This window comes from Cannabis sativa, chromosome X, assembly GCF_029168945.1.
Source record: "Cannabis sativa cultivar Pink pepper isolate KNU-18-1 chromosome X, ASM2916894v1, whole genome shotgun sequence".
In the NCBI taxonomy this organism is placed as follows: Eukaryota; Viridiplantae; Streptophyta; class Magnoliopsida; order Rosales; family Cannabaceae; genus Cannabis; species Cannabis sativa.
The window spans coordinates 9,150,383-9,218,119 of NC_083610.1; the positions used below are offsets into that span (position 1 = coordinate 9,150,383).

The 67,737-nt window shown below is 31.1% G+C and overlaps 2 protein-coding genes across 5 annotated transcripts; both read right to left on the reverse strand.

Moving 5' to 3' along the window:
• Nucleotides 1-26,871: 26,871 nt before the first annotated feature.
• On the reverse strand, nt 26,872-31,546 carry LOC133032802 (uncharacterized). 4 transcript variants are annotated; one of them, XM_061107302.1, is made up of 13 exons: nt 31,301-31,546; nt 30,697-30,834; nt 30,449-30,530; nt 30,189-30,265; nt 29,725-29,825; nt 29,237-29,387; nt 28,892-29,008; nt 28,722-28,804; nt 28,125-28,191; nt 27,870-27,948; nt 27,674-27,765; nt 27,394-27,537; nt 26,872-27,316 (listed from the first exon to the last, which is right to left on the reverse strand). In XM_061107302.1, exons 1-13 carry the CDS (start codon nt 31,310-31,312, stop codon nt 27,281-27,283), a joined length of 1,179 nt encoding a protein of 392 aa, XP_060963285.1. In that variant the 5' UTR covers nt 31,313-31,546; the 3' UTR covers nt 26,872-27,280. The 4 variants fall into 4 exon arrangements, with proteins under 4 accessions (XP_060963285.1, XP_060963283.1, XP_060963286.1 ...); XM_061107300.1 differs by having other exon boundaries at nt 31,287-31,544; XM_061107303.1 differs by having other exon boundaries at nt 29,237-29,363; nt 31,301-31,541.
• Nucleotides 31,547-41,554: 10,008 nt separating this feature from the next.
• On the reverse strand, nt 41,555-44,502 carry LOC115704903 (glycerate dehydrogenase). Its single transcript, XM_030632122.2, has 13 exons — nt 44,063-44,502; nt 43,885-43,968; nt 43,653-43,793; nt 43,423-43,544; nt 43,226-43,307; nt 43,060-43,132; nt 42,879-42,970; nt 42,698-42,772; nt 42,488-42,595; nt 42,303-42,380; nt 42,164-42,208; nt 41,944-42,058; nt 41,555-41,842 (listed from the first exon to the last, which is right to left on the reverse strand). Exons 1-13 carry the CDS (start codon nt 44,183-44,185, stop codon nt 41,820-41,822), a joined length of 1,161 nt encoding a protein of 386 aa, XP_030487982.1. The 5' UTR covers nt 44,186-44,502; the 3' UTR covers nt 41,555-41,819.
• Nucleotides 44,503-67,737: the final 23,235 nt, after the last annotated feature.

The following is a 67,737-nucleotide window of genomic DNA, read 5'->3' on the forward strand; positions in this document are numbered from 1 at the left end:
CAAATGTAAAACTTAATGATAAAATTGTTATTATTTTATATTTTTAATAAAAATATTAATTAAACATTATATTTTGGATCAAGTTTTGTAATAGTGTATTTGATCACAATACTAAAAATTGATATAAATATATCATAAAGTTATTTTTTGTACCAAGTATAACATAATTTTTACATATTTCATTAGAGATGGTATTATTATTATTGAGAGAAAATCATTACTTTAATTATATCTATTATTGAATATGTATACGTGAATAAAAGTAAATAAATAATAAACTAAATAGAGATAAAATTATTTAAAAATAAAATAAAAATGATAGAGATAAAATTAATGAGTATATATTTAGATGGAAAGGTTTTATAGAAAGGGATTATGTCAAAATATATATAGTTATGATTAATCACGATGAAGTTTCGAAATAAATTTTAATGTTACTCATGTTACAAATATATGTTTATTAGGGTTGTGCTATAGATTTTTCTATTTATTATTGTTTTTAGTTTGTTCCTACCAGTGGTGGACCCAGAATTTAAAGTGAGGGGCGTAATTTTTTTTTTTTTTTTGTAAGGCAAGGGCAAAAAAAACTTTAAAAAGGAAAAAAAAACAACACTATATGTAATCTAGTTTAACTATTACACTAAAGCTAATATTATGTTTATAAATATTACTTTTTAGGCCAAGGATTCCATCCCCCTATGTACTTTTGGGGGAATGGCTTCCACTTGTAAATAAAATAAAACACAAAACACTCATGCAAAGAAAAACAAAAAACTAAACAAGAAAAAAAAATGTACTATTTCTAAAATTAAACAAAAAAAACAAAATTGAACCAAAAAATAAGACATGCATAACAAAACAAAACAAAAATTAGCAACATATAAAAAAGACAAAATTAAACATATAAACATGCGTACACCATGCATGTAAGTAAAAACTCTAAAAAAATTAAGTAATTATGATATAATTTATGGATGTCCACAGTGTGCCACTAAGTCTTGATCTACAATGATTGAGTAAGTTTGAGAACATATCGTCATAGACAGTTATAGTTATTAGAGCAATCCACCGAGTAGCTAGTTTCTGCTACGTGATGAGACCGTACCATCATTTTGAAATACCCCCTTATTAGGGTAAGCATGTAAGATTTACTCTATAGTGTGCCGCTAAGTCTTAGTCCACAACGATCAAGTAAGTTTGAGAGCATATCATCATATACACTTACAGTTATTTGAGTGATCTACCAAGTAGCTAGTTTCTGCTACCTGATCGGACTGTACGATCGTTCCAAAATACCCCCTAATTAGGGTACGCGTGTAAGATTTACTTCACAGTGTGCTGTTAAGTCTTGATCTACAACGATCAAGTAAGTTTGACAGCATATCGTCATAGATAGTTATAGTTATTTGAACAATCCACCGAGTAGCTAGTTTCTGTTACCTGATCCGTCCGTACCATTGTTTCGAAATACTCCCTTATTAGTGTACGCATGTAAGATTTACTCCACAATATGCTGCTAAGTCTTGATCCACAACGATCGAGTAAGTTTGAGAGTATATCGTCATATACACTTACAGTTATTTGAGCGATCTACCGAGTAGCTATATTCTGCTACCTGATCAAATCGTACGATTGTTTCAACATACCCCCTAATTAGGGTACTTGTGTAAGAATTGCTCCACAGTGTATCGCTAAGTCTTGATCTACAACGATCAAGTAAGTTTGACAGCATATCGTCATAGACAGTTACAGTTATTTGAGCGATCCACCGAGTAGCTAGTTTCTTCTACTTGATCGGACTGTACGATCATTCCAAAATACCCCCTTATAAGGGTAGGCGTGTAAGATTTACTCCACAGTGTGCCGCAAAATCTTGATCTACAATGATCGAGTAAGTTTGAGAGCATATCGTCATAGATAGTTACAGTTATTTGAGCGATCCACCACCGGGTAGCTAGTTTCTACTACGTGATCAGACCGTACAATCGTTTCGAAATACCTTCTTATTAGGGTACGCGTGTAATATTTACTCCACAGTGTGCTGCTAAGTCTTGATCCACAACGATCGAGTAAGTTGGAGAGCATATCGTCATATATAATTACAATTATTTGAGCAATCCACCGAGTAGCTAGTTTCTTCTACCTGATCGGACCGTACGATTGTTCTGAAATATCCCCTAACTAAGGTACATGTTTAAGATTTACTCCACAGTGTGCTGCTAAGTCTTGATCTACAACAATCGAGTAAGTTTGACAACAAATTGTCATAGACAAATACAGTTATTTGAGCGATCCACCGAGTAGCTAGTTTCTGCTACCTGATCGTATCGTACAATTGTTCTGAAATACCCCCTTATTAGGGTAGGCGTGTAAGATATACTCCACAGTGTGCCGCTAAGTCTTGATCTACAACGATTGAGTAAGTTTGACAGTATATTGTCATAGACGATTACAGTTATTTGAGCGATACACTGAGTAGCTAGTTTCTTCTACCTGATCGGACAATATGATCGTTCCAAAATATCCCCTTATTAGTGTACGCATGTAAGATTTTCTCCACAGTGTGCCGCTATGTCTTGATCCACAACGATCGAGTAAGTTTGAGAGCATATCGTCATATACACTTACATTATTTGCGCGATCCACTGAGTAGCTAGTTTCTACTACTTGATCGGACCATACAATCATTCCAAAATACCCCTTAATTAGGGTACACAAGTAAGATTTAATCCACAGTGTGCTGCTAAGTCTTGATCTACAATGATTGAGTAAGTTTGAGAGCATATCGTCATAGACAGTTACAGTTATTTGAGTGATCCACCAAGTAGCTAGTTTCTACTACCTGATCAGACCGTATGATCGTTTTGAAATACCCCTTTATTAGGGTAAGCATGTAAGATTTACTTAATAGTGTGCCGCTAAGTCTTAATCTACAACGATCGAGTAAGTTTGAAAGCATATCGTTATAGACAGTTACAGCTATTTGAGCAATCCACCGAGTAGCTAGCTTCTACTACCTGATCGGATCTTACAATCGTTTCGAAATACCTCCTTATTAGGGTAGGCATGTAAGACTTACTCCATAATGTGCCGCTAAGTCTTGATCTTCAATGATCGAGTAAGTTTGACAGCATATCATCATAGACAGTTACAATTATTTGATTGATCCACCGAGTAGCTAGTTTTTGCTACCTGATCGGACCGTACGATCGTTCTGAAATAACCCCTAATTAGAGTACACATGTTAGATTTACTCCACTGTGTGCCACTAAGTCTTGATCTACAACGATCGAGTAAGTTTGACAACATATTGCATAGGCAGTCCTAATTATTTGAGCGATCCACCAAGTAGCTAGTTTCTGCTACCTGATCGGACCGTACGACCATTCTGAAATACTCACTGATTAGGGTAGATATGTAAGATTTACTCCACAGTGTGTCGCTAAGTCTTGATCTACAACGATCGAGTAAGTTTGACTGCATACCGTCAAAGACAATTACAGTTATTTGAGCGATCCACTGAGTAGCTAGTTTCTGCTACCTGATCAGATTGTACGATCGTTTTGAAATACCCCTTTATTAGGTTACACATGTAAGATTTACTCCACAGTGTGCCTCTAAGTCTTGATCTACCACAATCGAGTAAGTTTAAGAGCATATCGTCATAAACAATTACAATTATTTGAGCGATCCACCAAGTAGCTAGTTTTTGCTACCTGATCGGACAGTACGATCATTCCAAAATATCCTCTTATTAGGGTAAGCATGTAAGATTTACTCCACAGTGTGTCGCTAAGTCTTGATCCACAATGATCGAGTAAGTTTGACAGCGTATCATCATAGATAGTTACAATTATTTGAGCAATCCACCGAGTAGCTAATTTTTTCTACCTGATCGGACCGTACGATCGTTCTGAAATATCCCTTTATTAGGGTAGGCATGTAAGATTTACTCCACAGTGTGCCGCTAAGTCTTGATCTACAACAAGTATTATTTGTTCTCTCCTTAACTCTCTATTTTTTTTTATTTTTTTTATTAGTTTAATAAATATTAATTATATAAAATATATACCTTTATTTATTTTATTTTCTTTATTCTCTTATTTTTTTTTTATTTTTTTAAATGATAACTCCAAATCTATTTTTTCATTTTGTTTTTCAATTTATTAGTTATATGGATTACATAATTTTTTTTAGGGTAAATACCATTTTGGACCCTCTGTTTTACAAAAGTTACCAATTGGACCCTGTGTTTTGTTAAATGACAAAATGGACCCTGTATTTTCTAAAATAGTACAAATAGGACCCTGAATTGATTTTTTGTCAAAATAAAGTTTAATTATAATCCGATCTAAAAGTGCTATATGACAAAACTATTTACATTTTTTGTATCTATTCGTATTAAGCATTGTCTTCAAGTTGGTTGTATTAAAAAAAAAAAGTTATCAAAAATTAAGCTCAGGGTCCTATTTTTACTATTTTAGAAAATACAGGGTCCATTTTGTCATTTAACAAAACACAGGGTCCAATCTGTAACTTTTGCAAAACACAAGGTCCAAAATGGTATTTACCCTTTTTGTTTTATGGAAGAGGTTTTAATGGTTACGTTTTTATTGTAACCATCATGGTTACATGTTTATTGTAATCATCATGGTTATATTTTTTTAAGCCATTGGATTACTATTAAATGGTTGTGATTAATTTGGAAATTAAATAAAAATAAATAATAAATAACTTGTAACCTGAAAGTAGCCTAATAATTTATTTCCTTATAAAACTTTAATTAAGATTAATTATATTTTAAAATTAAATTAATTATAATTATTAATTACTTTTTTACAATTTATTACTATATAAGGATCTTTTAGCAATTTATTTTTTTGCACTTAAATTATTTAAAATTTTATAGCAAAACTTTTTATAATTTAAAATTATACACATATAATTTCATAATTTAAATTTTATTATACTTGTAATCTTAATTTTAAATTATTACACTTAATTATTTAATTTTTATTTAAATATTTTAAAAGTAAAAAGTGAAATAAGTTGAAGGATTTTTTAGAAAAAAAAATGGCTGCACTTGTTATCGATTGACTAACTTGAGGTCTCATACTTAGTTCATCTAATTGTAACAAAATAATTAAATATCATTTAAAAATAATTAATTATTAAAAAATTTATTATAAGAAGAGAATTTTAATTTGTGTCAAAAGAAGTTTAATTTTTGTAAAAAAAATAAATTTTATTGTAAATATTATAATTAAATGGCTTAATTATTAAAATATTAGAGTAAGGATTTAAATATAAATATTAATTGTTAAAAGAGGTCTTATTAAATATTTAATTAATTATTTTAAGAAAATAGTTAATTATAATTAATTAATTCTAAAAAAACAATGTCTACCTATTAATAACCTGCTATTACAGGTCAAAGAAAAATGTAACCATATGGTTACAATAAAAATGTAACCATTGAATAGTCACCCTTTTTTTATCATTTATTTTTTTTAAAATATGATAACTCACACATTTTTTTAATCTCAAATATCACCTCTAAAATCACTTTTTTTTTAGAACACACAATTTTTTAATAATTATTAGCTATTTTTTTTTAATGATAATGGCGGTTCTTGGTCTATGTAATTTCTTTTAAGAATTAATAGTGAAAGAGAGAGATATAAGAGTATCTTGGTGAGGGATAAGGAGGGATAATGGTAATGGTGGTTCTTGGTTTCTCTTTCCAAATGGACAAAAGATAAAAATAAAGTAATTGAAAATAAAGTAACTAAAGGATATGCTGCAGAACCAAAAATAAGGGTAGCATGGTGTGAACAATTCATGGTTCTGGCATAAGTTATGGCACCTCAAAATACCACCTAAGATAAAGAATTTCATGTGGAGAGCCGTGACAAACACCATGCCTACATCCCTTCAACTCATCAATGATATATCTCATATGTGTCCTGTATGCCACCACGGTGCAGAATCAGCCTCCCACATACTTTTAAGCTACCCTTTTGCAACCAGATGCTAGGACAAAGCTATGTTGTTAGCTCATTTCGATTCAACAGCAACTATCAGACATTGGCTCGACCATGTGTTCAACAATTATGATGATGATGTTTCTTGTCGTGCTGTCATGATTTGTTGGGCTTTATGGAAGGCACGAAATACATTGGTTTGGAATAAAAAAGCTTCTTCTCCAATACATGTTCTCACATCAGCATGGACTACACTTGACCATTAGCGTAAAGCTCAAGATAAAAGTTGTTTATTATCATTGTCTCTCCTACAAAATGATAATTAAATTGAGTGGTGGACTAAACCTGATACAAACACGATCAATATTAATGTCGATGGAGCCTTTTTTGAGAAAGAAAATGCATACGGTTTCGGTGTAGTTGCTCGTGACTCGGTCGATCATCTTATCAATCTAACTGCCAAATACCAAGGTGGCTCTTATGCGGTTGAAGTTATTGAGGCTCTTAGTGTTAAGGAGGCACTAAGTTGGCTAAAAGGCAAAGGCTGGAGTAAGGTGGAAGTGGAGACTGATAGCATGATTACAGTTCAAGCAATCTTTAGTAAGCAACAAATGACTTCTGTTTTTGGATTGATTATTAATAATTGTAAATTTTTATTATCATCTTTACATAATGTTAGTCTTCGTTTCATTAGACGATCAACTAACCGAGTCGTTCACTTTGTAGCTAGGCGTTCTCAATTTTTTTCTAATTGTAGCATTCACGGGAACGTTGTTCCTGATGATCTTCAAACTCTCTTGTATGATAAATGCGAAATTTCAATGAAGTTGATATTTCATGTTAAAAAGGAAAAAGTAACTAAAGGACAAAAAAATAAATGGCTTAACTAAAGGACAAAAGATTGTCTATGTAATTCCAACCATTTATAATAGTGAGTGAAAAGATAAAATAATGGGCTTGAATTGCTAGTAGAATGTCTTCTGCCTTTTACACAGGCGTGACTGAATCTAAGCCCTACTTTTTATTACAAATATATATCGTAACTAACTAAATTACATATATATTTTTTTTCTATTTTTTTTTTTTCAAGAGAGACGACTGCCTCGCCTCGCCTACATGTGGGTTCGCCCTTGTTCCTGCTATTTTTTTTTTTAAAAAAATACGATAGGCAAATCAAATAATAGTCGATTTGATAATCTATCGCTCAAAGAACATAATTAATAAGATATGTAAATATGTCATTTATAAAAATAGAAATAAAATCCTTAATGTTTTAACTAAAATACTAATAAGGGTAAATATAATTTTTGACCCTCTGTTTTACAAAAGTTACCAATTGGACCCTGTGTTTTGTTAAATGACAAAATAGACCCTGTATTTTCTAAAATAGTACAAATAGGACCCTGAATTGATTTTTTGTCAAAATAAAGTTTAATTATAATCCGATCTAAAAGTGTTATGACAAAACTGTTTACATTTTTTTGTATCTGTTCGTATTAAGCATTGTTTTCAAGTTGGTTGTATTAAAAAAAAAAGTTGTTAAAAATTAAGCTTATGGTTCTATTTTTACTATTTTAGAAAGTACAGGGTCTATTTTGTCATTTAACAAAACACATGATCCAATCTGTAACTTTTGCAAAACACAGGGTCCAAAATAGTATTTACCCTACTAATAAATTGTCAATATTGAAGTATCAAAGAAGCGCAAATAATGCTAGATCATTTAAATGAATTTGTGACAAATTGTATTTATTAATAATTATCTTTTAATATGTTTCAAAAAAAAATAATAATTATCTTTTAATAAAATTGGAGTAATAATAACTCTATTATTCAATATAAAATTAAAAAAAAAATAATCAAATTACCAACTATAGCAAAACAAACCATTCATATTTTTTTGCTTGTTGGCTGTGAAATAAATGTGATGGGAGAAAAGTTGCCTAGGGGAAAAGGAGTATAAAATAAATAATAATAAAAAAATCAGCTGTGAAAAAGAAAATTCTCGAATTACTGATTGCACATTTGTATATTTTCTTTCATGGATGAAATTCACATTCATAAAAATAAAAGTATGACTTTTTTCTTTATATAATTTTATAATAATATTAAAAGTTGAGTTTTTCTAATGCCTATGATTGTATGTCATAATCGAGATTCTATAACTAATTTAAGCAAACCAAACTAAAGAACTCCTTACAATATGCTTTTTAGATAAGATTATAAATTGGTATTTCTTCCGACAACAATGCAAACTCATTCCATCTATCATTTCATTAAAATTATATTTCATTTTATTTTTTATTAGAAGACTTGGAGATTAAACTTAATTATTAAAGTTCATCATAGTACCATCATGCTAAAAAATATTTTAGAATGGGCATTGGTTTAAGAATATTGCTATTACTTACACACACTTTTTTAAATTTTAATACACTTTGTTACAGAATAATATAGGGTTTTTTTTAAAGGACAAAAATATAAGTATTACCCAATATTAGGCATATATGTCAAATTGTACAAAAGACTTATTCTTATTATCTTAGAAGATTCAATTGTACTTTAGCTTATTATGACATTCAAATTATATTTTATAATACTTTTACAAGGAAAAAGAAAGTGGCCCCAAAATGTGATTTAAATTTAAAAATACATATCACTCAAATTTAACAAAATTTAAACAAAGTAATCATAACGAATTCACTTTGCTCTTATGAACAAAAGATAATTTGAGCTGGACAGTAGACAGTGGAATAGCATGATGACCAAAATGTCCAAAACATTCCTTTTCTTTTATTATATTTATAAGAAATGCTAAAAAGTACTGTTCTAATATATTTTTTTTTTTGTCAGATTTTATATAATTTAATTTAATGATTTTAAAAAATATTACTAATTAATACTTATAAACACCAATAATATGTAATAGGATTGTTCTATATTTATATGGGATGTTATGGGAAAGTAAGTTTCTTTAATTTTTTTTTATCAAAAAAAAAAGTTACTTTAATTTCATGGAAACACAGTGAAAGAAGATGTCTTTTGGGGACCCTTAATTGATTTCATTGTCTTTGTCCTTATCCATCAACGCCACCACGATTGTCTTTTTGTTTTCTTTTTTGCTTGGAAAATATTATAAATAAGTGTTCTATTTTCTAACCAATCATATCATTACCTTCTGCACATAATAATGAGTACCCCTTTTTTGATTGGTCTTCGATTTTTCTTACAATTAAATTTAAATTGCAGCAAAATTCCTTAAATTATTACACTTGCAACTAATTCTTAAAATTAATATTTTAACCTTAAAATCTTTTAAATTTATATTTTGTTAGCAATTCACTATTTTTATTTACTTTTTATTGTTAATTGTCTTATTAGAATTTTTAAGTAAGTATTGTCTACATGAACACATTGCATATGTATCACACTTTTATTCATCCAACAATTTTTTCTTTCTTATCTTGATTTCTTTGCCACCTAAACTCTATCAAGACAAAAAACTTCACGACTCTCTCTCTCTCTCTCTTGATCGGAACACCACTGTACCATTGGCCACCCAATAGAGCATCGTCCGTCCCCTTCTCTATCCAACAGAGCTAGACGCCTTATTCTCCGGTAAGTGTGTGAGAAAGAGAAAGACCATTTCAGATCTATTTCATGCCATGAGAAAGAGCACCATAACTTATTTCTCAAATCCAAATCATCACCAACAAAACACACCTATTTCTCATATTTAAATCAATACTAAAGAAACACAAGAGAAATAAAATACAAAAAATAAATTCAAATTCAGTAATTATCATAATCATTTTTCTCTATTTTTTTCCTAGAAAAAAGTGTTTTAATTTCTTGAATAAATGTTAGATATGATTATTTGTGTTTGTAATTATTTGATTCTAAGTTACATTTTTTTATTTTTTTTTTAAAAGAAAGAAATTTAAACTAAGTTCGTATTACTTTTTTAGTTTGAAAATAGTTCTAACTTACATTTTAAAATTTCAAAATGATTAATTAATAAAAATATACCTTAAAATATCTATTTTATAACTGGCATGTTAGAAAACCGTTATTTTTTTAGATAAAAGGAGTAAAAGTCTACAAGTATTATAGTTCGAGAGTATTTTTGCCAAGCAAAATAATTCAGGGGTAAGAGTCTATAAGTTCTATAATTCGGAGTAAAAAACTATTTTGTCCTTAATTTTAATCATAGATAATTAAGTACATCCATTTTAATTGTATAATTAAAATAAATTGTATATAATAATTTGTAAAATTTAGATGTGTCACAATTATTATTCTAAAAATGTTTAAGCAACATGTATCACAAAATAAAATTTATTATCATACATAAGTAGCTACCAAGTATTAACTCTATGATAAAATTTTAGTAATTAAATAAAGAATACTTTGTGTGATTTAGTTTTTTTTTTTTTTTTTTTTTTTTTACAGAAATCCATATAAAAACTCATAAAATAACTAACGAAATAACTTAAATTACAACCAAAATCCATACAATAACTCATATAAAAATTACCGGAACAACTTAAAACCATAAATTTAAAAATGAAAAATAAAAAATTAATATATAAAATAATTTCTCTAAAAAAAAAAACTTTATTATTATATACAATAAATAAATGTTTAACAAAAATATTATCTCGTTATAGTTTAATGTTCAGTATTTTATTCAATAATTTTTCTATTGTTTATGAAAAATAGATTTAACATTTCACCGTAAAAGAAAATTTGTAAAAGACATTGCAGCGATTTTGTTTTATTTCTTTTAAGGTAAAATTAGATTTTTGATAAATCATAGTTTTTTAAAAATTTTATTTTTTGTTTTTTATGTAGAAAACCAAATAAGTAGATCCACTGTTAATTTTTGTCTTTCTATAGTTAATGTATAAAAAAATTCAATTGCCAAATAAAAAATTAATTAAGGTGTGTTCTATGATTAAGAAATAACATTAAATATTATGTTGGCACACTACTAAATTACAACAAACTTTTAATATATAATAGTAGAATTTATATATATGAAGTATTTTCCATTCAAAAGATAAGTATATTTATGTATTTCACTAGAAAATTATAGCATCAAATGTTGATCAAAACGTGGTCTTTTATATTTTCCTTACACTTTCGTGAGTCATCCAGTTTGGATTAGTTGTTATTTTTAACTATTATTATTGAAATTAATAAATAAATACCTAAAATGGTTAAGACAGCATGACCACGAAAGTTGATGCTGAGGCATACACCAGGAGATTTCCCAACTCAACCCTTGATCGTTATCTGCAGCTTTCCATTTCTACCCCTGGTCCCCACATTTAACTGTTCCCCTCGGTTATTCACCGAATCTGTCCAAAAGTGTCATTTTGCTTGCCCCTATGAGGGCTCGATGTTTCCAGAGGTTTCTATTTGTTAATAGTATTATTAATAATTTCATATTTTTCTTGTTCAAAGATTTTTTTTTTTATTTCATATTTTTCTTGGGTATAGGATCACAGCTTTTCATATCGACCGTTGGCTTAAAGTAGATGAAGAATTAAATAGTTTAGAGAATTGAGATTGTAACGGTCATATTTTCATTTCCTTTTGTGGCTGTGAAACCCTATCATGGTCCCTACAGGCTACACTACACCAGCAACTTTTTCCAACGGAACACTATTTAATTCGTTTTATTTTATATTTATTAAAGATGGGACAATTTTAAGTGCTCGTGTTCTCTATTTTTTACAACTATGACACCATATTTGCACTGCCTTATCGTTTTTTATTTCAGAACCAGTGCACTGTCTTTTATCCCTATGTACTATGTATGTACACCAAAATATCACAAAAAGAGTGAAGAAATCAAATTCTTTTACATGTTCTGTAGGACATTTTGGAAGATATAAAAATTGTACTATAATTAACACAAAAAATTATTTTGTAATATATTTACATTAAATTTTAGTATTATATTTAAATACACAATTACAAAATAAAATTTAATATTTTTATCCCTATGTACTATGTATGTACACCAAAATATCACAAAAAGAGTGAAGAAATCAAATTCTTTTACATGTTCTGTAGGACATTTTGGAAGATATAAAAATTGTACTATAATTAACACAAAAAATTATTTTGTAATATATTTACATTAAATTTTAGTATTATATTTAAATACACAATTACAAAATAAAATTTAATATTTTTATTCAAAATATAAAAAAAATTAGAGTAATTTGCGGCATAAATAATTAAGTTTAACTTCCAATTGTGAATAAATGCTTAAGTTTACTTTTTAGCGATAATAATACCTAAGTTATATTTTTAGAACTCTGTGGGTACTTCACCATTAAATTTTAAGTCATTATCCACGTGTCATTTTTTATTGGTATATTTAAATTATTTTTTTTAAATAAAAAATTTAGTGACATAGACCAATCAAGAATTACCACGTGACAATTTACTTAATACTTAACAGCCAAGTACCTACAAAATTTTCAATATTATAACTTAAGTATTATTACCACAAAAAATTAAACTTAAGTATTTATTTGTAACTGAAAGTTAAACTTAGGTATTTATGCCGCAAATTACTCAAAAAAAAAAAAAAAATTATCATTAATTTTATATAAAATATAAATGTAAGCAGTTTATACTTTAATATAAAGTTAATAAAAAAAATATTAAAAAGAGCTATTTTCAAAAATATGAGAAAAATTATTAAGGTTACGATAAATATGACATAAAAAGTAAATGCTACTAAATATGGCATTATCTAACCAATCAAACTAAAAATATGGTTTTTTTTTTAGAAAAAGCCCCATATAAAACATTAAAAAGAAATCTGAATTTAAAATTCATAAAAAAATAAAAACTTAATTAAATTACCATAAAAAATATCAAAATTCCCTTCATATTTATTTTTTTTTAAAAAAATAAATAAATAAAACTAAGTGATCGCCAAAGTTATCACTCGTGCTGGAAAAGTCACCGGAGTTTACTGCCGGTACCGGAAAAAGCGTCGGAGTAGCTGCCGGTGCCGAAAAAGTCATCGGAGTTGCTGCCGGTGTCGAAAAAGTCGTCAGAATTAGCATTGTCGCTGGAAAAGTCACCAAGAAACTGGTTTCTTGATGAAGAAACCGGTTTCTTGGTGATTTTTCCTGTAATTTTACCGATGACAATGTCAAGTCCGACGACTATTCTAGAGTTTGATGTCGGTGCCAGAAAAGTCACCGGAGTAGTTGCCGATGCCAGAAAAATCGCCAGAATTATTGTCGGCGTCAAAAAAGTTGTCAGAATTGGCATTATCGCCAGCAAAATCACCAAGAAAGTGGTTTTTTCATCAAGAAACCAGTTTCTTCACCAAGAAAGTGGTTTCTTCATCAATGAACTAATTTTGTTACACAGCAATAATAAAGATTATGAAAACAAAACAAAAATGATATACACTGAAAATAATTGAAATAAGTTTCATCAATCAACCAAATAGAGAAAAAAATTACAAAAAAAATTACCAAGAAACTGGTTTGTTCATCAAGAAATTGGTTTCTTGATGAAGAAAAAAAAAATCAGTTTCTTGGTGATTTTTCCAGTAATTTTTCCGGCGACAATGCCAATTCCGACAAATTTCCCAGAGTTTACTGTCATACTGAAAAAGTCACCGGAGTAGCTGCGGGTGTATTAGTCGTCAGAGTTTCTACCAATTCCGGAAAAGTCGTCAGAATTGCCATTGTCGTCAGAAAAATCACCAAAAAATTTGTTTCTTCATCAAGAAACCAGAAACCAGTTTCTTGGTAATTTTTCCGGCGACTATGCCAATTCTGATGACTTTTTTGAAGTTTGCTGTCGGTGTTGAAAAATTCGCTGGAGTAGCTGCTAGCGTCAGAATAGTCGTCAGAATTGGCATTGTCAACGGAAAAATTACCAAGTACCAGTTTCTTGGTGAAGAAACCGGTTTCTTGGTAATTTTTTTAGTGATTTTTCCAGCGACAATGCCAATTCTGACGAATTTTCTGGCGCCGGCAGCAACTCTAACGACTTTTTCGGCACCGACCGCTACTCCGACGACTTTTCCGGCACATGCATTAACTCCGGTGTCTTTTCCGGCATGAATGGCAAATAAAACTTCCTAAACAAATAAAAACATTAAATATGAGATTTGAAAACCTAATTACGTATATATGGCACATCAAATACCATAAAAAGACCTAAAAACAAAAAAATACCATATAAATTGGTCAAACTTAAATGTGCCATATTTGTCATAAGAACTTTTAAAATTCCATAGTAAGTGCAATTTCCTCTATTAAAAATAACGTAAAAGTAAATACAAAGCAGTGCATTTATTGTGATATAAATTTTACATCTAACCATATTGTGATCTAAATTTGGATCAACTTTTAGGGCATCATTGGAGCAAACTCTTTAGAATATGGGTTATATTTTAGTAATAGATCACTAATATCTATCTCTATTTAGAGATGCTCTTATGTGTGGTTTGGCATAATCGTATTACCATTACAATTTTATTGTTTTGTTTGATTTTAAAAATATTGTTGTAAGAGATAAAATAATCTAAGAGGTATAAAAATAATTTCATTTTGATAAGAGTAGCAAAACTAATGAAATGACGAGGCACGATACAAAGTAATGCCCTTAAATTCAAGAATGCAGCTGCTACTTATCAAAGACTAGTCAACCATATGTTTCACAACCAAATCGAGAACAATATGGAAGTCTATGTTGATGATAGGCTAGTTAAGTCGAAGAGATCTGAAGACCACATCAAAGATTTAGAGGAAAGCGTCAACATCCTACAGGAATATCAAATGAAGCTTAACCCTCTAAAATGTGCTTTCGACGTCCAGTTAGGAAAGTTTCTTGGATTCATTGTCAACTCAAGAGGAATTTAAGCGAATCCATAAAAGATTAAGGCCTTACAAGACATGAAGTCACTGTCACAGATAAAAGACGTGTAAAGCCTAACTAGACGAATTGCTACACTTAGCAGATTCATCTCCAAGTCAACCGAAAAGTGTGTTCCCTTCTTTAATTTACTTAAAGAAAACAACAAAGAGTTTGAATGGACTGATGAGTGTGAGCAAGCCTTCCAAGCTCTCAAACATCATCTAGCTAGCCCTCATATCCCTCATATCCTATCTAAGCCAATAGATGGTGAAAAACTATACATTTATTTGGCAATCACCAAGCATGCGGCCAATGTTGCTCTGGTGCACGAGGAAGAAGGGATACAACACCCTATCTACTACATCAGCAAGTGTCTCATTGGGGCCGAGTCAATGTATCCCCCATTGAGAAGCGTGCCTACTGCTTGTTCCTGGCCTCTAGAAATCTAAGGTCATACTTCCAAGCTCACACAGTCAAGGTGATAACTGACAAACAACTTAGGCAACTTCTAATGAAGCCAAAAGCATTAGGGTGCCTACTCAAGTGGGTAGTTGAACTGGGTTAGTTTGAGATCACCCACCAGCCTCAAACAATAATCACAAGGCATGCATTAAGAGACTTCATTTCTGAATGCAATAGCCTTGAAGAAGACGATCCCATGATTTGTGAAGACTAGGTCCACACGCCTGAGACTACAGCTCAGGAGGACGTTGAACCTTCCTAGAAGCTCTATGTAGATGGATCCTCCAACGAGCACGGTGCTGGTGCTGGACTCATCTTAGTTACTCCAAAGGGATTTTGAACTCATAGCGCAATGCAGTTTGTAAAACCGCAACCAGTAATGAAGCTGAGTACGAGGCACTCCTAGCAAGACTACGATTATCACTAGCAATTAAAGTTGAGTCACTCGAGATCTACAGTGATTCACAACTAGTTGTCAACAAATTATCAGCGAGTATCAAGCTCGAGGGTCAAACCTAATCGCATACTTAAGAAAAGCTAAAGATCTATTAGCCCAGCTCAAGCACTCCATCAAACAAGTTCTGCATGAACAGAATACCAACAGAGACTCACTAGCTAAGTTTGCTAGTACAACATATTTTGACACTCTTAGTGTAGTTCCCATTGAATACCTCACCAAGCGGAGCATTAATGAAGACACAGAGCATATCTTGATGAACGAAAATATTCCATCATGGATGATCCTGATTGCACAATACTTAGAACAAGGCATTCTTCCAATTGATCATAGCAAAGCTAAGAGATTGATGAGAAAAGTAGCTCGCTTCATCATCATGGACAGAGTAATGTATAAAAAGAAGCTTTTCAATGCCTCTTCTAAGGTGTGTCATGAAAGAAGAAGCCAAACTCCTCATGGTCGAGGTACATGAGGGATTTTTGGGAATTCATGCTAAGGGGTGAATAATGGTGAAAAATATACATTTAGCTTAAAGTTTAAAATAAATTAAATATAAATTAATATTTAAGTTCAAACTCACTTGAGTTTTCTGATCTATAATAGCTCCATGATTCTCAGCTTCCTAGAAGTAACTTGCCATTTGGAGCAGGTGATCACGCACGTTTTGATGAGGCCTCATCCGTACATTTATAAAATTCTTGGTCGCCTCAAATCGAGCTTGATCTGATGCCATCCCAAACAGTTCAGTCAACTAGTTCATGATTTCTGCAGCCGTGAGAGTATTTGCAAACCTTGTCTTCAAGGTGTCGACCATGCTAGACAACATAAAGTATCGAGCTTTGTTGTTAGCATTCTGCCAATGCTCAAACTTTTCCTTAACTGCCTTGGTCGCATTCTCACCTGGCTGCTCAGGAGCCTCTTCATTTAATACAAACAGGGCATTTTCACCTATGAGAGCAATGTTAATGTTCTCTTTCTATTTGATAAAGTTAGCTCCAGAGAGCTTGTTGTCAGTCAATAGTGACACCATGGGGTTGTTCATAGTCATAATGGGTACTACAGATATCAATAAATAGAAATCAAATAAGGTTCAATACAAAATCATACACATTCAGAAATTATTAAGCACTTAGCAAGTAGGAATGACAAGTGAAAATACTAAAACAAACAATCCTAAATAATTTCTAAGGTTTCCAACAAACTGGTACAGTATTTCATATTGGGTGAGAGTCAAAGATATCATTCATTGAATAGAGCAGTCAGCTCAACTAAAATGGACACCATTCTAGTAACCTTTTATTCGATCAAAAAGAGAATCTGACGTTGTTTCGTTTTAGTCGAAGGTCAAGGTCATTCTTATTTCATGAGCTTCTGCCATTGTTTCATACTTTGTAAGTCTTACTCTTAGCAGCCACTATTTAGATGGACGCTACTAAGAATAAAACACTTACAATAATACTTATCTTTCGAGATTCTACGGCGTTAAATTACTAATGAACGTCCATCTATTGGGGATGAATCTCACTAAAATAAGAACTATGTAGTACCAACAATGGAGATCGAATATCCTTATAATAAAGTTCATTATTTAAAGTGTATTTTCATCTTTAATTTAATTTAATCTATTTATTTTAATTATATATTTATTCAATTAAAATTACTAATTCAGATACGCTATATATAAATTTTAATTTAATATTTATAAAATTATACTTAGATAGATCTGAAAATAAATAAAATTATTTTTCATCTTAGTAATAATTCTCAATAAATATTACGAAAATTACTTGATTTAAGTTGGTCTAAAATTAATTTTCTATAAATATATATGGAAAAATTCAAAATCCAATGTATTTAAAATTAAATACGTTTTCGAAATGTATATAAAATAAAATATAATAAATTCTGAAGAAATTTTTCCAAAAAAATGCCGAAAACATGAAAAAAGAAAGAAAAAAAGGAAATTATTTTCTATCTCGGAGGATGAAGAACACTTGAAGGCTTGATGAAGATAAAATTCCAATGCTTTTATTAAGGCTTGAGCGTGGAGAACAAAGTGGGAGGAATGAAAAATTTGATTGAAAACTCTCTTATTTATAGATGAACTCAATTTCCTAATTCTAGAGTAATTGGGAGTCTTTTAGATTTAAAGTTGTAAAGCAAGAGGTAAATGATAAGATTTTTTAAGTGAAATTCAAAATTCCTATAGCAATAGGAATAGATTTTTTTTAATTTAAAATGTAACCTCCATTCTTAATGCTACTACGATTAAAGAAAAAGATAAATGATAAGCAAAATATCAAAAGTCTTTACTCTTCTTCTTTCTCTCTCTATAATTTTTTAATGGCATTAACAAATAAGATTAGAATTTGAATCTAATTAATCCTAATGGCACAACAAATATACGGAAATTTCAAATTTTTAAAGAAAAAGAAAAAAGATAAGTGAAAAAAAAAGGATAAGTTTTTCCTCTTTTTCTTTGTTAATTAATTTTCAATAATTCGCAAGGACTAAGAAAGGGAATCAAAAGTCCTAATTTAATTGGGAATGAGAATCTCCTAAGATTTTTAAAATTGATGCCCATCTAGTATTTTTAAAAGAAACGAGCTTAGTTCACGTCATCTAACCAACTACACACAAGTGTAAAGTTGACTTGGGGGGCAAATGTTAACCTAGAAACTTTTCCTAGTGACATTGACATCGTTGTTTGACACATGGAAAGAAGGATGATGTCACGGTGCTGAGTAGACCCAAGTCATAACAGTCGACCTGGGAGGGGACCCTAGCCCTGTGCGCAGGTTGACTTTGGGAGCTTCGGGATGGAATTTCGGACTTCAATAACTTGAATACAACTCACTATCTTTTAGTAATCTCTACTATGAATACATGGAGCAATCAAATCCAAGTCCTAGGAGCTGAAATTACACGAACAAGCACTTTGGAAGCCCACCTAGTCACCTAGGGTTTCACTCAGCGCCCAGGTTGACATTCCCACCTAGAGTTTCCGTTTTCAGGACCATCTTAGGGAAAATGAGTCAAACTTTGATTGGGATATCAACTAGACATACTGTAAAAATATTTGAGGCATCTAGAATCAGATTCAAAGCAAGTTCATTTTTGAGCACCCAGGGCTCAGGTTGAAAATTTGTCAATCTGGATGCCTTCCAAGTATTAGATCGATGATCTAATTTTTGCATCATCTTCTTCTTCCTCAAAAATGGAGAAATAGGTACTTTTGGGGAAGAAACAACACCTTTTGGGTGCTAAAAGCAAGGCCCAGCGTCCAAGTTGACACTTTATCATCTTGGGCTGATTTCGATGATGTTTTTTTGAGAACTCTTCCGAGCATCTTCTCCATTTTCAAAACATATTAAGATTAAACTATTTTTAACTTTTGAAGGGCCATAATTGGGACCCAGTGCTCAGGTTGATTTGATGTCAACTTGGCTATTTCCAATCAAGTTCTCAAAAAAGTGTTACAGTAATTTTTTTCATCATTAGAAATAATGAAGATTCAAGCAAACTCGGGGAGAAAACCATAAACCTGAGCCCCTAGAAACAGGTCCCAGTGCCCAAGTTGACTTGGTGCTGGGCCCAGCGCCCAAGTTGACAATCAACCTGGTGTGCTGGTTTCGATCACTCAAATGCCAAATCTAATTTGAGCAACAAATCCAGAATGGTAAAAAATGGGGTAGGATATCTCGTCCTCAAGTTCAAGAACCTTGGAAGTATCAAAATGACAACCTGGGAGTTCAAGAATGAGTACCCAGTGCCTAGGTTGACAAATGGCCTTGTGCATTGGGTTCTGCTTATCCAATTCTGATTCTGTTTTCACCGTCTGTCTAGTTTTTCACAATAACTAAGATCTATGAAGTCAGAGAATCAAATTCATAGCTTTGCATTTCTCATTTACAACCTATGAAACTCATTCGAAAATGAAGAGTTTTGAGTCTCTCATTTCTGCAAAACAGCAACATCTCCAAGAACTAGTGACCAGCTTTGCCAAAATATAGAAACTAACTAAGTGATGTCAAAATATCGCTTAGACATCTTAAAGTACATACCTTGGATGTCCTTCCACTTACCCAACATCCAGGTTGACGTCATATGTCAACCTGGGCGCTGGAATGTCAACCTGGGCGCTGGATGTCAACATGTGCACTACGTCATGAACTGACTTTAGTAAAACAACCATAACTCACTTAATATTGATCTGATTAACGTGATTCAACTTGCATTTTGAAGCTAATTCAATGGTTTATCAAGTAGTGGGTCCAACTTCAATTATAATTTTGATGCTATCAACCTCAAATTTCACCCCAAGGGAGTTACGAAAATAGGCTCCGAGTTACCCGCGACGGGTCTCGCCAGGCTCTGAAAAATGACTATCACCATTACAAGCTAATTTTCACTATTGGATAATCATTTACGGTAAAAATCATCTGATTTGTATTTTCCCCTATTTTTTGTGGGCTTCCTTCACCTATAAAAGGAGAGCCCCCTTAGTTCATTTTTCACATTCAGTAAACTACCCATAAGGTCAGAGCTTCTTTCTCTCTCTAGAAATTGGAGCTTCTAACACTTAGCCTTTTCCTGTAATATCATCTCGTGAGAAATAAAATTCAAAGTAGACATATCTCCATTACTGTTGTGATACAGGGAGTGAACTGCTATAAATTTGTTGTGTCTCTTTATTTTTACTTAAACAAATATTTCATTCTTGCCAATCTGGCAAGCAAGTGTGGCTTAGAAGTCTAATCTAGATTTTTGAGTCAACACCAACCTTGAGAAGCTTTTTCTCCTACATGTTCATTTTTCTTATTAATACCATGAGCAATATTAACCTTAAAAAAGTGTAATGTCAACTTGAATGATTCTCTACCCCAACAATACTCATCCCATCTCCTAGTGTCAATGATGTCAATTTCAACCCTACTAATCTCTTTTTCTTTCGTGTTACTCAGAAGAAAACAATGAATAAAATACAACACAACAACCTTCAAACTTAAGGCATCATCATTACCCCATACAAAACCCGACACCGCATCTTTTATAGATTTTTGTGTAATCTATTTAACACCGCAAAAATAGGTGTCAATAATTAGGTTTAAATCCTGAGAAAAATCAGTTTTGTTGCAATCTCCCATACAATCAAAACTAAAAATTAAGGAGAACTCTTCAACACTAAAACGACCACAACGACTAGGAATGTTTGCCCGAAATTCCTTCACATTGGGTTGTTGGACCTCTCTTAACAGAAGCCCATGAACAATTTTCAAGTAGAATTTAAAAGATGGAATGTACAAATATTTTTCAAATTGGGTAGCACAGAACATTGCCTTGACATTTGCCGAAATATTGGCATTAAGATTCTCAATAATTTTATAACTACAAGTTGATACAACTTTAGATTTATAATGAATAGATGAAATGAATTTGCATTCCCATTCTTGAAATCAAACTAAAAAAGTGTAATGAGCAAAGAAAATTAAAAAAACAACGAGAACAACTGGAACACACCTAGTATTAAACTATAAATAAACAACAAAATATCACAATATATGTTAAAAATCAGCCAAAGAACACCGATAAACATAAAAATACATAGACAAAGATTCATTACAAAAAAAATGACAAATATGAATATAAATATATAAGATAATAAACAATAGTTTATAAGGAAAAAATAAAAAAAATAACCTAAATCTAACAAATATTCCAAACGATAATAATATATCTAATCAAACATTACAACAACTAAAAAATATAAAACCTAGAAAAAATCGAATGAAAAAACACAATCCAGAACAAATATAATATTTCTATGTTAGGACGAAACGAAAATGAAGCCCTAAGAATTTCATATGGTTGCTTCTTCAGCTTCTTAGTCTCAGGGAAAGAACTCTTTTCAACAACATTACTCTTTGATTTCTTCTGAAGAGGGCAACGATCATGTTTCGTTACAGGTGGAGCAAAATCATAATCATCATCTTCATTAATGGGACATTTTCCTGTAGTTTTGTTGGCCTGAGATTTAAGACCCGTTTTTTTTCTTTTCAGATTTTTCAACAATGGAAAAGGGAAAGATGAAGACCAAGTCACAACCATCGATATAGCAGTGCATAGAAGAAAAAAGAAAGGGAAAAATGTGGGCATTTGCTAAAATGAAAGTTCAAGATGATGGAGGAAAATAGTTCTTTTGGAACGAAAATAGGATTTCGATCATGGAGAGAAATATTTTCAGCAAACGAAAATAAAAAATAGAAATAGAAACCAAAAATAAAAAAGAAAATGATAAGAAAAGAGTGGAAAAATTAGTTGAGTGTCAATCTAAACACATGATATCATCAATGTATACAATGTGTGTAAGAAATATATTGGTAAATAAAATAATGATAAAGGTAAAATATTGTCCAATTCGTATGTAGTTAAAAGGGTAATAGAAGTGTTATTTTGTATTTTTTATGTAATTTTTTTAAAAAAATAATAAATATATAATTAGATTGAATCTAGATATATTTAAGGGATATTTACATAAATGTAGAAAAAATAAAACTAGTTTACATAAATATGGTAAGAAAACTTAATAGGAAAAAAATATATAGTATTTAAAATAAAAACTTAACATATATGAGATATGTCACTTTTCATTCCCATAAAAAATATTAAAATTCCCTTCATATTTTTTTTAAAAAATAAAATAAATGAAACTACAGTGATCGCTGGAGTTGTCACTGGGGCCAAAAAGTCGCCGGAGTTACTGCCGGCATCGAAAATATCGTCAGAATTAGAATTGTCACCAGAAAAATCACCGAAAATACCAAGAAATTGGTTTCTTCATCAAGAAAAGAAACCAGTTTCTTGGTGATTTTTTCGATAATTTTTCTGGCAACAATGCCAAATCCGACGACTTTTCCAAAGTTTGCTGTTGGTGCCAGAAAAGTCGCCGGAGTAGTTGTTGGTGTCTGAAAAACATTGGAAAAATCACTTCAGAAACCAGTTTCTTGGTGATTTTTCCAGCGACAATGCCAATTCTTTTTCGAATTTTGCTATCAGTGCCAGAAAAATCGCCGAAGTAGCTACCAATGTCGGAAAAATCACCGATAAATCACCAAGAAATTAGTTTTTTCATCAGGAAATCAGTTTTTTAATCAAGAAACTGGTTTCTTCTTCTTGGTATTTTTCAGTGTCAATATTAATTTCGACGACTTTTCCGGCGCTGACATCAACTCCGATGACTTTTCCCACGCCAACAGCTACTTCTGTGACTTTTCAGATACTGACAGCAAGCTCCAACGACTTTTTTGGTACCAATAATAAATAAAACTGCCTAAACAAATAAAAATATTAAACATGAACTTTGAAAACCTAATTTACATATATATGATATATCAAATACTATAAAAATACCCAAAAATAAAAAAATATCATATAAATTGGTCAAACTTAAAAAATACCATATTTAAAAAAAATAACTTTAAAAATGTAAGAAAATAGAGCCGACAATAACTATCATCTTTAAAAATTATGGATAATTAGTCTTCAAATCAAGTTTTATTGAATAATGTGGATGCATCATTTCAATCTGTATATTTGTAAATTAATATATAGTTTTATTTTGATCTTTATTGAAATTATAATAAAGATTATATATTTTTTTTTGAATAAATACAATATATTTTTTTTTAGGAAAAAATACAATATATAATTATGCCATAAAAAATTTTTAAATTGTATATTTTTTGTTTGATGAAAACTCCTAAATCTAATTATCAAGACCGAGATTATTAATATATTCTTACTTAGGGACCGTTTGGTACGCAGGATTGGACTGGATTGGATTGAAAATGATTGGACTGGACTGGACAAGATTGGATTATGCTGAAAGTAATCCTGTGTTTGGTTTAAGAATGGACTGGACTATTTTATTTAGTTACTTTTAGAAAAAAAAAAACTTAAATTCAATAAAAATATATAATAATAAATTAAAATTAAAATATATAATTATAAATAAATATAAATAAATAATTCGTCGCAAAAAAAAAAATAAAATAATGTATCATATATAATTAAGAATATATCATAAATATATAATAAAATATTTTGTCATATTTTTTATTTAATAAATAATAAAAATAGTAAAATAAAAATACTTGAATAATATAAAATTGCTTATTTTAAACACTAATTTAATATAAATATTAATTTTTTAAAATATTTATATAAATTTTTTAGTAATTTAAAAATAATATATAATTTTATTGTCATATTTTTTTCTTAGAATCAATTTAAGTAACTATTATTTAATTAATAATATTTTAAATTTTAAAAACTTATGTATAATAATTCAAAATTATACATTTTCACTAATTTTAATGAATAAGTTTTTGATAAAAAAAAATGTATAAATAAATGTGTGATAATTATTTTCTTTAAATTCTTATTAAATTTAAAATATATTAATAAAACTTAAATTAAAAAAACCATAAAAAAAAAATCTCACCTGCATGGGATTATTTATCCCACCCTGCTGGATGGGATAAATAATCCCAGACAGATGAGGTTAACTGGATTAGTTATCCAGACTTCTAACATGCCCAAACACTGGATTGAACAAATTAGCCTGTCTAATCCAATCCAGTCTGCGTACCAAACGGGCCCTTATTGTTTTTGGACATTTTTAGAGTACACATCCCTAAACTGGGCGTACTAGTGCGACCGTTTAATATGACAATATTATTGGTTATAGTGTTAGGGTACACAGTATTTATGTGTGGTGTAAAACATATAGTGAAAGTTACTATTTTTAAATTTAGATTTTTTCTTCAAAAGCTGAATCTGAACGGACCCATTAGCTTCACTGCAATTAACCAGCAAGAATTTAAAATATTTTCTTCTTCTTCAATTCGTAAACTAAGAAGACCCATTATTCCTGCCAATTGTTCATACCAGCCCTTGTTCATCCCCATACAATAAAATTATATGTTTGTTTTTCCTTTTTAATACTTTTTTCAAATTGATCTTTCTTGTATGACCAAAAACTTAATCGTATAGTTTTCATCAACATAACAGTCAGATAGAAAAGGAAGAAACAAAGGAATTTGTAGTTTTTCTTGATTATTATTTTTATGTTGAAAAAATTAAATTGATACCTTCACTAATTTATCAAATTAAATTGACTTACCACATGAATCACTCAAAAGATTAACTCACTCAGTAATTCGAATAGAGTTCTTTAATTTAATTTCATTCACAGATGTTTATAATGGAATAACTTCAAATAAATATTCAATGGTTTCAAAAAAAAAAAAAAAAACTACCACGGATTAAAAAAAACATTTAAAATGATTTTTAAAAAAATAGAATACGTGGCTCAATTCAAATAAAATTTAGTGGAAACACCAGTGCACTTCTTTTATCGAAAGGGATAATCCCCTGCAACACACTATACTTCTTATCATGTACACAATAGTATTTATAACCAATAAAAACACACCAAATAAGAAATATTAGAGTATCCGTAATTAGGGTCTCCACTCTAGAATTTCTCATTGCTTTTTATTGAACTTTTTATATTAATGTTGCAATTAGAGATTTTACATGACCACCGCGAATCGCGAATTATTTTCGAGTTTTATAATAAGTGTAATTTAATAGTGTACAGTGAACATCCCTAATTGAAACACCGCTTAAGCATAATAAATTAAGATTATTTCACAAATACACAAAAATAACAAAAAAATTATAAAAATCCGGTTTCACGGAATTTTAAATATTTTTTACGATTCTTTTTATTTTATTCATAGAAAATACGGTATTTTATTGTTGTACTCTTGTTTATTTGTTGTTAATTTTTTGTTATATGTATATTAATTTTTGTTGTTGTTTTAATGTTATTTAGATGTTATTTTTATGTTACTTTTATGTAGTTTTCTTGTTGTTTTCGTATTGTTCCTATAGAAAACCGTAAAAATGTAAAAAAAAAAATCTTTAAACATAAAAGAGTAATTTGCGGCATAAATACTTAAGTTTAACTCTTAGTTACAAATAAATACCTAAGTTTAATTTTTGGCGGTAATAATACCTAAGTTATATTTTTAGAACTCTGTAGGTACCTAGCCGTTAAAATATTATGTCATTATCCACGTGTCATTTTTTTATTGGTGTATTTTAATTAATTTTTTTTTTTTAAAAAAAAATAAAAATTTAATGACTTGGACCAATTAAGAATTGTCACGTGACAATTTACTTAACAATTAACAGTCGGGTACTTATAAAAGTTTTAGAATTATAACTTAGTTATTATTACCGCAAAAAATTAAACTTAGATATTTATTTACAACTAGGAGTTAAACTTAGGCATTTATGCAGCAAATTACTCAACGTAAAAATATAATTTATTTTACAAAAAAAAAAAAAATGTTTTATGTAATTATTGCTAATAAATTAGCAGTTTTTTTTTTTTTTTTGGAACAAATAAAATTAGCAGTTGAGTGGCCAAGAGCTGAGCTACCCCACGTGATTGATGAATGATAAGGCTTCTCTATAATATAACAATTAAAGAAAATATCACATTCCCACTACTGTGTGCATCGATCTTATGAAAACTCTCCAAAAGCTGTGAAGTTGGTTCTGATACATACAGCAACAATTATTATCCTTCCATAATCTTTCTACTGCCTTATAATTGATGATACAATACAGTAAAATTAAACCAGGAGTAAGAAAAAGTATTATTGTTTGTGATTTGAAGACATGATTACTGGAGAACATAATATATGTATAATATCTACATATTTGATAATATCCACTAGAAAAGGAGTCATCAAATTAAATATATAATTATTTGTAAAAAAAAATTCTGAAAAGAGAAAAACATTTAGAGATATTTATGTTACATCTAGAGTCACAATATACTTCACAGCTCCAAGATTCTTTTACTGTAATCCTTTGGAATCGGAACATTCCCACCCCACCCATGGTAAATATCTACATGGCTTAAAAAATAACTCATCTCAAGTGAAAATTGATATTGACCAATGTGAAAAAAAAAAAAAAACATTCAAACATCTAAAGTTACATGTTACAGTTATACATACGATTTATGGTCACAATATATTTATAGAATGTTACTTTGTAAAATGACATCATTTGATTATTTTTTACAAAGCAACCTCTCAAAAAGATAGGGGGTCGAAAAGAATGTCATTTGCAAGAGAACTATAACGGTTAAAGATACCAAAAAAAAAAAAAATACAGATTGGGTACTGGTATATACTGATTTAAACAATGCAATTTGGTTTGTTGTAAAAATATGCCCCTACAACATATCTCATGAAAAAATGGATATTCACACTTGGAACAAGAAGTGGCAAAAAGAAACATAAAGGCTGGCGGACCAAGATTAAGTTAGCTGCTCCCATGGCTGCATTTCCCCATTCCATGTAGGAAGGAAACTTAGCCAAACGTGTCATTTGTTCACAAAGCATGTTATGATCCAATGAACCTGTTACAGAAGAGAAGAGATTAAAGGTGTGTTACTGTTACTTATTCTTTCGAATACCAAAAAGTCCCAGGACTTACCATGTTATTTTTAGGACTGTGTAAGTAAAATCCTTGAACTGCAATGACAGCTAAGTTAGAAGTGACGAGAACGAAAATACTCAAGGAATGTATTCCCATCCATTCCAGCAAAAATGTTAAGCGCCTGAAACCATATACATCCACCTGCAGAGCAAAAAACATCATGAAAATGCTACATTTTACAACTCAGCTCGCTAATCACGCTACTTGTTATGAAAATTTTGATGACAGAAGTATTCTTGTTGTGATTATTAGAATCAAACAAACCACGAGGACTCACCAATAGATACATAATACAGAATGTAATTCCAGCAGAAGCAGAAGTAATTAGCATATAACTGATTGTGTACAAAGACTTATTTACAGGGATGCCTGGAAAGAAATGAGAGAGAGTTAGATAACATAGCTAGTTTAGTAAAAGTTGCTTAGGATACACTGAAACGCAAAGGAGAAAAATATATTCCATAGGTACATACCAACGAAGGCTAAAAACAATCCAATAGCAAAAATGGAGATTGAAAGCAAGGTCCAACTCTCTAACCGCCTTTTGTGATCCTGGAAATCATTGAATATCATTTCAGTAAACAAACTGTCAGTAGTGATGCTTTATAATAGTATAATTAGCATGATTATAAGGTATGCTGCATATCTCTGTGCCAGACACATGACATAATATTTGAGTAATAATAACTAATATTATGTTTGCAGAATCATATAAATTTCACTTTCACCTGTAAGTTAGCAAGAATATGGCCATATTGAAGTCCAATTATGCAGGTCACTGCAGCTGTTAAAGAACTATGATACCATGCAACAAATATTTGACATGAGTTGTGCATAAAAGAGATCAAGTACTACACACAAAGACAGAAAAAGTAATAGGAATTTCCTATCATTTACATAAATACAGTAGGAAAATAAAGCAAAATGGCTAACATATTGATAGTAGAAATTGAAGTGAACAAAGTACTGGGTATTCGAGAGACCTAGTGCTCTCCCAAGCCAAGAGCAGTAGCTCTCTTACAAATTCATTCTCCCCTTTTGCATACCTATTCACTCATATATATAATATCCTTACCCAATTAAAATTACCCTCATACTCTTATTAAATATCCTAAGTCCTATCAAGTAACATATCGTATTACTGTAATAAAGATATTTTCATAACAATTTAAACAAATAGTTTTTGAAGGCTTCAATGTCACCTCTTTCTTGTGGCTTTTAGAATCCTAAAATTTCATCTACTTTTGCGAAACACAAAATATCACCACAAAAATCTAAGCAATATAGAGGACTTATTATGACTACACAGTAGAAAGAATGACCACCTTAAAATACCTTCAGGATCAAATGGAGCGTTACACCATGATGGTGAACTCTCCGGAACTTGGCCATTGGACATATTGCACACCTACAAATCAAACTTTGGAATAAGACAACTATCAACAATTACATATTTAACATTTAATATTGTACATAATTCTAATTACACAGATACCTTCAAATTTCTGTAAACTGGCTTTGCATACAAATGATCAATACCAATAAAGTAACGATCGATCATTGCAGCTGAATTACAAGCAGGTCCAAGATCTCCTCTCACAGAGCATTTCACCTGTGCCAAACATATAAGAAGCATAGCACAAAACAAGACTTACGAGTCAAATTTATAGAAAAATCAAGTACTTAACATATTGTTGACTAACAGCTATCAAATTAAAAGATTGAAGTTGTATTATATCATAAACTTTATTTGGCGTAATCTGAAAATAGCCAACATAAATGATGAAATAACAGAAGAAAAGCAAGTAAATTTAAGAATTCAGCGATGAAATTATCTTACCATGTAAACAGAGGTATCATTTGATGGAAGTGAAGAGGCTGCAGGTAACACTTTGAATTTCCAATCAGGAACGTATAGACCATATAATAACCCCGTATATATTGCTGATAGTAAAATCGCAAGACACCTAGAATGTGGGAAAAAAATGGGACTACATACATGTTAATTATTGTTAAGAAAAGAAAATACAAGAATTACAACAAAAATATGTCTTGCATCGTTGAATAACACGCAACGACAAGACTTGATAATTATTTGAGTTGATAGTATTTTAGAGTTCAAGGCTTCAACATCATTCAAAATAACATTTCTAAGGGCACTCTCATGTCAAAAAAGTTCAACTTCTCAGATTTATTACATAAGACTGAACTACACATTCAGAAATTGTTATGCTAAAACTGTATGGTTTCTCATACATATACATACATCATGTCGTCAAAGTACATAATTAACAAAATACATACATATCATATATATTTGAACCTTACCAGTGGGGATAGTAATTCTTGAGAAATCCCATTCTCTTCCAAGTTTGGTGTGAAAGCCAGATTTCACACAAAGCAGCAGCAATGTATCCAATAGATATCCGCTGAAAGAAATGCCGAAACCAATTCAAAGTTGTGTTCTACATGTTCAAACTACACAGCACGAGAAGCAATATATGTATATATATGTATATATATATATATCTTCAGTGATCGATTGAACATTTGGATTCAATATTACTTGTCACTTGACATTCATGAGATTGTAGTTGTAGATACAACAAGCATGTCGCACTAGTTTTATATAATTAAACTGTGGTTTTTGAAATAGAACGATTTAAATGAAAAGAGTTTGAACATTATTAAGTATAATAATAATTTATGAATCTCAAGAGCTTTGTCATTCAAATGGGTAGTGGGGGATGACCTTTTCAAGATACATAAAACAGTGAAATAAAATACTTTACCTGCAAAATACCAAGCCATCGTATTCTTTCAATGTCAACACCATAAGTCATTGAAGTTACTCCATGAAAATAACCCCCTGAGACAAAACGAATAAACTGAGACTAACTTCGAACAAGAAGACACCAACAAAAAAAGTCTCCTAAGAGAAAGAAAGTACTGAATTCAGAGCACTGGTAATGGTTTCGTGTTCTCCTTTAGCAGCTTAAGACCATTTGTATGAAAGTTGACCAGGTTTTTTAAAATTTATGCACAATGTTACCTTGAAGAAAAACACCAAGAAGAAATAGTTTCAATCCCCTCAACACCGCTCTCTGTGTAGCTACAAATCGGTCAGGCACTTTCTGTATGGTACAAAGAACAACAAACCATGAATCAAGTCGCAAGTAAGAATCAAAATTGATAAGAGTATTGAAACTACGAAATTGGTGAAAAGTTGTCACTCTTTATCAAAACATACAAAAAGTACATTGTATGATCAAAAGTGACGATCAAGGAATACATGCGTACCTTGTATACTAGTGCCGGAGAAATTCCAGCAATAAAAAGAAAAAACGGCATCACAAAATCAGCCAAACGGACACCATTCCAGGGGGAATGAGAGATTATGGGAAAAACTGAGCCACCATAATCAACTAAAATCATCAGCTGCAAAACAAACCAATATACGATTAGAATATATTCATTGTCACACGTGTACTATATATTCCATTTTACAAACTGATCTTGAGCTTAAACTACAGCTTTGAGCATGAAAACAACTGGAATACAATGATATAATTGTAATAAAATAACAAATATATGATTCGTCCTAGCTCAGTAAGATTGTTCTTCTTTTTCTTTTCCATTTTACATGTATGTATTTATTGTTGCGTCCACATTACTCAAGCAACAAAACCCAGAAAAGAAATATGCCATAAATTACTTTTAATATATAACATGGCTGCGACAAACTAACATAAAACCAAACAGTCAATACGGTTGACTTAGAGTCAAAGCTCGTTCCCGGAAGAAAAACAGAGGGAATCATATCTAAGGCTAAAGAAAGAATCGAAATCGAAATCGGAACTTCAGAAGAGAGAATTAAATAGGGAGCTCACGAAGACGCAGAGACCACGGAAGACATCGAGGGAGACGACACGTGGAGATCTCTTAGTGGTCACTTGCTGGTCATAGGCGTCAAGTAAGGGCTCGGACATGGTCACCGGAGTCAGGCGAGTCGCTCCAAATACCGGCGAGATCCGATAATTTCAGGTTCAGTTTAGAGAAGGAGAAAGATAAATACATACAAAAATGGCGTCTTTCCCAGGCAAGAACCAAAGAAGAAAAGGAAAGTGGGAGTGTCCTATTTGTCATGCTTACGTGGCGCAATTTCATTGCTGATTGATTTTAAAGAATAACGTTAAAACTTTGAAATCAAGATGCCTTGTTGGCGTCTAGTGTTAAATTTTTTTTTTTTTTTAATTTTGAATGGGTGTTAAATTGTTAATTGAGTAATTTGCGGCATAAATATCTAAATTTAACTTTTAGTTACAAATAAATATCTAAGGTACCTAGTTAAATAAATTGCCACGTGGTAATTCTTGATTAGTCCAAGTCATTAAATTTTTATTATTTTAAAAGAAAAATAGTTCAAATATACCCATAAGAAAATGACACGTAGATATAATGGCTTAACATTTGACGGTTAGGTACCTCAAGAGTTCTAAAAATATAATTTAGCCAAAAATTACACTTAAGTATTTATGCCGCAAATTCATTTCCGATTATCTAAAAATGTAATAAAAATTATATCAAAATATTATGTTGTCATCTAAAAATGATGAATTCTTTTTCTTTTTTAAAAAAGAAATTACAATAATAACGATGATATATATTAAACTAGGAAATAAACCGTGCTTCGTGTATGGTTGTATTTTATTTAATGATAATTATTCATAAAAGTTTATTAAATTTAAAATTTTGATATAAAGGGTAAATACCATTTCAGACAATGTGTTTTGCAAAAATTACTAATTGGATTTTCTGTTTTGTTAAGTGATAAAATAGACCGTATATTTTCTAAAATGGTACAAATAGAACCCTGAATTGATTTTTTATCAAAATAAAATTTAATTATAATCCGATCTAAAAGTGCTATGACAAAACTGTTTACATTTTCTGTATCTGTTCGTATTAAAAATTGTCTTCAAGTTTGTTATATTACAAAAAAAGTTGTCAAAAATTAAGTTCAGTGTCCTATTTTTACCATTTTGGAAAATACAGGGTCTATTTTGTCATTTAACAAAACAGAGGGTCCAATCATTAACTTTTACAAAACACAGGATCCAAAATGGTATTTACCATTTATTTTTTAATAATATGAGTAACTATTTTAGTTGAGGGTGTTCATTGGACTACATCCATTATTTTTAGGCTTATCCAGATCCGATCAAATTATATATTGGATGTTAGATTTTACCATCCGATTCGATCTAGTCATCCAATCGATCCGTTGGATGTTGGATTAGATCGGTTTTATCCGTTGGATGTATTTCATATATATTTATTAGTCTAATTTGAGTTTATTCAATATTTTAGACCTAGTATTTTTTCGACTAGATGGACTCCATCTAATATTTTAGGTCCAATATGTATTGGATTAGATTGGATCCATTCAATCCAAGAAAAAAAAGTAAAATTTTGATATAAAATTTTATATATGGATATATATTTTACGTATAACAATAGAAATTTAATTACTCGTCCAAACTAAATGAAAATACTAATTAGTTCGATTGGATATTGGATGTATTAGATTTTTAGATACCCAATCCAACATCCAATCTGATCCAATTGGATATTTAAAAATAACATCCAATCTGATTCGATCATAATTGGATATCCAATATATATTTGGCGGTCGATTGTAATTGGATCGGTCGGTTGTCATTGAATTGTATGATTTATGCCCACCCCTTTTAGTAAACTTTTATTTTTTTTTTTAAATTTTTAATTTTACAAAAAAAAAAAACATTATACAAATTATTTAAATTTAATAAATTATAATTTTTAATTAACTTATTTATTATAGATATATGAGTTAGTTTGTCAAAATATGCATCGTTTGAATAAATTAAATGGAATTCAAAATATATATATATATATAACAATTGATAAATATTTATAATACATATATAATCAAGACAATTTTAATCTAGTGATTAAAAATATAAAAATTATTAATATAATAAACAATAACTCAAAAAATATTATTTCAATATATAATAAATTAAAAGTTATATTATTTAATTATATCACATCAGTTGTCATCACCGTATCTCACTTATAATTGTGATTTTTGTCACTCAGTAAATCTACTCCGTACATAAAACAAATCAAGAATTAAGTACTTATTTTTATGAAAATAACTACCACATTATTTTTATCAGTTTAAAAAAATAAGTAAAGAAATAGATTATGGATAGAGAAATTTGATGATTTTAGAATGACTTTTTTTTTTTTTTTAAAAAAAAAAATGGATTATTAAAATGAGAGAATTAAAGAGAGTGATAAATGTATTTTAAGTATTTTTAGAGTAACATGTCACCGCCTCACACATTTCTTTTATATATTTAAAAACTTTAGTTTCTGCTACATGTCATCTTCAACAAATGTTACAAATTAAATTAAAAACTCTTTGTGTGACCTACAAACAAAGAATTTTAATTAGTGTTACCTAACTCAGAATTCTATTTCAACAATATAGAGGAAACCTACCAACAAAGAATTTCTTAATTCTCAAGTATGCAAAATGAAACTCTATTGAATGATAATCGAAGAGGACAAAGAAATTAAATGATGAGAGAATTGAGAGAGAATGAGAGAGACAATATGATTTTAGGATTTTATTATTTGAATGGTATAATTTATAAGATTTAGATAAATAGGCTTTACTACTAGTTTATGGTATAATTTATTAGTTTTAGATCAATATTTTTGTTTTGTTTAAATAATAGGGTTAGATATTTTAGTTTTTAAAAATTAATAAAACATATTAAGTACGGATGTATTTATTAGTTTTAAATTTATATGTATTTAGAAAAGTAGATTAAAAAATAGAAAATAGGAGGATAAAAAATTATTATGGAGAGCATGGATGTATTTAGAATATTTTTAGAATGATATGTCACAAATACATTGATGAACAAATTTTCGTAACTATTTCTCTCACAAATACATTTTCTACAAGATATTATAAATTGTGATCCGAGTTGAGGATATAGTTCTTTATGCATCAATTGTTGTTGACACCATCTGGAGGATGAGCAATGACATGGTACACAATAATTATCCTCCGGATGTGCTGAAATATATTGACCATATTTGTACTTCTTTTACAGAGTTATATGCTTCTCTCTTGCCTAGTCCTATGCCGATCTTGAAGGAGACTTGAACTCCTCCTCCTCAGGATTGGATAAAACTGAATTGTGATGTTAGAGTATGCTTAGAGAGTATGTGCATAGCTGTTGTAGCAAGGAATCATCTAGACAGGGTGGTTCAGATTCACATGACTCGGTTAGATTTCTCAGATGCTTTATGTGGAGAAGCTGCGACTTACTGCTTGGCTGTTTCGTTGGCTATGAATTTAAGGTATAAGTATGTTATTGTGGAGAGTGACTCGAGGATCGCTATCAATGCGCTCAATGGAAAGGTGCTCTGTTGGGGTCTTGAGAACTATGTCTCTTTTTGTATGAAGTCAGCTCCTTATTTTATTAGTTGTAATTTTTTTGATATTAGCAGAACTTGTAACAATGTTGCCCATAATATGGTTAAAGTGGGCTTTTACCCACCAATTGTACTGCTCTATTCCGATCTCCTCTTTATCGGAGAATCTATTTTATAATGTCCGCGAGTCCAACGGTTTATTTGATAAATATTTGAATACACTTATTTTCAAAATATATATATATATATATAAAATTTGTTACATTCATTAATTAATAATATAAAATAAATAACCCATCTAACATAGAATAAAAGCCCAGTTTCACACAAACAAATGTTGTTCTTGCTCTTATTTAGAAAATAATCAAAGTCTTTAGCAATTAGACTCATTATTTAGATCCTTTTATAAGTTATAAATAAGTTTGATATACCATATTTTTTTATTTATCCACCACAAAAAATTAACTCCAATTATTTTTTTTCCATCCATTCCATAATTAAAAGAAGACGATAAAATATATTGCAACCACCGTATGATTCAAATCTTATATAATAAAAATTTAATTAATATAATATAAATACATAGTTTACTCATTATTTTTTAGAAAAGTAATAAAAAAAACTGATTGAAAAAAAAAAAAAAACGAATGAAGAGAAAGAGACCTTCTTTTTGGTTTACTGAGCCACTTTCTCATGCTTTGGATTCAATATTATTGATTGTCGAAACCTATCAAAACAATTATAACAGATGCACATCTAGGTTTAGGGTTATATATTTATGTAAATGGTGTAATTTTTTATGGAGTGAAAGTGGAAAAAGCGTTTGAAAGGCTTTGTCTCCTAAATAAAATTCTATATCAATATAATTTTTTCTATTCAATTATCAATAAAGAAACAAATTTAATTTTATTACTTGTTTAATGTGTTATTTAGTTTATGTGATCATTTATTTACTTATTTGATTTATAAATTCATCCAAATCCTTATCACTGATATTTTTGTTTATTGTGTTGTCAACACAGTGAAAAGTAATCAAGAATGTGTGATTAAATGTATTCCTATAATTTATCAGTACACAGAGTTTAACTGATAGGACAATCTACAATGTAGTTTACTTGCACCTTGGATAAGTGCTATGTCCTTTCCAGGGTATTGGTTAAAGTAAGCTTAGGTTGTATGTATGTAGTATGCTTCAGAAGGGACCGATATTGAACTTGGATTAGATATAATAAACTTACTGTAATATCTATTCAATTCAATATCACATAGTTAATCTTAGATCAAGTGATCTCAATCCTGAGATGGTTAGGTTCTAGTTCAATTATATTATTTGTGTTCTTCAATCTGTTCGTTAAAGTCGATCAATGGATCTTCTCGTGACATATAGATTAAGGACATGGTAGTTCAATTGAGTGGGAGCGCTAATCATAGATACGGAATCTATAACTTCTATCCGGACATAAAAGTGAAACGATAATTTCCTTTGAGCTTGGCTTAATAGAGATAAATGATAGAGCGCTCATTTTAGTGATTATATTAGTTCACTGAAATATCATTTATAGGTAACTAAGTATTTTAAGGATAAGATACATTGAATGGTGTAATGGTAATTTTGTCTCTACTCAATGTAAATCATCTATGGATCATTGATTATTAGGATTATAACAAATAGATAACTCATGGCGTATCTATATCGTGGAACATATAAAGCGTTCTATATAATTGAGAGTGCAATTCCAAATCTATAGTGGTGCAAGGAGGAATTAATAAGTTAGGTAATTTACTTGGTAAATTCTAGATCTGCTTATTGGAAACTCGGTTATATAGGCCCATGGTCCCCATACTTGTTGAGACAAACTGCTTGTAAGACTCAGTTAATTGATTTTAATTAATCAATTATCATTCTAAAAATTGGAATATGTCTAGTTTATGAATTTTCACTAAGTTATGGCTTGATTGTGAAGAAATAGGATTTTAGGGTTAATTTATTAATTAAGAGACTTTGTGGATTCTAATTAATAAATAATATAAATGATAATTTTATTTAATAATTAATTTTAATTATTAAATAAATAGTTTTGGCATTTATAGGATTGAAATTGTAAAATCCGGTATTTGTGAAAAATAGATAAATGGTTAAGAAAAATGACAAAAATCTAACTAGTGATGGGCCCTCTCATGGCTGGCCACTAGGGTCCTATTTTTGCTATTATTTTATCATTTTTTATTCCAAATAATTCAATCCTAACCCTAAGCGAATTAGTATAAAAAGAAAAGAATGGTCTCTTAATATGTTGTTAGAGGAATTTAAATAACACAAAAATAAATAATATATTAAAAATAAACAGAAATGTGCGAGTACTCAACCTAGAATGGCAAGTATTTAAGCTATGGATACACAGACGTACTGGAAATATAAAGAACACAAAGGAAGTATACTGGTTCAACCAGATCACGGTCTGCTTAGTCCACTGTTGCAAGGGTTTTCTGTCTTATCCATTTCATGTTGGATCACTCCTTTATATACTAAGCAAGTGTCCTTTGATTACACAGAGATTGATTTCATCATCAATCTGTTTGTACATTGAATATAACATTTAAATCAATAAAAAAACATAAATACAATAAATAAAGAACAGTTTTGGCCCAATTCACTAAATACAACAACGTATGCGACTTCTATAGCACAAGTTGACTGTTCATATTCTCGCATAAGCTTGCAGGCTTAAGATGTGTACAAGACTAGTCAAGTTTGAGATGTCTGCGTCTTGTTCGAGTCGCTTATATGGACATCCTGCAATAAGTCGATAACTTAAGACATGTCAGTTCTTATTGGGTTATCGAGATTGTTGGTCATCCAGACCAGCTCGTTGGGTATAGAAGCAATCTTTACCTCTTAGCAGGAAGATCTTTATAGTCCTCGCATATATCTTGGTATATGCGAGTCTTAACCTGATCTTTGGTCCTGCTTCGTGCGAGCTACTCGAATGCGACTAGACACTGTCAAGGTCACATCATCCCGCTGAGTCTGGTTCAGGTGAGGTTTGCACTCAAGAGGTCTCCTACTGACATCTCAGCCCTCATCGAGGAGAGTGAGTCCACGTGTCATTTTTATGGAAGCCTAGTCTCGAGTTTTCAGGTGAGAAATTCTCACTATAACACATGCCCCTAGTTTCACGACTGACAGCTTATGTCATGAGGGAAACTATAAGCGAGAGGCAGGCGAAAGGTTGTCACGAGATGGTGACTTTTGGTTGTCTAATCGGGTGTTTCGAAAAGATGACTGTAATCATTATAATTAACCCATTTGGGGTTCCACGTCATCAAAACTTTTTGGAGTCGGAGTAAGCGTGGTTATGGATAACCGTTGGATTGTGAGACCTTAAGCATTCTCTTGCCACATGTCTCCATCCTAATTAATGAGGGATAATGGTTTTTAAACCTCCTGATACGAAATGATCCTTTATTTCTTTTTTCTCTCATCCTAATTTAAAATTGTTATTATTACCGTATTTTATTTGTAATCGTTAGAATTATACGACTAAAATAAAGTGTTAATTATACATTTTTTTTTATTTGTTTATTATTACATATAATTAGAAAGGTGAAAAAAATAAGAAAATATAGATGAATATATTTGGAAAAATTTTAGATATAGATATAAGATTATAAGATGGGTAAATATTATTTTGGCTCTTGTGTTTTGCAAAAGTTACCAATTGGACCTTCTGTTTTGTTAAATGACAAAATTGACCATATATTTTCCAAAATAGTACAAATAGAACCCTAAACTGATTTTTTTGTCAAAATAAAATTTAATAATAATTCAATCTAAATGTGCTATGACAAACATATTTACATTTTCTGTATCTGTTCGTGTTAGGAATTATCTTCAAGTTGGTTATATTGAAAAAAAAAAAGCTGTCAAAAATTAAGCTCAGGGTTCTATTTTTACTATTTTAGAAAATACATGGTCTATTTTATCATTTAATAAAATAGAAGGTCCAATCTATAATTTTTGGAAAACACGTGGTCTAAAATAATATTTACCCTTATAAGATAGAATATAAGATATTATTATTTCTCATTTAATTTGAATTTAATTGTACATTTTTTTAACCAAATTTAATTATAAAGTTAATTATTAGAAACTAAATAAATTTTAAAAAAATCGTATATAACCAAACAAAAAAATAATATACTAAAATTGGAAGTCACTTGTATAATAATAATTATAACACTTATCTTTTAAACGATGGAAAAGAGAATAGCAGAACAAATTTTACTATAAATTTTTGATAATTATCATGACTAAAGTCTTCGCTAAAAATTTAGAATTAAATTAGTAAATAGTATACTTAAAAAGTATAAAAAGTAGATATATTTGTGATTATTTTATGCTTATTAAAATATTTGAATTCAATGATTGTTAGGAGTATAAGTTTATAGTAATCACATAAATAAATATTTTTTTTAATACTATACAGAAGTAAAAAATTAAATCTGCTTTGATTTATATATATACAAACTAAAAGATACTTCATGCAAGTGCATTAATAATTCTTCTAAGATTTTTTTTTTTTTGTGGTGGTTGCACGAATAAACAAATCATCATAAAAATAGGTTCATTACTACATTAATTCTAATCGAGAGAGTACTTAGAAGATATCATTAAAAAATAAAAATAATAATTGATAAAATATCATTGAAAAATAATTTAATATGTACTCAATTTGTACATGAATTAGTAGGAAGAGAAAAAAAATGAAAACAAAAAAGAAAGAACAATAAGCTATGACTGATAAGGGTTTATAGACACATAATTGTTATTGAAAATTTTAATTTATACATGAATTAAGAGAGAGAGAGAGAGAAAAGAATGAAATAAAAAAAAAAAAAAAAGAACAATCTATCACAAGTTATGATTTATGTATATAGATAAATATTATATGAAGAATTTTTGTTAAAAAATTTGAAATAGTTATTATCTATATAAGATAAAATAAATATTATAAAATATTATAATTTAGATAAAGAAAATAGAAAAGAGATGAGAATTTTCTTAATTAGTGTTTTATTTCAATAGGTGATCTCTTATTTATACACATATAAAGTCAAATATCAAGAAACTAAGAAAAATGGAATATTGATTACAATTAATGGTAATAAATAAAAGATTTGGACATCCATATAATTATTAATATTTATAACACTCTCCCTTGGATGTTCATAATAACTGTCTCACTAAAAACCTCGCCAAGAAAATCCAGTGGGACAAAACTTGGTCAAGGAAAAAAGAGTGCAGTATGAAATAACTCCCCCTCATTTATTCGGCATTCTTGGAGATCCTTTAATCGACACATTCTAATCTTGTGAACCATCTTCTCAAAAGTTGATGTTGGTAATGACTTTGTGAATAAGTCTGCAAGATTATCACTTGATCAAATTTGTTGAACATGGATATCACCATTCTCTTGAAGATTGTGTGTAAAGAAGAATTTTAGTTAAATGTATTTAGTTCTATCTCCTTTAATGTACCATCCTTTAAGTTGAGCGATGCAAGCAGTATTATCTTCATAGAGAATTGTTAGTACTTCTTTATTAGATGTTAATCCACACATTCCTCGAATATTTTGTGTGATTAATCTTGACCAAACACATTCTCGACTTGCCTCGTGAATTGTAAGTATCTCAGCATGATTTGAGGAAGTAGCCACCAGAGTTTACTTTGTTGACCGCCATGATATAGCAGTGTCACAACAAGTGAACAAATAGCCAGTTTGAGATCTAGCTTTATGTGGATCAGATAAATATCATGCATATGCGTAGCCAATAAGTTGTGACCTACAACTATTAGAATAGAACAATCCTTTATCAATAGTACCCTAGAGATAGCGAAGTATGTGCTTAATCCCTTTCTAATGTCTATATGCTGGAGCAAAACTAAATCTTGCTAACAAATTGACAGTGAAAGCTATGTCAGGTCTTGTACAATTTGTAAGATACATCAATGCTCCTATTGCACTAAGTTATGGTACTTCTGGACCAAGGAGCTCTTCATGTTCTTCTCTAGGTTGAAAATGATCTTTTTCCACATCAAGTGATCTAACTACCATTGGGCTACTTAATGAGTGTGATTTATTATAAGTTGATTGATGAATGAAAAACATTTTAAATGCTCAATTTGTAGACCAAGACAAAATTTTATTTTTCCTAAATCTTTCATTTCTTTCTTTAGATATTTCATAGCTATCGAAAGTTTTACAAGAGTTCCAATAATATTTAAATCATCAACATAAACAACAATGATAACAAACTCAGAATTTAAACTTTTTATAAAACACATGGATAAATAAGATTATTTTTATGTCCTTCCTTTAATAAATATTCATTAAGTCGATTGTACTACATGCGTCTTGATTGTTTTAATCCATATAATAATTTTTATAATTTAATTAAGCACATTTTTTCGAATGTTTGAATTATATGCATTTAAGCATCTTAAATTCTTCAGTGATTTTCAGGGGTTTTTTTTTTTTTTTTTTTTTTCTTTTTTTTTGCTGTTCTTGTATTTTTTTTAAGAAAAAAAAATTAACTTAATAAATATTATAGAATAACTGTATTAAAAAGGTCATATCCCACAAAATTTCAACATAAAATATTTTGAATAATAACACTTCATTATTATTATTATTATTCTTTTATAACCCAATATAATGAAGCCAAGTATCAACACAGCTTGCTGGAGTACATAACACAGAGAATAGTAATTTCATGTAAAAATAGTCCTTTTAATATACATTAATATGTTGTTACTGCTTTTCTAATTTCATTTACCAATAGAGCCCATGATGCACTGTTCCATCAGCTAGAAAAATCACTCTTGTTTTAGCCCAAATGTGATTATATCAACCTTAAATTCTCACTCAGAGCTTTGACACTGGTAAACCTGATTAAAAGAAGAAACAAAACACAAACTTTGAACCCAAATGAAATTTTCCTACTAAAGTATTGAATGAGTTTTAAAGGTACCCAAATAAGAACTATTACCTAAAGCTTTGGCATTCACAATGCTAGGAGCTGCAGCTGGGGGTCTGGCATTCTCATTCAGAAATGGTTCGACCCGGTTGGGATCCGACCAGACTGGATAGCCCTTTATCTTTCCCTAAAGATTAAGGAAACAAAACAAAAGTTTAGTACTTAACCAACAATTTGAACTAAGAAAGGTACCAATATATCATATATGTATCTAAGTTTGGTGAACACATACCAGGACATTAAGAGCAGCCAATGTTGCCATTCCTTCTCGAGTCCACTAAATAAGATACATATTTTATATTAATAAAGTAAAATGTTTGTTTGATACGAAAAATCTTGCTACTTAAGCTAGTTTTGAGAGGGTTTATTACCTTTGATGCAGAAGCAATATGAGGTACCACAATAGCATTCTTCATGTCGCCCAGTCCAGGTTTCATGTAAGGTTCATCCTGATACACACCAACTTCATTGCTTACTCATGATGATCATGCCCATATTGACTTATATATGGTGCTGTTTTTTTTATCCTTTTCAATGAGAAATGATCTGGTTTTACCTCGAAGACATCAAGTCCAACTCGGAACATAGGATTGTGTTTCAAGTGCTCAACAAGAGCAACTTCATCGATCACAGGGCCTCTACTACAGTTTATAAGGATTGCTTCCTACAAATAAAGATTCAACATACTTTAATTTTTAAGCTATCATGAACATATCATTTTTATGAGTTTATTTGAAATGAGTAGCATTTATGGAGAGACTTTCACCTTCTTCATCAAGGCAAGTCTTTCCTTGTTGACCAGATGATAAGTGGTTTTGTCCAGAATTGGATGAAGACTTATCTAGAAAGAACATCAATAGACAGAGATTTCGATATTAAGTCATGTATAAGACTGACTGACCAATGAAAAAAATAGGGTGGAAATTAGAGTAACCATATATCTATACCACATCAGCTTGTTGGAGCACCTCATCCATGGAAGATGCTCTTTTCCAAGTCACAGGCTGTTCACCATTGGCTTTTAAGAATTCACCATAAGCTGCAGTGGATTAAAATACAAGTATGAGAAACAATTACAATAAGATCTTTATTTCACTTTTTTAAAAGAACAAATAAACTGAGACATGCCTGTGACAAATTTCTCTAGCCGCGTGGATTGATACAGATCAAAGTAAATTAGGTTCATCTTGAAACCTTCAACCTGTTAAGCCTCACAGTTGAGAATCATCTAGCTCACAAATTAGAAATAACTAAAAAAAACTTTTTAACGGATTGGTTATGAAAAAAGTAGTACCATCATTCTTGCATATGCAGATCCAATACGACCAGCTCCAATAACACCAACAGTCTGTCCTTTGAGCAAATTCCCAACATACCTATCACATTTTTATGCTCATCGAGATAAGCATATCATTTTCTTTTTTAAGAGAAAATTAAGAATATCATAGTTGTTTCTTTTTTCCAAAATAAGTGGAAAGATTTGAGCCTTACAGATTAGGAAGCCACCCATCATATAAGCCTGCTCTCATGAACTCATCTGCTTCCACTATTCTTCTAGCAGCAGCTAAAGAAAGCGATGCTGCTAGCTCTGCTGTAGTTTCAGTAAGCACTCCCTAGCATAGATATACATCTCCATAAAACACATGCATAACATGGGAAATAGAAGAGGTGAAAAAGGTACTACTAGAACATAACATGTTTGATTAAAGGTTAAAACTCACAGGAGTGTTCCCAACGGCAACTCCATACTTGTTAGCAGCATTAACATCGACATTGTTGTAACCAACAGCCATGTTACTGAATGCCTTGCCCCCTGCTTTGCTCAGTGCCGAAAACAAAGTCTCACCCCAATCTTCAGTCAACTATAAAAGGAAGAGAAAAACAAAAAATCTAGTTACAAAAGAGGGAGAGTAACACTAATATATCATTATAATCACCAATAAGTAAACTCACCTGTCCAATAACTCCATCACACTTATCACCAATAAGGGCAATGATATCTTCAACAGACAGAATCGTTTTCTTCTGGGTACAAATCTGATTTGAAAAACAAACAAGAATTTCATCAAACACCCAATACTCAAAAAAACATAGCTGAGTATGAAGTATGAAGAATTTGTAATATTATTACTTCAACTCGACAGTCTTGTTCGACTAAAAGATTGATCCAGCGAGTTCCAGGCATGGGTTTGGTGCTGACAACTCTGTATTTCCCATTTGGGTTCCACACCTCAATCGAAACTGGTTTTGCCATTGAAGCTTCTGTCCTAGCTAGCTAGCTAGCTCACTCAGTTGATATTGTTGATATGTAAGACTGTCGGGCAGCTCAGAAATAATGTCCCATTTAGTTATAGGGTGAGGTGCATGCCACTGTAACACGTAGTCTTCATTTACCTGATTCGCTAACCATGTGGAATGTTGACTTTTAAATGCATTGACCGTTTTTTGATTGGCTGATAGAGTGTACTATATTATTGTAGAGCTTAGTTGATTGGATTCGGATGGTGACATGATGTTGTGGTGGAAAAAAAGATAGTGTGTTGCTTAGGTGAGAGGCCAAGAAAGCTTCATGGTTTGAAGTTCTTGGACCTTACATAATGTTTAAGGATAATGATGACATGGCAGCATTTTATAGATGACACGTAATTCGTGGGCCCCATGAGGTCTTGTTTAGTTTGGAGTGTTTGGGACAAAAGACAAGGCTCCTCATCTTCAAATTGAGATGTTATAGACAAAAATTTGTGTACTGTAACATTGTGAGTAAGGTAGATTTCTCTATAAGGAACGATGTCCTCCGAGTAAGAACCAATTTTTCACTCAAGAGAATAGTTAAAAATGCACTATTTCATTTATAAGAAAAAATCGAAACGGATTTTATGGAGTTTTCATAAAAAATTATTACTTTATTTATTGTTATTATTACATTTTTATTATCCTATCTTTGTTTATTTTTTTTACATTATTACAAAATTAAATTTTTAAAAATAAAAAATGCTTAGGTAGAGTCACAAAAAAAAGTCTGTATATACATACATTTTTTTTGTCATTATGTGTCACTCCTATATTCAATAGCAATATTTATTTAATTCCTTTTATATTATTTTTTTTTAATAATTTTGTGATATTAATATAAGAAAAGTTACTTGTTTTTTTTTAAAAAAAAAATTAAAAAAAAAAAGGAAACTTAATAATTACATATATTAAGGAACGGCCAAGTTAGTAATTACATATGTTATCCCAATTTTTGCACTCTGACGTGGCATCACACGATGGTGACACGTGCAATCAACCTCGAGTATCTGCTCGGAGAGTATGGCCCGAGCAGGATACCTCGCTGGCATACTTGAAGCAAACCGATCAGCGATCCGCGCAGAGGAATCAACACTTAGCGAATTTAGCTTTCGCATTATGAGTCATCAACGAAATCTCAATAACTCGGGGATCAGATTACCGGATATGGCATACACACGATCCCACGATTAGTGTATACTGCGTCAATCCCACGATCTTTGTACTCAGCATTAATCCCACGATCTTTTCTGTTTATATCCATTGTAACGAGAAGGGAAACACTTCCTCTCCAAGTTTACAGCCCTATAAATAGTGATACATGTTCACTGGACAAAGGGTCGTAAACAGTTTAGTCGAGACCTTATCTTAAATATATTATCTAAGAATTCTTATTCAGAGATACTGTTGTAAGAGCTATAAGAAAATGAATCTTTCTCCTTGTTCTTGAGTCAATACAAATAACGAAGATTAGGCTATTACCGAACTGCTCGGGCCTGAACCTCTATAAAATTCTTGTGTCTTTATATTTGTTTTACTATATATTGATTGCTATAAATCACTTATCGCTTACTAAATAAGACTCATTGTCGTTGGCTAAAAGCGAAGTCAACAACATATATAAGATTTCCACATTTATAATACACCGCCCCTAATTCCAAACTCTAGGATTTTAAAAAAAAAAATTACTAATAATTGTCAAAAAAAAAGTTAGCTTAATAAGAAGAAGTATTATAAATATTCTTTTTGAGAGATTTTGGTGTAAAAATTTTCATAAAAAAAAAAAATAATAAAAGATTTAGTGATAGACTTTGTTTGTTTGGTGATTCCATTGATGGTTAAAAATAAAAAGTGTTCTCTGTATGATTAACGATTGGAGTTTGGAAGGAACACAATTTTATAATAAATTCTCCTTGTCAAACACAAGTTAAGATAAATTATCTCAGTTCAAGCGGTAAGGTATATCTATTAATGTAATTGTGTCGTTTATTTGATTGTGAGGAGACAAAAAGCTCGTGTGTGGAAGAAAATATGACCAGATCCACTAATTTATTTGATTACTCTCATGTTGTGCCTGACAAGGAGAATTTATTATAAAATTGTGTTCTCTCCAAACTCCAATCGTTAATCATCTAATGAAAAAGAACACCTTTTAACTTCATCAATGGAAGTCACCAAACAAACAAAGTCTATCACCAAGTCTTTATATTTTTTTTTTTTTATGAAAATTTTGACACTAAAATCTCTCAAAAGAATATTTATAATACTTTCTCCTTTAACTCTTTTTTAAATTTTTTTGGCAATTATTATTATTATTTTTTTTTTAAATCCTTTTTACAGTTTGGAATTAGGGGCGTGTATTACATGTGTAATTACTAACTTTTCATTTCTTTTTTTTTTTTTAAAAAAAAAAAAAATAAGTAACTTTCCTTATATTGATATCACAAAATTATTAAAAAAATAATATAAAAGGAATTAATTAAATATTGTTATTAAATATGGGAGTGACACATAATGAAAAAAAAAATGTCTGTATGTACAGCTGTTTTTTGTGATTCTACCTAAGCTTAGCGTGCGACAATCAAATTATTATATAAATAGGTATTAAAAAATTTTAAATTATATATTTATTAAAAAAAATAATAAATTTATATAGAAAACTTTATAGAATTCTTAAAAAAAATATCATACAATTTCTTATCTTTATATATTAAAAGTGCCTATCTAACGACATTTATTGGTTTAACAGAATATTTTAAGAATATAAGAATATTCTGTTAAATTTAATATAGATAATTAGCTCTCCGTTAACATTTTGAAAAAAAAAATAATAAATTAAACACTTAAATATAAATTAACCCATTCAACCGCAATATATTAAACCCTAAAATATAAATTACTATTCAATCGCTTAGATGGTCTTATACCTCCATCTATACTGCAATTCTTCATCTTTTTTTTTTCTCTGGTTTTTCATTGGTTTCTACAAAGGTAATATTTTTAAGCACAATGTTTTTTAAGTTTCCAAATATTCTATAATTGTTGTAAAAGATTTTCGTTATGACTTTTGTCCTATATATAAAGTGATACATATATAAATCTAAGTTGTGAATAAAAAGAAAATTATACATTAACAATCGAATTGTTTTTCTTTTAGATTGTTATTGGATTTTCTTTCTTTTTGTTTCTTTTTAGCTAGAAAGAGACATTAAAATTTTATTGAATATATCTTGTGATATATAAATAGGAAAAGCTGATCATCAAGGTGAAATATGTATGCAGGCAGTCATGGATTTTTATACAAGTGTGAGTCCACTTATTCCAATGGAGTTTTGTGTGGAATGAGAACAAGCCAAATGTCACCTAGATATGTTGATGATCATCCACATGATGATTTTATTGCTGAATAAAGCCTTGGTTCTTGATTCTACTACTCCTGTCATTAATAATTACAATAAACTCTTTGGTGGTTCATCAAATTAAGAAATAGAATTTGAAGTATTGGTAAATTTTTCATCTTCTTTTCAATTGCAATTTCATTATTATAATTATTTTTTTTCTTTTTTATTTTTTATGTTTTTGGACTAGCAAAATGGTCTTCATCGCAATAAACTCATCATTCAATTAGCCCTATAAAAAGGACATTTGGGTAACATATAAAAAAATATTTTTCTCTTGGTTTATTTCTTTTGTACAAATAAAAAATTTATTTAAATGAATATATGCAGATGAAATCATTTAAGCAAAAAACTTGTAGATGTATCAATTAATATTCTTATTTAGCTATGATATGGTAGTGATGCAGATGGACCAATTGAGATTTCTCATTTTTTTTAAAAAAAAAATATTAAAAAATAATTTGTTCATATTGTATATTTTTTATTAAAAAATATTTTTAAATTTTGATATTTGGAGTAAGTTAAATTTTAAATATTATTTTAAATTAAATTTGAATTTTTTTATAATTTAACCTGATGGGCATGGTCATTAATTGTTGAAAATAAATTTAGGACGAATAATAATTTTTTTTTTCTTTTCAAATTACTATTACAAAGTAAAATAGTAATTTTTGTCTTTATTCAAATCACTATTATGCTTTAAAATTTTAACAATTATCACTGTGTTGAACATTATTAATTTTAAAATTATAATATTAAAAAATAATTAAAAACTAAAATAAACTAACATACGTGACTTGTCACGTAACTTCAACCTAGTATAAATAAAAAAGCACACAATTTTTTTAAAATGTATATTATAGTGAAAAAAAAAAATAGAAACTGAACAATAAATCCATAGAAAACTAATCATATAATTTTAAAACAACTATCATCACCGTATCTCATTTTTAATTACCATTGCATTTAAAGTTGATGTCATCACCGTATATCACCTAATATTGTTCAAAATATGTAAATACTTACTTTTATTATGTAAAGAGAAATGGGTGATAAAAAATAATCAAGTTTAGGATTTTGATATTTTTTAGTATATTAGCTAATAATTTCATTTGATAAATTATATTAGTTAATATTAGCGGTATATCTTGTTGGAAATTATTTTACCAGGATCTTAGATCTACTCACAAGTATGTTTGTTAACACCCTAAATATGAACTTTCTAAAACGATGAAATAAACACGTATAAAGTTTAAGAAACCTTACATTGGGTGCAGCGAAATTAAATGACTCCTTCTGTTCAGATCTCTAACCGTTGTATCCTTTCTGTAGCAGAGTATTATCAAGATCTGAACCTGGATCTCTTTCTCTGAATCTTTGATGCTGAAACTCCTTTGCTAATGATCTTTCTTCACGATCTTCTTCACTATGATTGAGGTATTGCTTCCTGTGTGTGGGCACTACTCTAATCACTAAGGTAATTTCGAAATTATCAAGGAAGAAGAGAGAGAGAGGGTGGCGGCCAAGGTAGAGAGAGAAAGGCTTAGGTTTTTCTGATTCAGAAGTGTAATTTTCGTGAAGCCTTCACTACCTATTTATAGCATTCCACAAGGGTTAGGTTTGAATTATTTGGCATTAAAACAATGAAAATATCAATTTAAAATACCTACAAAAGTGGCCGGCCATGGCTTATTGGGTTTGGGCCTTGCTTTTTGCAATTTTGCAATTTTAATATTTTTGTATCTGATTTTCTCAAAAATGCCAATTTTCTAATTCAACCATTTAAATGCCAATTCTAACTATTTAATAACTATAAATAATTATTAAATAATATTGTCATTTATCATATTTATTAATTGAACCATACAAAGTATCATAATTAACAAATATGCCCCTAACAACTCTTTCTTTACAATTTCGCCCTTACTTAGTGAAAATTTCACAAATAGACATAGTCTAATTTGAGAATTATAATTGATTAATCAAAACTAATTACATGAGTCTTACAAACAATATTATCTCAACTAGTGCGGGGACCATGGGTCTATATAACCGAGCTTCCAATAAGTAGATCAAGAATTTAGCACTAAAATTCACTAACTTATTAATTCTTCGTTGAATCCACGCATAGAACTTAGAATTGCACTCTCAGTATATAGAATGCTCTATATGTTCCACCATATAGACGCATCATTAGTTATCCATTGTTATAATCCTAATGTGATCAATGATCCTCTATATGAATGATCTACACTGTAAAGGGATTAGATTACCGTAACACCCTACTATGTATTTTATCCTTAAAACACTTGACCCCGTATAAATGATATTTCAGCTTATGTGAAATGAGTACTCCACCACTTATGTTCGTTTGGTCAAGCTCGAAGGAGATCATCCTTTGCTTACTATTCGCCAGATAGAAGCTATAATTCCATGTTTATGTTAGCGCTCCCACTCAATTACACTACCGTGTTCCCGAAATGTACGTATCACCCTGACCTAAAAGTAGGCTTAAGTAACAAATCAAAGAACACGAATAGCCTTTCAAGATTGAGCCTAATCATAACAGGATTAAGAACATTTGATCTAGGATCAACTAGGCAATATTGACTTGAATATATATTACGGTAAGTTTAATAAATCTAAGTCAAAGTTCAATATCGGTCCCTTCCGATGCATACTCCATGCATCCAACCTGAGCTTTACTTTAACCAATGTTCTGGAAAGAACATAGCATTTCTCCAAATGCAAGTAAACTCTTGTTGTAGATTATCATATCAGTAAAACCCTGTGTCTGATAAATCTAGGAAACTTTATTCACATAGTCATGTTTACTTTCCAATGTGATGACAATACAATAAACAGGATCAAGTATGTGAAAAGGGTTTAAGATGAATTTATAAATCAAATAGACAAGCAATTGATAAAGTGAACCAAAACATACACAAATGAATGAAAAAATACTTCTGTTTCTTTATTGATGTTGAATAAAATAGATTACATTGAAATGGAGTTTTATTTAGGACATAAAATCTAACAAACTCCCACTTGCACTAATATAAAACTAATTAGTACATATCAATTAATCCTAAATTCTGACGGTGCTTTTCAAAGGCTGTCACGGCCAGGACTTTGGTAAATGGATCAGCTAGGATGTCCTCTGTGTCAACTTTCTCAACTAGTACATCCCCTCTTGCGACGTATTCTCTGATAATGTGATACTTCCTTTCAATGTCTTTGCTTCTCTTGTGGCTTCGAGGTTCTTTACTGTTTGCTATTGCTCCATTGTTATCACAAAGTAAGACCAGAGGCTTTTCCATTCCAGGAACGACACCTATACTGGTGAAGAACTTTCTTAGCCAGATAAGTTCTTTAGCAGCTTTGGCTGCAGCTACGTATTCAGCTTCCATAGTCGAGTCCGATATCGCGGTTTGTTTAGCACTTCTCCAAACCACTGCTCCACCCCCAAGAGTAAACACCATCCCAGATGTAGATTTCCTGTATTCAAGACTTGCCTGGAAATATGAATCAGTGTAGCCTATGGGATTTAAAGCACCACCCTTGTAGACTAACACAAGATTCCTAGTACTCTTCAAGTATTTCAGAATATACTTAACTGCATTCCAATGTTGTTGTCCTGGATTCGACTGATACCTGCTCACGATTCCAACTGCATAGCAGATGTCAGGTCTAGTGCATAACATTGCATACATTAGACTTCCAACTGCAGAAGCATAGGGAATTTTCGCCATGTCCTCTATCTCTTGAGGATCAGTCAAAGACTGTTCCTTACATAGACGAATACCATATCTAGAAGGCATGTTTGCCCCATTGGTGTTATTCATGGAGAATCTCTCTAAAACTTTGTCAATGTAGGTTGTTTGTGAGAGAGCAAGAGATTTGTTCTTCCGGTTTCTAATAATTTGAATACCAAGAACATAGGCTGCTTCACCCAAATCTTTCATATCGAATTGAGTGTTAAGCCATTCCTTGATGTGAGTCATTTTCTTGACATTGTTTCCAATAATCAAAATGTCATCAACATAAAGGACCAGGAATACTACTATTTGGTCTTCCTTGAGTTGGTAAACACAAGGTTCATCTTCATTCTGAAGAAAGCCGTAGGTCTTGATGATTTCATCAAACCTTTTGTTCCATGAGCGAGAAGCTTGCTTAAGTCCATAGATAGACCTATTTAATTTGCAAACTTTCTTTTCCTGACCAGGAAGAACATAACCTTCTGGTTGCTCCATATAGATGGTTTCTTTTCATAATCGAAAGCACCAGCTATGGAGAGAAGAATTCAGATGGATTTGAGCATGGCAACAGGACTAAAGTTTCCTCATAGTCCACGCCTTCTCTTTGGGTATAACCCTTGGCTACAAGTCTAGCTTTAAAAGTTTCGACTTCGCCTCCAGCTCCTCTTTTCTTCTTGTAAACCCACTTGCATCCTATCGGATGATAGTCGTCAGGTGCGTCTACATATTCCCAGACTTTGTTCTTTTTCATGGAATCCATTTCTAAATCCATGCCGGCCGACCATCGTTTCCGTTGCGGACTAGCCATTGCCTGTTTACAGGTTAATGGATCGTCATCAATACCGTCACCTACGACCATATTGATTTCACCATCCAAGCCATAACGAGCTGGTTTTGTTGAAACCCCCCCACTACGACGAGTCACGAACTGAAGGTGATCTTCTGAACAGAAACTTCAGTAGTAGATTTCTCAGTTGGTTCATTTGAGGGAGTGGGATTGTCCTCTTCACGTGTGGAAGAGAACGGAACATTGGAAGGACTTATATCTGAAAGCATTTCCTCCAACACTACTTTACTTTGTGATTTGAAATTCTCAATATAGTCATCTTCAAGGAAAGTTGCGTTTGTAGAAACAAACACTTTATCATCCTTGCGACTATAAAATAGTCCACCCCTAGTCTCTTTAGAATTACCGATAAACATGCAAACTTCAGTTCGTGATTCAAGTTTGCCATCTTTCTTTCTTAAGACATGAGCAGGGCACCCCCAGATTCTGTAATGGCGTAAACTAGGTGTACGACCAATCCATAGTTCTAAAGGTGTCTTAGGGATTGATTTAGATGGAACAACATTTAAAATGTCGGTTGCCATCTGAATTGCATATCCCCAGAAGGACGTAGGTAGAGTTGAAAAACTAAGCATGGACCTAACCATTTCCAAAAGCGTGCGATTCCGTCTTTCTGCAACTCCATTTTACTATGGAGTTCTAGGGGCGGTTAATTGGGATTCAATTCCAAGTTCAATTAAATAATCTTTGAACTGCATATCCATATATTCTCCACCCCTATCAGTTCGCAAGATCTTTAATGTTTTACCTAATTGGTTTTGAGCCAATGCGTGAAATTCCTTAAACTTTGCGAATGTTTCAGATTTCTTATGCATAAGGTAAAGATGTCCATATCTAGAGTAATCGTCAATGAAAGTGACAAAGTACTCATAACCACCTCGGGCTTTGACATTCAAAGGTCCGTAGACATCAGAATGTACTAACCCTAGGGGTTGTTTGGCACGCTCTCCCTTTGCAGAGAAAGAACGTTTAGTCATTTTTCCTTCCAGGCAGGACTCGCATACTGGCAATTCACCTAAGACGACATTTTTCAATGGACCGTCTTTGGTTAGCCTATTGAGTCTATCAAAGCCTATATGACCTAAACGTAAATGCCATAGATATGTTTCATTATCATCAACGATCTTTTGCTTTTTGTGGTTTCTAGGTTTAGCTACTTTAAAAAGTTCGTTATGTAAGGCAAATGGTGTTTCTGGTCTAAGAACATAAAGCCCCTGTTCCATGGATGCAACACAAATTTGAATTGTCATTTCGAGAAATGGTAGAACCAGAACTCGAAAAATCTAATCTGTATTGTTGCAATTGTAAGCATGAAACAGAAACCAAGTTTCTACTGAAATTTGGAATGTATAAGACATTGTCTAATTCCAAAATTCTGTTTTGAAACTTGAGTTTGGCTTTTCCTCTAGCTCTAACCGAAACCATTTCGCCATTACCAACTTTAAGTTTCAACTCTTCGGATTTCAAATAATTCCAATTCTCAAGCAATTGCAATGAACAACTTACATGATTTGTAGACCCAGAATCAAGAATCCAAATGGATTTATCATTCTCTAACACACATGATTCGAAGACTAAAGCATTACTGCTTATTCGTTTGTTAATTGTTGTTCTTGCTGGTTCATTTTGTTGTGAAGTATAACTTGAGGAAGTGGAATCACTTTCTCTTATCTTCTCAACTAAGCTTGAAGTAGTAGGATTTATGGAGTTATGAACTATTTGCTCTTCAGAATGAACAATTCCCAGCTTACCTGCTTTCTGGAATTTAAAGTCCATCATGAGCATATGTGAAGTATTACTTGACAAGGAGTTTATAACTTCAAGTTCAATTGCTAAGATATTAACTAGGAGTGGAATGGGAAGAGGATTATAGACACTGCAACACATCAATAAAACAGAAGTAAGGTTTTGGTTCAAAATTCATACACAAGTTCAGAAAATAACAAATAATCACATATGTTATAAAAATACTAAATCTAACATAGTTTATTTTCCAAGGTTTCCAACATAATGAAATACAGTGTCCCGGTAGGCGAGAGTCAAAGATAACATTAGTTGAATAGAGTTGTCAGCTCATCTAAAATAAAACCATTTTAGCAACCTTTTATTCGATCAAAATGAGAATCCAACGTTGTCCCGGTAGGCGAGAGTCAAGGTTATTCTCATTTTATGAGCTTCCACCATTGTTTCATGTTCTATGAGTTTATCTCTAAGTAGTCACCGTAGGGGAGAGTCTAATAGAGACGAAAACTCACAAAACACTTATCAAATGAAATCTTACGGTGTTAAAAGTGTTCAACGAATAACCATCCATAGGGGGACGAAGTCTAGCGTCTCGAGGTTATATTGAAAAAATTTAACTATTGTAAGACCAACAATGGAGATCGAATATCTTTTGATTAAAAGCTCATTATTTAAAAAAAATATGTATTTTGTATAATCATATTATTCGATATTATAATAATGAAAAATTACAAATTAAAGTTGGTTTAAATGAAAAATCAACTTTAATTAATTTTCAATTATTATTTAATTTGAAAAATAAATTCAAATAAATATCGAACAAGTTCCATAATATAATAATGAAAAATTACAAATCAAAGTTGGTTTAAATAAAAAATCAACTTTAATTAATTTTTAATTATTAATTAAATTCGAAAAATAAATTCGAATAATAAATGGAACAAATTTGAAAATATCTTGTTTAAGTTATTTTAGAAGAATCTAAAAAATCAACTTAAATATCTTTCAAATCAGATTTAATTAAATTAAAATTAAGTTGTAACCACTTAATTTGAAGATATTTCATTTTAAGTTAATATTCGAAAAGATATTAACCTAAAAAATATCTAAAATATTCCATTTTAAGTTAATATTCAAAAAGATATTAACTTAAAAAATATCTAAAGAATCTTAATAACCAATGCCTAAAATTCCTCAACTTAATTTTGAAATTTTAAATCCAAAAGATATTCAGATTTAAGTTGGTTAGTTGTAGATAACTAAATATCAACTTAAATAGGAATATTTAATGAAAAATTTAAATTAAGCTTCAGAAAGAATCTAGACGGTTATAATTCTATATTTAATTAAATACAAGAAAATACATATAGTTTAGCTTAGAATATAAAATCTTTAAACTATGGTTTTCTTAAATTAATTTCAAAATAAATGAAATTAATTATGTTGCAAATCAATTTTATTAGGTTAAACTAGTTTAATTAACCTAGTACAGTTATTCAAATCAGGCAAATGGGCCTTCACAATTGGGGTGGTTCATGTGAGGGGGTGCTGGGTTCAGTATGTCGTACCCACTACTATGGCTCCCAACTCTCACACAAGGCCCAAAAGAGAGAAATTTAACCTTAAAATGAACAACTGTTATTAATTGAATAAGCCCAAAACTAAATGGGCCTAAATAAAATCTATCAAGAACTATGATATTTTATTTAGCAACATTAACCTATATGCATCTATAATGAAATTAAATACATAGGCTCACACATGCACACTTTGGATGGGTCCTATCATGTTGCTAGGTCATACACAAATGAAAGAAGATTGTAAATATACCTGTTACAAATTATTAACTTGACCAAAGGGAGCCATGAGTTAAAATCAGATCATTGGATCTGTCAACAAGTTAACCATGGCTATTTGTAATCAAGCAATAATAGGTTTTGAAAACTTACACATAAGCTAAAACACATACTCCTGCAACAAGGTTAGCTGGATAGTTGGATGAAGGATTTATTTAATTTTAAATTAAATAATTAATTTCGAAATAAATAATTAATTAAAAAAAATATTTTCGAAAATTTAAAAAAATTTGAAAAAATTCGAAATTAAATTAAAAATTTAAATTTAAAATTAAACCTACAATTTTAAAAAATTAGGTTTCAACCAACCTAAATATCATTTCAAAATTTGCTAACTACTTTAAAATATTAAATGTTATTTTATAAATAAAAATTAAATAAAAAATTAAAAAAAAATAAATGAATATCTTTTTCAGATTTTAAATGTAATTTCAATAAATAAAATAACAAAATTTAAAAGTTAGCAAGATATCTTACATCTATTTAAAATTACATGATTATAGTTATCTTATTTTAAATTTAAATAAGGTCAAATTATTTAAAAAAAAATTAAATTTAAAATATTTAAAATCTAACCTTAAATTTAAAAATAAGATAAGATATAATCAAATTTAAAAATAAGATAAATTATTAAGCAAAAAAGATAGATACTAACTATTTTTAAATTCAAATTACACTAATATCATGAATTAAATTTAAAAAATATTAAATTAATTCATTATGATCATTAGAGTTGAATTAGGAATAGTAATAGTATAAATACAGAACTACACAAAAAATCGGAAGTTAATTCCATGAAAAAGCATGAAAAAACGAAGAAAAACAAAAAAATTGCAAGCTGTACGGACGGGATGCAGTGCATACCCCTCCGCGCGTGTATGCAGGGTGCTGGGCCGAGTTTTCTTGGCGGAATCATGTCGTGCATGATTTCCGCGCGCGCAGGTGAGTTTCAACACAACTCCGATTTTTTGGAATCTTCGAAAAATCATAACTAATTCAAATTAAATCGAAATTGAGTTCTGTAAAAAAGTAACTTGCTTAATTTTTTCCATACTATCCAATAAAAATAATTCCAGAAATAGATATTCAATTATTTTTCACGAAAATTCACAAACACCAATCAATCATCAAATAACACTCAACACAACATGATACCATCCAAAAACAAAACAAACAATCGTTTTAAAGTCCAAATTTTTTGCAAGCAAATCAATTACCATGGCTCTGAGGCCAGTTGTTGGAAATTATTTTACCAGGATCTTAGATCTATTCACAAGTATGTTTGTTAACACCCTAAATATGAACTTTCTAAAACGATGAAATAAACACGTATAAAGTTTAAGAAACCTTACATTGGGTGCAGCGAAATTAAATGACTCCTTCTGTTCAGATCTCTAACCGTTGTATCCTTTCTGTAGCAGAGTATTATCAAGATCTGAACCTGGATCTCTTTCTCTGAATCTTTGATGCTGAAACTCCTTTGCTAATGATCTTTCTTCACGATCTTCCTCACTATGATTGAGGTATTGCTTGTTGTGTGTGGGCACTACTGTAATCACTAAGGTAATTTCGAAATTATCAAGGAAGAAGAGAGAGAGAGGGTGGCGGCCAAGGTAGAGAGAGAAAGGCTCAGGTTTTTCTGATTTAGAAGTGTAATTTTCCTGAAGCCTTCACTACCTATTTATAGCATTCCACTAGGGTTAGGTTTGAATTATTTGGCATTAAAATAATGAAAATATCAGTTTAAAATACCTACAAAAGTGGCCGGCCATGGCTTATTGGGTTTGGGCCTTGCTTTTTGCAATTTTGCAATTTTAACACTTTTGTATCTGATTTTCTCAAAAAATACCAATTTTCTAATTCAACCATTTAAATGTCAATTCTAACTATTTAATAACTATAAATAATTATTAAATAATATTGTCATTTATCATATTTATTAATTGAATCATACAAAGTATCATAATTAACAAATATGCCCCTAACAACTCTTTCTTTACAATTTCGCCCTTACTTAGTGAAAATTTCACAAATAGACATAGTCTAATTTGAGAATTATAATTGATTAATCAAAACCAATTACATGAGTCTTACAAACAATATTATCTCAACTAGTGTGGGGACCATGGGTCTATATAACCGAGCTTCCAATAAGTAGATCAAGAATTTAGCACTAAAATTCACTAACTTATTAATTCTTCGTTGAATCCACGCATAGAACTTAGAATTGCACTCTCAGTATATAGAATGCTCTATATGTTCCACCATATAGACGCATCATTAGTTATCCATTGTTATAATCCTAATGTGATCAATGATCCTCTATATGAATGATCTACACTGTAAAGGGATTAGATTACCGTAACACCCTACTATGTATTTTATCCTTAAAACACTTGACCCCGTATAAATGATATTTCAGCTTATGTGAAATGAGTACTCCACCATTTATGTTCGTTTGGTCAAGCTCGAAGGAGATCATCCTTTGCTTACTATTTGCCAGATAGAAGCTATAGATTCCATGTTTATGTTAGCGCTCTCACTCAATTGCACTACCGTGTTCCCAAAATGTAAGTATCACCCTGACCTAAAAGTAGGCTTAACTAACAAATCAAAGAACGCGAATAGCCTTTCAAGATTGAGCCTAATCATAACAGGATTAAGAACATTTGATCTAGGATCAACTAGGCGATATTGACTTGAATAGATATTACAGTAAGTTTAATAAATCTAAGTCAAAGTTCAATATCGGTCCCTTCCGATGCATACTCCATGCATCCAACCTGAGCTTTACTTTAACCAATGTTCTGGAAAGAACATAGTATTTCTCCAAATGCAAGTAAACTCTTGTTGTAGATTATCATATCAGTAAAACCCTATGTCTGATAAATCTAGGAAACTTTATTCTCATAGTCATGTTTACTTTCCAATGTGATGAAAACACAATAAACAGGATCAAGTATGTGAAAAGGGTTTAAGATGAATTTATAAATCAAATAGACAAGCAATTGATAAAGTGAACCAAAACATACACAAATGAATGAAAAAATACTTCTGTTTCTTTATTGATGTTGAATAAAATAGATTACATTGACATGGAATTTTATTTAGGGCATAAAATCTAACATATCTTTCTCTGAAAAAATTGTATATATGTAGATAATTTTTTTAATACATATATATTTATTTATTAGTTATTATATAAGGTTGTATAGCTTTATTTTTATTATTTTTAATTGATTAGTGATCTTTCATTAAATAAAATAGAATTAAAAAAATAGAAAAATGAGAGAATTTAAATAGAACAAAAAAATAACAAAAAAAAAAGAGAAAATTAAAAAGAATAAATATTTAAAAATATTAATTTTTTAATTATTAATTAATTATCATAAATATTTTTATTTAATAGAGATATATGCAATTAAATTAGATATAATAATACTAAGAGAAACGTGTACATATTTTTATGTATTGTGTTTTTTCTTATAAGAAAATAATTAGTTTATATTAGGTATTTTTATGAAAATTTATTAAAATAATATAGTAAAATACTAATTTGTAGATTTATACTTTAATAAAATATTAAAAATGAGAGAATTAAGGAGAAAAGAGAAAAATAGGTTTGGAAAGATTTTAGAGTGCCACGTCATACTTCTCATTTATAGATATACATAGATAGATGGGTAATACATAATTAAAACAACCAAAACCAACTACACAACAATACACTTTAATATGTCAATATCTACTAGTTACATTGTGTCAATTCAAAATAAATAAAAAAGAAAAAAAAATACCATTATATTTAAAAAATGTGCCAATAAATAAATTAAATGTATGAAAAATTTGTGCAAAAAAAAATTATCTAGGTGATAATACAAACAGAATTTTTCTATTCTATTTTTGGTTTATAACCAAAGAAATCAAATCAAGATAAAAGTTTTATTTATACTATCTTAATGTCTTATGCTATTTTATTTTACCACCTACAACCTTTTATTATCAATTTAAAAATTATGAATAGTATTAATATAACCCTATTACTAAGTAAAAATATTTGCCAATTTTAAAAAAAATAAATAAAATTATTATTTTAAATTTTCAACTTATTGTTTAAATTAACAATTATTTATTCATTTTAAAATTTTAAATTTCTTAAAATTAGCAATCCTTATTTTTATTTTCAAGTTTCCAATTTCTTAAAATTAACAATTCTTATTTTCATTTTAAATTCTCCAATTAGTTTAAATTAACAATATTACTTATCATTTCAAGTTTCGAATTTGTTGAAATAATAATTTTTTTTATCATTCTAAAGTTTCCAATTAGTTAAAATTAATTTCCAATTTAATTTTTAACATTTTAAATTTACTAACTTATTCAATTTACCATTTTTTTTAAATTTTTTTAATTAAAGTCTAAATTAAAATGTTACTAATTTACCAAGTTACTATTTTTTTTTATAATTAAACTCTAAACTAAAATGTTACCAATTTACCAAGTTACTATGAAAGTCATCTTTTGGCCGACCAGATTATGCCTAGATTCTGGCCGGCCATACAAGTTCACCCTTGCTTGTCTATAGGCTTCTCTTGGCTGGCCAAACATGTTGGTACAACTCCTTGATGGCTCGCTTCACTCCTTTCGGTTGATGCTTGACGGTTTTACCATATCTTGTTTGGAGACCCTATCTTGCTACTGGCAAAGATGTATTCCATATGTAGTCTTGGCTCATGTGGACATGCCACGTCAGGCGGACAAAATTTAGAAGGGTAAATACCATTTTAGACCATATGTTTTGCAAAAGTTACCAATTGGACTCTCTATTTTGTTAAATGACAAAATGGACCCTATATTTTTCAAAATTGTAAAAATAGGACCTTGGGCTCAATTTTCAACAATTTTATTATATTAATATAACCAACTTTAAGACAATTCCTAACACAAACAGATACAGAAAATATAACCAATTTTATCATAACATCTCTAAATCAGATTATTATTATTAAGTTTATTTTGACAAAAATCAGTTCAGGGTCCTATTTGTATAATTTTAGATAATACAAGATCTATTTTGTCATTTAACAAAACAAAAGATCTAATTGGTCACTTTTGCAAAATACAAGGTCCAAAATGGTATTTACCCAATTTGAAATAACATTCATCATGTTACATTTTGCTTAATCACTACTACAAAAATGGGATTTCCTGACGTTTTTAAACAGTTATTTAAAGTATTCCCGTCGGTTTCTATAACCATCGCCTATACGACCGTCGTAAAACGAGGATAATAGGCGACGATTCAAAACCTTAGCTAATGTGGGTTTCCTGACGGTTTAAAACTGTCGCCTATACCCATTAATGGCAAAAAAATCTATACGTATCTTCCCCTATTTTTTTCCTGCATTAGTTTTATAATTTTATCTAAATTAAAATAAAACGACAAATTAATTTTGTTACAATAACAACTAACTTTAAAACATATTAAATTTAAAAATAACAAAATAAATACATATAATAAATAAAAAAGTATATAAACAAATAAATATATTTATACCGAGCTCGGAGAGAGAGAAAGAAAGAGGGAGACGGAGACGGACGGGAGGTGGTGGTGGTCTGACGTATGAGACGAAGATGAGAGAGACATCGACAGGAGGTGGTGGTGGTTCGACGTATGCGACGGAGAGTAGAGGGAGACCGACAAGAGGAGAGGTGGGTGGAGATCAATGGACGAGAGAGATGAGAAGAAAGGGAGATCGAGAGAGGGAGGAAGACGTCGAGAGAGGAGGGCGATGGTGCGGAGGCGTGGGTGGGGTTTTGGAGAGTTAAGATTTTCGTTTTAGGGTGTGGGAAATGGAGAAGAAATAGGTGAAAAGAATTAGGTGGGCATGTGGGACATAGGAAAAAAGTAGGTGGGCACGTGGAAAATGTGTCGAAAAGTAAGTGAGAATTTTTTAATGGACCCTTATAGGTGATGGTAGTTAAAGAAAATGAATTAAAGGAATTGAATGATGAGCTGGCAATCACAAAGAATACTAGAATGAGGGAATCCCAATAATGATTTTGCAATCATTATTGGCTAACAACTTTCTGTTATTATTGTGTACTGAGTATATTCCCCTTTACACGTGTAATGTTTGTATAGGTACTCTGTACCTCTCCCTGTAATCCCTAATTCTCTATTTAATGAAATCGACTCCCACTCAGACCTTTGAGCTGAGTTTTTCCCTTTAATATTAGTTTTATTAAATCTTCACTTGGTATCAGAGCCATTTCCAGGCCTTTGTAAATGTCGACCAACCAAAGCCAAACCGGTCAAACTACACCAGAAAATGCTGGTGGTGGAAATACTCAAGGAAGCTCCATGGCGCATGCGAGTTCATCAATGGCTGCTGCACCATTTACCCTGGCAACTCTTTTCAGCAATACCTTGAGTCAGCCGTTCACTATCAAACTTGACAGGAACAACTTTCCTTTATGGAAAACGATGATTTACACTATAATCCGAGGGCACCGACTTGAAGGGTACCTCAATGGGCAGAAGCCATGTCCACCTGAGTTTATCTCAGTGGAAAAACCTAGTGAAAATGAAGAAATCACCACAGAACTTCAAATAAATCCTGCTCTTGAAGCTTGGATTGTCCATGACCAACTCTTAATGGGTTGGTTGTATGGATCTATGTCCGAAGCTATTGCCTATGAAGTTATGGGGTGCAAGTCCGTCGGCTCTTTGGGATGCCTTCGAAGAACTGTATGGAGCGCATTCAAGGGCCAATATGGACGATTTACGCACCAAACTTCAGACTACACGCAAAGGAGCTCAGTCCATGACAGATTACTTGAAGATGAAACGGATGTGGGCCGATTCCCTGGCCCTAGCTGGAGATCCATATCCTGAACGACATTTAATTGCTAACGTGTTGTCTGGCCTTGATATGGAATATCTTTCTATTGTCTTGTTGCTTGAACACAGATTGGATTTATCTTGGCAGGAATTGCAGGGGTCTTTACTTAGTTTTCACAGCAAGTTAGAGAGACTTAGTGCTGTCTCTCCTACTCACAAGGCTCTAAACAATCCCTCAGCTAACATGGCTCAAAGACCCTCCAACTCTAATAACCGTGGGAGTCATTCAGGCAGAGGAAGTGGTTACAGCAGTAACAACAACAGTCAAGGTCGTGGTAATGCTTATCATGGGAACTCGTCTAGAGGCAGAGACAATCAAAACAGAGGCAGAGGAAGGTATAACAACAATAACTCTAGGCCAACATGTCAACTATGTGAGAAATTTGGCCATTCGGCTACTGTCTGCTACTATAGGTACAATGACAACTATATGGGGCAGCCACCTCAGAGTGATAGCAATCAAAATCATGACAGAAATGGTCACATGTCAGCTCTTGTTGCCTCTCCTCAAACCTTGACTGATGATGCTTGGTATGCGGACAGTGGAGCAACCAATCATCTCATTGCTAAACCTGATAAAGTTAACAACAAGGCTGAATACACTGGTAAGGAACAAATGGCTATAGGTGATGGGAGTAAACTTGAGATTAAACACATTGGGATTGGTACAATCAATACTGCTTCTCACTCTCTTGTCTTGAATGATTTACTTCATGTACCTTCCATTACAAAGAATTTGATTAGTGTATCAAGACTAACCCGTGACAATGATGTTTCCATTGAATTTTTCCCTCATTTTTGTTGTGTGAAGGACCTAACAACAAGGAAGGAAGTGCTGCAAGGTCCACTTAGGGATGGTCTCTACCAACTCGGATCTGCTTCAACAAAGCATCATGATCTCAAACACTCCTCAAAACCATTTACTGGTTAATCTTCTATGTCATGTAATCAGTCTAGTTTATCTAGTGTTGTTTCCCTAAAGGATACCTGGCATAGACGCCTAGGTCATCCCTCCTCTAGTGTGTTAAATCAAGTCTTAAAGACAACTAATGTACCTGTTAATGTTAATGAAAATCACAGTTTTTGTGATGCTTGCCAATTCGGTAAAGCACACTTACTGCCATTCACAAGATCAACTAGTCGTGCATCTAATTTCTTAGACTTAATCCACACTGACTTGTGGGGTGCTGCACCTGTTGCATCACACACTAACTACAGGTACTACATCCATTTTTTGGATGATTTCAGTCGGTATACCTGGCTGTTTCCACTCAAACAAAATTCAGATGCACTTGCTGCATTTATTCAGTTTAAAAATCTGGTCGAAAACCAGTTTGAGAGGAAAATTAAGCAGCTGCGAATCGACTGGGGTGGTGAATTTCAGTCATTCACTCGGCTGGTTAATGAACATGGTATATTCTTTCATCACTCATGCCCTCATACCTCTGAACAAGATGGTAGGGCAGAGCGCAAACACAGACATATAGTGGAAACCGGTCTTACTCTCCTCGCTCAGGCAATATGCCACTAAAATATTGGTCTGATGCCTTCCAAACAGCCGTATACCTTATCAATCGTTTGCCTACTCCGATACTCAAAGGAAAGTCACCTTTTGAAGTCCTCTTTTCAAAAGCTCCTGACTACAAATTCCTTAAAGTGTTTGGAGTGTCTTGTTTTCCATGCATTAGACCATATCAAAGTCATAAGTTTGCCTTTCATTCCATTAAGTGTGTTAATTTGGGGTATAGTGATGTTCATAAAGGTTACAAGTGTTTCCTCATGGGAGGATTTACATCACTCGGCATGTCATATTCAATGAGAATGAATTCCCCTTTGCCAAAGGTTTTCTCAATAATTATCAGTCTGAACAGTTTGTTACCATGTCAACTCCACACACTTGGTTCAATCTCACAGTTGTCGACAATACTTCATCCTTTTCTCCTACTACAGATCCTTCCTCGAGACCATCCTCAAGTGCTCCTGAAACACCAGTTCTCTCGGGTTCTCAGCATCAATCTGTAAGTCCTTCTCCTCATACTGTTGGTTCTCCTATCCCGTTCCCACATACTGACCTTTTCACAGATCATGAGTCTCCAATCTCACCCAACACTGCCTCTTCTATCAACACCGTTCCCACTGCCACTAAAACAGAACATCCCACTGCCCCTGTCGTACCAGTTCAACCTACACATCCCATGATTACTCGAGGCAAGGCGGGTATCCATAAACCTCGAACTTTTCTTGGTCAGTCAACCTTCTCCCTTGATTTTCTTGAACCTGCTTCAGTGGCTGCTGCCCTTCAGCATGAGGGGTGGAACAAGGCTATGTCAACTGAGTTTCTTGCCTTAATTCGAAACAAGACCTGGACCTTGGTTCCATTCTCAGCTCTTTATAATATTGGCTGCAAGTGGATATTCAAAGTCAAATATAATGCAGATCGAAGCTTCCAACGACTCAAGGCCCACTTGGTTGCTAAAGGATTCCACCAAAGACCCAGTGTGGACTTTGGAGAGACATTTAGCCCCGTTGTTAAGGCAGCCACGGTTCGTGTTGTACTCACCTTAGCTGTGACATATGATTGGGAGGTAAGACAAGTGGACATCAACAACGCATTTTTAAACGGAACTCTTGATGAAGATGTTTACATGATCCAACCTCCGGGTTTTGAAGACCCTCAAAAACCTCACCATGTTTGCAAGCTACATAAGTCAATCCACGGATTGAAACAAGCTCTGAGGGCTTGGTATGACCAACTAAGAATGACACTTATACAATGGGGGTTTGAGAATTCAAAGGCCGACTCTTCATTCTTCATGATGAAACAACCGAAGCATGTTGTGTTAGTCCTTGTCTATGTCGATGACATAGTGGTCACGGGAAACAATTCAAAAGAACTTCATGCCTTCATTGTTAGACCCAATCAAACCTTTTCATTAAAGGATCTCGGGCCACTTCAATATTTCTTAGGCATTGAAGTCTTTAGAGACAACACCAGAATCTATTTGTCCCAAGGGAAATACATTGCAGAGTTGTTATAGAAAGCCAAACTTAAGAACACAAAACCCAGTGTAACTCCTATGACAGCTGGGAAGACATTATCCATTTCGGATGGAACACCTCTCAGCCAACCAACCATGTTCAGAAGTGTAATAGGAGCTCTGAAATATCTCAGTCACACCAGACCCGACATCTCCTTTGCCGTCAACAAACTCAGCCAGTTTCTCAAGCAACCCACTGATGTGCATTGGGGAGCAGCAAAACGAATACTGAGATACCTTAAAGGGACAATGCACCATGGTCTTCACATTGCTCCTAGTGTGAACATCACTCTTGTTGGGTTCTCGGATGCCGACTGGGCATGCTGTCCCGATGACAGAAAATCAGTGGCAGGATATTGTGTTTATCTCGGAGACTCCTTGATTTCTTGGTCATCCAAGAAACAAACTGTAGTGGCTCGCTCTAGCACAGAATCAAAATATAGAGCCCTTGCTCATCTTGCTACAGAATTGTCTTGGTTACAAGAACTGTTAAAGGAGTTGAAGTTCAAATGCTCATCTACTCCCGTGATATGGTGTGACAACCTAAGTGCAAGTGCACTTGCCTCTAATCCCGTCTATCATGCTAGAACAAAACACATAGAACTGGATGTGCACTTTGTCAGGGACAAGGTTCTTGACAAGAAGTTGGAAATTCGATATGTGCCTTCTCATGATCAAATAGCCGACTGTCTTACAAAGGCTCTCACTCCAACTCGGTTCCAGTTCCTTACTGCCAAACTCAATGTCACACAGTCCCCATTTCGTTTGAGGGGTGGAGTTAAAGAAAATGAATTAAAGGAATTGAATGATGAGCTGGCAATCACAAAGAATACTAGAATGAGGGAATCCCAATAATGATTTTGCAATCATTATTGGCTAACAACTTTCTGTTATTATTGTGTACTGAGTATATTCCCCTTTACACGTGTAATGTTTGTATAGGTACTCTGTACCTCTCCCTGTAATCCATAATTCTCTATTTAATGAAATCGACTCCCACTCAGACCTTTGAGCTGAGTTTTTCCCTTCAATATTAGTTTTATTAAATCTTCACTATGGTTTAAAACCGTCACCTATACTATAGGCGACGACTTTAAACCGTCGCCTATAAGGGTCCATTAAAAAATCACATTTTATTAAAAAAAAACGTCGCCTATTTTGTTTACTACGATTTTAAACTGTCGGGAATACTAAATTTTTCCTGACGATTTTAAATTGTTACTTAATTTTTTTAGCGACGGTCCTCGAAAAAAATTATTTTTAGGACCGTCGCGAATTCTGATATTTGTAGTAGTAAATGCTAGCGTTGGAGGAAATATAATATGTTGGGTGCAAATAGTCTTTGAGTAGAATTTATAGATGCATTGTTTGGTCTCCATTTTTTTTTTTTTTGTGGTCTTTGTTTGTTTAACATTGAACGTGTTTTCTCTAAGAATTATACTATTTTATGTATACCATTATTTTGATATTTAAGTTTGCTATCGAGCTTTTATGAAGTATTTCTATCCCATATCATCTCATGGATAAGTTGTACTTAATTCAGGGTAGATTAAAAATTTATTATTTGGATAGTTTGGTCTATCTTTTTTGTACACTCTATTTATTTATTTTAATGGTATGTTCATTATTAAAAAAATAATAAAAATAAGTAAATGTGTTGAATAAAATAACGAGAAGGATTAACGGTATATTTAGATGGTGTTACGCCACTAAAGATAAAGATAGCTTAATGTGAGGGAAGAATGGAAAAAAGAAAAAGGACATAGGTTTGAACTCAAGAATCCTATTAGTTGATTGTAATACCATCATGCTTACACTAAAAAAAGATGGTGTCAATTTATTAATTGGTGGGGGTAGTTTAATTGGATGGAAAGAGAAATGGACAGCAAAGTTAGGCATTTATCAAAATAAAAAATAGCAACGAGAACATGCAATTGAATCTTTTCATCATGTTAGGTAGAAAATGATTTTTT

What these genes read in the sequence shown, in the direction of transcription:
- LOC133032802 (XM_061107300.1), bottom strand. Translation starts at nt 31,385, where the DNA reads ATGTCCGAGCCCTTACTTGACGCCTATGACCAGCAAGTGACCACTAAG. An exon ending in AAGAATTACTATCCCCACTG is followed by an intron (nt 29,388 to 29,724) that starts GTAAGGTTCAAA and finishes ACATGTATGTAG; the next exon opens with TCCCATTTTTTTCCCACATT. An exon ending in ACAGTCCTAAAAATAACATG is followed by an intron (nt 27,317 to 27,393) that starts GTAAGTCCTGGG and finishes CTTCTGTAACAG; the next exon opens with GTTCATTGGATCATAACATG.
- LOC115704903 (XM_030632122.2), bottom strand. Translation starts at nt 44,185, where the DNA reads ATGGCAAAACCAGTTTCGATTGAGGTGTGGAACCCAAATGGGAAATAC. An exon ending in GTGATGGAGTTATTGGACAG is followed by an intron (nt 43,794 to 43,884) that starts GTGAGTTTACTT and finishes TTCCTTTTATAG; the next exon opens with TTGACTGAAGATTGGGGTGA. An exon ending in GACTTGCCTTGATGAAGAAG is followed by an intron (nt 42,596 to 42,697) that starts GTGAAAGTCTCT and finishes CTTTATTTGTAG; the next exon opens with GAAGCAATCCTTATAAACTG.